At 30.4% G+C, this 60948-nt stretch overlaps 2 protein-coding genes across 5 annotated transcripts; both read left to right on the forward strand.

The window, feature by feature from the left end:
- The first annotated feature begins 17088 nt into the window (after window positions 1-17088).
- LOC140663886 (uncharacterized) lies at window positions 17089-21295 on the forward strand. Of its 2 annotated transcripts, none has more exons than XM_072888426.1 (5): window positions 17089-17214; window positions 19251-19518; window positions 20115-20231; window positions 20538-20645; window positions 20944-21295. In XM_072888426.1, the coding sequence occupies exons 1-5, from the start codon at window positions 17152-17154 to the stop codon at window positions 20967-20969; spliced, it is 582 nt and encodes a 193-aa protein (XP_072744527.1). In that variant the 5' UTR covers window positions 17089-17151; the 3' UTR covers window positions 20970-21295. The 2 variants fall into 2 exon arrangements, with proteins under 2 accessions (XP_072744527.1, XP_072744529.1); XM_072888428.1 differs by having other exon boundaries at window positions 20541-20645; window positions 20944-21294.
- Window positions 21296-38242: 16947 nt separating this feature from the next.
- Window positions 38243-59311, forward strand: Cysu (peroxidase homolog). 3 transcript variants are annotated; one of them, XM_072888622.1, is made up of 17 exons: window positions 38243-38697; window positions 44000-44188; window positions 48135-48214; window positions 48447-48540; window positions 48651-48842; window positions 48919-49115; window positions 50544-50796; window positions 52045-52190; window positions 54196-54437; window positions 54692-54824; window positions 55002-55129; window positions 55188-55297; window positions 55693-55785; window positions 55948-56117; window positions 56240-56348; window positions 56750-56843; window positions 58888-59311. In XM_072888622.1, exons 1-17 carry the CDS (start codon window positions 38687-38689, stop codon window positions 59032-59034), a joined length of 2388 nt encoding a protein of 795 aa, XP_072744723.1. In that variant the 5' UTR covers window positions 38243-38686; the 3' UTR covers window positions 59035-59311. The 3 variants fall into 3 exon arrangements, with proteins under 3 accessions (XP_072744723.1, XP_072744725.1, XP_072744724.1); XM_072888624.1 differs by lacking the exon at window positions 58888-59311 and adding an exon at window positions 56907-58384; XM_072888623.1 differs by lacking the exon at window positions 58888-59311 and adding an exon at window positions 56928-58384.
- Window positions 59312-60948: the final 1637 nt, after the last annotated feature.

Here is a 60948-nt window from a genome sequence, read left to right on the forward strand (position 1 = left end):
CCGTCATGTATAATTAATATCTACGTCATTCCAAAATTTTTATATAAAATTTAAAAGATAAAAAGATGTTAGGAACCGAAAGAATTCTAAATTTCTGAGCTAGAAGAATAAAGAATTATATTGCTAATTAAACAGCCAATGAGAGACTTTCTTGCAGATTAAACATTATACGTATAAGTATCAAACACCCGTATCGGTTGACCATTGCGTTCCGCGGCTCCGTTTTCTCCGCTGGGACTGAGAAAGCGGAAAGGCAAAAGTAGAGAGAAGTAGGAGGGAGAAGAACACCGAAGAGAACGTGAAGGGTAGATTTCAGAGAATTGGTAAGAACGAGACGCGAGGAGTTTCACGTTGATGCTACCAGCGCGGTCGGCGAGACGCTTTCGCAGGATCCTGATTGTATTCTACACTATCGCTATTTCTCTCTCTCTCTCTCTCTCTCTCACACGCACATACACACACACAAACACTCCCTGTCTCTCTTTCTCACCGCCATATCAGAGACGTCGAAGACACGCGTAGAATGCCAAACAGAGACGGAGCGCGAGTAAGTGGATCGAGAGAGTGGAGTTTGTAGGGTTTGATGCGTGGGTGGTAGGGGATTGACGGGGGAAGGAGGGGGAGACAGAGTTCACGTCGACAGAGGCACCGCGACATAGTGCCCCCGATTGCGATATATATCCACCCTCTCTCCAGCCAACCCTATGCTTTTGCCACCCACGCGTTTCGATCCTCCCCTCTCGCTTACTCTCCTACACTCCCGGCGGACCCACCCCTCACATCGACCCTCTACCTTCTGCCTCTTTCACTACAGCCATCCCTCTTCGTGGCCTCTCCGCCGCTTTCCCATCTACGAAGTCTCAACCTCTCTTCTCACCGCCCTTCGCCACCATTGCGCTTTTGCCACCATTCCGCAATGCTCTCTCGGACCCCGCGTTGGTGTGGGGGTTTGCAAACGCGAGAATCAGGCTGGTGAGCGACTCTCGGCACTACTTCTTCCACGAAGAAGTCTGTATATCGTACTACTGCAAGAGGCTTCTTTACGTCGTTTTTTCTCGAGGGCTGGAGAGTCGGCATTCGTCGGGTGCGCGTATTCGGAATCCCCCGACGATTCGCGGTGCTTAGATCGACGGCCGTGCTTACCCTCGCTTACATTTACACGCACGGTTATCGATATATCGAATGTACCAAAACTTCTGTTTCTTCTACATTTCTGCAAATCTCTTTAATCAACGCAACTTTCTAATATATTCTTAAAAATTAAGAATCACGCTTTTTTTACGATTTATATAATTTCTCTATTTAAATAGATGTTTATTTTATTTAAGCTAAATTATTTTTTTATTTAAATAGAACGAAGTACTTATTACATATGTATGTGCAATCATTTTGATATAATAAAATTTTTAATTAATCTAGGTGAAATTTAAAAATATTATATGTGATAATAACAAATGGATTCATTTTACATAAAATATTTTTATAATTTCTATTGCTTTTCTCAAAAGAAAAAAAAATATTACTTATTCAATACTTTTCAATGATTTATTTAATAGAAGGAATAAAGTCGCAGTTACATATATATGTATCGAGGGGTTGGTCACTGAGGTAATTTTTGTACAAGGACTAGGCAATCCCAACAAAATTTTGGGTAATCCAAGGTTATTTTTGATAAATCTAAATAATTTTTAGCGTTAAAATAATTTAAAGTAAAATTTCTTTTTCAAAATTTATTTTTAATTTGAGATACTATTAGGTAATCTTAAGTAATCCGAGGTATAATTTAAAGGTAATCCGTATCAAAGGGTAATTGATACATATATATGTAACTGCGACTTTATTCCTTCTATTAAATAAATCATTGAAAAGTATTGAATAAGTAATATTTTTTTTTCTTTTGAGAAAAGCGATAGAAATTATAATTCCTTTATTTAAATAGATGTTTATTTTATTTAAGCTAAATTATTTTTTATTTAAACAGAAAAACGAAGTACTTATTACATATGTATATATATATATATATATATATATATATATATATATATATAAAATTAATAAATCAATCTACTATTGAATTCTGCTTTTCGTCCGTTATCTTTGAACGACTAATCCGCTCGCTTTCTTTTTCATCGCAGCTGTGGTGATGTAATATGTTGATATATATATATATATATATGTTGAAACAAGACAGCAAAGTGACATAGGGCTGACGACGAATTTCCGTAATCGAAGATTCGGACTTTTGGTTTCCCGAGGACGGGCGCCTGTGGTAAACGGATTATCCTCCGTGAGTTTCCTCCCTTTGGAGCACGTGTATTATACATGTACGTTTGTGTCGATAAAGCGGTGGCAATTGGCGGGTTTGAAGAAGCGTTTCCACCTGCCGTCACACCGTCGTCGCGCAGACGGATGCACACGCCGCTGCCTGTCCACGTGCCAACGAGGACTCTCTTCCCGAGAAGGTGCACCGCGAACAGAAGTCGAGCACACCTTCGAGGTAAAAGCAGCCTGTTGAAGGCACCTGTACACGCGGCACCATGCGCGCAAGATGTCTCATTGCCCGATCATCATCGTCATATGTAACCGGCCAGTTAAGAGGCCGGTCGTGTCACGTGCCTCTCTCGCATTTCTCCTCAAACGATTAATCGACTCTGCTGCGAATCTTATCGGATACGAGACGTCGTCGCCATCTCGCGATAACGGTGGCGGAACAAAGAGCATTATTGTTCTGTCCCGTGAACAGATTCGATTATCACTCGCGTATCTGATAAAATATTGAAAACTGAAACTGGAACAAAGCTTCTATTTTATTTTATAAAGTACTTTTATGCAGATATGAGAATGTAAATTTTTTAAAATTTTTATTTTATATTTAAAATGCTGATTAATAATAAAAAGTTTATAATAGTATAAAAATAATTTTTTTTTTAAATAAATAATGTAGAAATTTTGTATTTTCTTTTAACAAAGTTACAAATTCTCGATTATTCATGTACGCCTATATTTAAATAAAGCGTCTTATTAACGTTATAGCTATTACATTTTTTCATAAACATGTATCGTAATAAATTATGAAATATTGCACCAAAATGACCGAATGAAATCGTATCATAGTTATCAAGGGGAGATTCGCCACGCCTGTTCCCAAAGTCTGTCTTTTCCTTTAGAGGAAGTCGTGAAACGAAGAAAATCGTAAAGCACAGATAGAAGTCGTAAGAGGGAGGGAAAGAATACAAGATGAGGGTGAGGCTCTAGAGAGCAAGCGAGCGAGCGAGAGACATTGCAGAGCGAATGATTGAGAGAGAAGGAAGGAAGCAAAGGGAAGAAGAGAGTGTATGTATATGTATATGTGTTTGCGTGTGAGAGCAAAAGAGCGAGAGAGCGCGCGCGAGAGAGAGAGAGGGAGAGAGAGAGAGAGAGAGAGAGAGAGAGAGAGGGAGGAGAGAGAGAGAGAGAGAGAGAGAGAGAGAGAGAGAGAGAGAGAGAGAGAGAGAGAGAGAGAGAGATGAGGTCCGCCGCAAAATACAAGTTGGTAGGATATCGACCAGCCGGAAGTCTGAGTAGTTGTTGCCATGGAGACGCTCAAGTCAATTTGACCTGGGCCAACAGTCACCGGCATACTGATGCACGATATGCCATCCCATTATTCATATGGTTTTTACATGATAAAACATATTTTGCGACGCGATTCTTCCCAACGGCATATAGCGTTTAGCGGAAGCCTAGAAAACCCCTGCCGCAAAGTGCGGTCTCGAAACAGAAGCGACGAAAAGAAGTTCCCATCGCTTAAATCTGTCAAAAAAAAAAAAATAAAAAAATAAAAAAAAATAAAAAATAAAAGAAAAGAATAAAAGAAATTGCGCGTTTATCATTTCAGTTAAAATAATTGCGTACATTCAAACCCCAATATTTAAAGTACTTATTCTAACAAATTCACAGTTATAGCATGCAAAATGATCGATACGTAATAGGAATAGGATTTTCTCAAATTAAAATTATATAAGATATGCATTATCCATTTCGCACACATTTCTCTCTTATACCTAATATTAAGAGAGATAATGTTACGATTGAATATATTGATTCAATTATTAGCAGCATTTTAGACTTGTCTTCGGTATTCTCTAAAATTATTTAATTTAAACTCCAATTGTGTGCGTCGTTTTGAGCATATCGCATACCACGCGGCACAGACGACGTTGAAGAAGCGAGGGAGGATGACCGATTGAACAGACTCTGCAGATTCGGTAGAGAGTCGAAGCTACTGTCCGGAAATAGTCTTATAGCTCGATGGTAAGTGCGCTCCAAAAATAGCAAGATTCCGCGGTCCTAGTTTTTCGTTTTTTGGTGTCTGGCTCGCGAGTAAGATTGGCACGTCCTCCGAAAGACTTAATGAAAAAGTCTTTCTCTATAAACGTGAATAGACAAGCTTGCGATAATTTTTGTTTACAAACGAGATTTATATCGTTGGCGAATAAGAGGATCGAAAATTTCGATCGAAAATATCGAATAGTTGAACGAACTGATCAGAAAACTTTCCCGGAATTTGCGGTATTATAAGCACCTGTCTAGCACCGATTAAGGATCTGTTTCGTTCAAAATGGCACGTGTGATGCCAAATTTAATCGACGATCTGATGATTTGACGCGACATACGTAGGACGTGTCGGTCGATCACAATTTATTCTCGGCTGCCATTTGCCTGCCTACATCATCCTGCGATTTCCGCTTTAACGTAACACATCGAAGTTGACAACCTTTGAATATTATTAGTACCCTATACACAAAGTGAGATACCGATGTCGGAAGTGTTGAAGCGAAACCGACGTCAGATATCTATTTATGGAATCGTATTTTCCAAAATATCACATACAATATAATATAAGAGTAGTTATAAAATTGCATAATTTATATTTTCTCAAACTATAAAGATGAGGAATGATGATGATTTTATAATTATTTTGTTAGATTTTTGACATACATATATATATATATATATATATATATATATACATATATATTTCAAGAGAACATGCTTCTTACAACTTCTATGCAGCTGAAGGAAAATATATTTTGAGAAGCAAATTCAAGATATCGACATAAATGAGCAACATATAAGTATTAGATAATTTAAGCGTTAAACTACTTATTAGAAAAATAAAAGAAATTATAAAAAAATTAGTTTAACAATTTATTTTTTTCACTAATCACTGTCTTCTATACCAAATACTCCAATAGTGAATATTATACTATTATAATTATTTTAGCAATTCAAACTATAGGAAAATAAAATTTTAAGATTAAGTAAAAAAATGAAGTAAATAAATAAAGCTTCATTCTTTTTAAATTTTTAAATTTAAAATTTAATACTCTCTACGATTACAAATACTTTAGATACTTTAATACATCCTAATTGCTGTTAAACGCTAAAATTATCGTGAAATTAGAACTGATAAGTAAAATTAAGATATATATCAAATAAAGCTCAATTCGACTGCAGTGAGTTCATTCGATGATCTTGCTTGGTTAAATTAACCCCGCATTAATACGGCATAGGAACCCCTCGAGCACTTCGCCTTCTCGCATGAACTGCTTGGTAATACGAATATATAGCTGACACTCATGATGCGAACATGTGCATGCGTATGCGCGTGCGTCTACATGATCAGTGTGAAGAGTGAATATAGTATACACGAGAATGGTGATGTAGATTTGATCTGTATATAAGTACGTATTTATGTATATATACATATACACGTGTATGCATTTATATACAGTGTGCGTTCGAGTCTTTGGTTATATTTATATGCAACTAGAATGCATGACACATAAGTCGAAAATAACTCATAGAACGTTCCATTAAACGAGCTACGTGATGAAGTGCTGTCAGATTCGCATAAAGCTTACCGCTATTTCGATTCGCGTGAACGTAACATTGGAATTACTGAAGTTGAGTATGCTCGATTTTCGAAACATAATCGTTATGCATTTATAATATATAATATATAACAATTAAATAATGAAAATATTATACATTTAAGATTCTCTCTAGATTTTAGTTAAATAAAGAAAATATATATTTATATTTGCCTAGATGTAACTCAAAATAGATTCAAATATATATATTATATACATGTACATATATAATATATATACATATACATATATATATATATATATATAATATCTTCAAAATAATTGATATCGATTAAAATCTGTTCCGCTTATTTTTGCGACAATTAAAATCATAATGTTGATTTGAAATTGCCACTTGAATTACAATTTGTCCTTTATATTTAGTGAAGGGAAAACGACCTTCCCTCTAGCCTTAACTTACTCATCGCTGCTCCGCATGTCGAGAAAGTAATTTTCGTTTGAGCTATTCTATCACCCCTCGAACGAATGATTACATCATCCAAGGGGGATGCATCGCTCTCGCACTCAACCTAGCGGTGGATTAACTTGATGCGCAATCCCGTCACTAAAATTCATAATCCGGACAGGCTATACAAGAAATGTATTTTTGCCGAATGTGGAAAGCCTCGAGTTTAAATTAATTTTTTTCTTTCGATATATAACATCTATGCCTAACTTATAAAAAATAAAATATTACCAATTTTGACAATAAAATTTTATTAGTGATTTAAATTAACATCTTCTTTATCAAATACAAATATTGTTTCTAGTATTTTTTTTGCTTTTAATTTTTAGAATATAATTTCCTAATAATTTTAAAGTCGTTCTTATAAGAGTTAAATAATATAATTAAAATAATAAAAAAACTTAATAAAATTTGTTTTAGACATTTCTTCATAAAAAATAAATATAATTTAAAAGTTGCAGAAAAATTAGAATTCTTTATGTTGATGTTTTTTCTTTTAAATTTAAAAAAGCGTAAAGATTAGAAAGATTTCAATTATATGTTTATGTTGATAAGAAATATTTGTGTAGCTAAAATATATGATATGTATCTGTGTTGTATAATTATTAATATATTCATTCAGTTGAACAAAGACAAATTTCAATGTATCATGAATATATTCTTTGCAGCTTTTATGCTAATAAAAAAGGTGAAATATCTTGAGCAAGATGACATCGCGCAGCACATGCACAAAGAGAAGATATAGAGCATTCTGCTGCTCTTTACTCAAGAAACTATTAGGTTACCGAATAATTCATGCTGGGTCGCAACCCGCCAATCCGGTGGCGCGCAGCGTATACGACGACGACGCCGAATCCAAAGTTCGTGGGGTCGTGCAGGATGCAACGAGAGTATAAAAGGGGAGGGGGGAGGCGAGAGAGAAGAGGAGAAAGAGAGAACTAGGAGAATATAACAGAGAGTGGAAGGGAGAACAAAACTGAGAGAGGGTATACTCTGTTGCCAATCTCACCCTGACACCCTATATCCTGTGGGGAACATAGCCACTCCGTTCGTCCCATAATCGTGTCTCTCTCCTTCTGCACCCTCTCGACACAGAGAGCGTAAGAGAGAAAGAGATAGATAGAGTAAGCAAGATAGAAAAAAGGAACGAAAGAACAAACCAGGAGTGAGAACGAAGGGTAAGCATCGAGGCAGATGGGCAAAAGTGAGATAGGTGATTTAAGAAGAAAAGAGAGAAACAAAACTAGAGGAGATGGACGCGAGTGGCGCCGAGAGAGAACGCGACGAACAGCGAAGAGCGAGCTTGCACGAATGTACAAAAAGAAAAAAAATAAAAACGAGAGAGACAGGTAGACAAAGCGGAATGAAAGAGAGAGCTGGTCAAAAAAGGCAGTGCAATGCAAAAATTGGAGCAGTATGAACAGATGTACAAAAGAAAGAGAGAGAAAAGAGAGATAGAAATAGAATCGAATCTAGAATGAAAGGGACAAGATTAGCGGAAAGATAGAAAGGAATATTGAGGAAGAAAAAAGAGAGGCAGATAAAGAGAGAGAAAGGGAAAGAAAGTAAGCGAGAGGGAAAGAGGGCGAGAGACAGAGAGACAGAGAGACAGAGAGAGAGAGAGAGAGAGAGAGAGAGAGAGAGAGAGAGAGAGAGAGAGAGGAGAGAGAGAGAGAGAGGATTGAGTATAAGGCTAGAGCTGTTGGCGTTCCGACCCGACCTCTCATCCCCATTCCTGTCTCCACCCACCCTTCTGGAGCACCCTCTCGCCGCGCTACCTCGTCTCCACCCTCGCCCACCATGGCACAACCACCCACCTATCCAACCCACCGACCAACCATACCACACAGTAACACCCCAACCGACAGATCAATACCTACCAACTACCAAGCTGCTCCCAGATTATCATTCTATCCGACTACTTTGAACGGCCCCGAAAATTGAGTGACCACGCGCGTCGATCAAGGATTATATTTGATGCGCGTATAAACAACCTTCATGCGAATACTAAACGTTGTCTACGTGCAACAAACTACACGGAAACTCATCGACCGTGAGATAATCAATCATCGTCGTGTTCTACGAATTCACATGCCTGTTGAAGAAATTTGCAATAGTCGTAGGATGTAAAATATCTTATGTAAATCATAGAACTTAGCAATTAAAAACAAATTTTTAACTGTTAACGCCTATTATATTTATATATTAAAATAATGTAGATATAAAAAATTTATTTTTTTCTTAAAAAATGTTAATTTTCATTAAATTCTTTTTTAGCTAAATTTTAAATCAACATTTAATTATGCTTGATATTTACAGATAAGAAAAAATACAGACAAATAAAATATAATTTAGTTATAGTTATTTCTCCGCTCCGAAAAACTTGATTTCAGATTCGTCAAATTATCTATAATTTGCACATAATAAGACTAAAATTTTTTATAAGATTTCTTTGTAACTGTTAAAAGACAATATATCTAGATGATAAAAAACAAGAATATTTAAGATTTTACACAATCAGATTAGTATATTATGATATAAAATTTTTGACGATATAAAATTTTATTTATATACGAGTGTCTATCACTACTGGTTCGCGAAAAGAGTCCACAACGTACGAGAAATCTCGGAAATGACCTCAACTTCAAGCTGCGAAAAGTAGGTCGGAATGTCCGAATAAGATTCTCCATTTATGAACCAGAGGGGGAGCGAACGTGCGATTCATCAACGGGAGCTCTTTATCCACTTTTTACCGGCGCGATGAAATTAATCGGATTCCCCGGTGTGAATCGCTTTGATGGAGTGCACTTTTGCGTTCTATGAACTACGTGATTTGGTTAAACAGCGGACGGACGGAGCGGGGAATTATCGTACTGGAAATGCTACGTGTCCTTTATTGCTTTTATTTCTTGCTGCTCGTTGTATCCATCCGTAATGAGCTGGCAATTTTTCAGAGTCGAACGACCTTATGATCGCATACGCGTTACGTCAAATTAAAGAGCAACAGGTGTCTCTGCTGATCATCCGATGTACTCCGCGTTAAAATAGTAGCGGTATGACGGCGCCCAGATATATTCATTCAGACATGGGGAAAAAAAGTGTCGGGATATTATCATGCGAAATTGAATCTGTAAGCTCATGTAGCACATAAGATCCTCAAATATCGAACTGTTATTGAATATTCTGTGATTATTCTATGTCTGTAATAATAATCGATATCTATTGAAAAGTCAATTTGGATATTCCATTAGTATTAACGTTGTGATCGAAAAGAGAAAAATACATTTTATATATATATATATATATTGAATATAATTTTATAAAAAGTTATTATGTATATGCAATCTTTTTAAATTAATTTTGATGGGAAAAAGAGAGAGAGAGAGAGAAAAACTTAGAGAAAAGAATATATAAATCTTAAATTAATTTGTTGATTAAATTAGTTGGCGAGTTTAATCTTTAAAGAAAATCGAAGAAAAATAATCTATATTTACAAAATCGATAAATAAATATTTCTACGACTGCAATACTTTTATTTTATATACTGAAAAAAATATTATAATTTTATTTCAACTGGAATCGATACTTTGTTCTCCGAATACTTTATTGAACTCAGAGACTAAACTAATTTCGCTATCAGGGGATTCGTTCGTTTCAAAAAGGAGCAAGACGAATTTATTCTTGATCCAAGCTATATAAAAATCGTATACAAACGGTGCGTGAGAACGTTAAATTACTCCGACCTTAACCATTCTTAGCAAGGACGCTCACCGCGAGAAGCGCAATACGTCACCGACAGGCCAACGTCACGGGGGCGCCTTGGATGACGTCAGTGGCATGCTAAATGAGATTAGGTTTGTAAGGGTTTATTTGCAGCCCACGTATTTTCCTTCCCTCATATTATAAGAAAACGCCATATAGTATGAAGGATATATCTGCTTACAGAGTACTGCGGAGGCGTTATCTTCTAAATTTAACAGTTTTCCGATCAAAATCAAATTTATTTATGCAAATTTATTATAAATTCTAGGACTCTCATTTAAGTAAAGGTCAGACTTAAGATGAAATGCCAAAATTGTTTTACTATTTTTTTTCTTAGAAGTGTATTTATTTAGGAAATATTTTTTGGTAAAGTATAGTATAATTTGTGTATGTAATGAAAAAAAGATAAAAAAGTTCTAACAAAAGCTAAATTAATAAGATATAAAATAAATAAATTGACTATTTTATTTCACGTATATGCACATTTTTCTAAATTTTAATTTTGAAAAGTAAATTATCGTGTGTCCGCGTATGTGTTATGTGTTATGATTTTTAAGATTAACTTGACAAAAAAACAAATGTATAATAATTTTCAAGTCATATCAGACTGTACGAGATTGAGGAGAGAAATTCATCATGAGTTAGATATTTTATATGTAGTTCTCATTACGTCTTTATTGTGTTTTCATTATATTCATTTGACATAAAAGAAACAAAGATCGAGAAATAGAATGTTAGACAAACAAAATAAGAAAAAAAAAGAATAGAAAAAGAAATAACGACAAGTTATTTTGGGGAGGCGAAAACTAGGTAATATTACGAGACAGATAGATAGAGGGAAAGAGAGAGAGAGAGAGAGAGAGAGAGAGAGAGAGAGGGAGGGAGGGAGAGACAAAAAAAATACATTGTAAGAAAGAGAACTCAAGAACGACAAGGATCGAAGGGAAGAAGGGTCGGAGGAAGAGAAGGAGCGAAAGAAAGAGCGATGGCAGGATAGTAGTATAAGTCGGAGGGAAAGGGACGAAGATTTCCTGGCGGCAAAACGTTCTTCGCGCCGTTGCAGGCAGCGGCGGCATAAATCGGCCGAAGGGAAAACTTTTTGAGCGCGCGGAGTTACATACCAGTCGGTATATCCGCGCGCGAACGCGCGTATGTGTATGTATACACATATGTGTACGCGGTTTTATCTGACGGTACTCGGGGATGTTGCGGGTTGATTTATCGCCTGTCGTTGCCATGGAAACCTCGGCGTGACCGGCTTGCGCGACACCCTCATATCCGAGTCGACTCTGGTTTGCTCTATTCCCCGTCGCACCACTCGCTCGCTCGCTCGTGCTTTCATCCTCTCCTTCTTGCACCCCCGCTCTATACGTATTACCCTATCTCTTACTCACTCTCTTACGTCCTCCTCCGTCCTTCTCATCTTCTCACCCTCTTCACCATCTGGCCTTCTCTCCATCTTCCTCTCTCTGTCTTTCTCTTCCTCTCTCTACCGCATTTTATCTCCCTTTCTTTCTCTCTCTGTCTCTCTTTCTCTTTCTCTTCATAATACATTTTCCATCTATGTTCCACCTTACCATATTCTCGAATCTATCCTTGTCTCTATACCTTCTGTATGTTCTTTTGCTCCTCCAAACGAGTCTTTCTCTTCAATTCTTCGTCTTTCATTCTTCTGTAAGGTTGTTCCATCTCGTTTTCGCGTTTTCTTTTCGTTTCTTCTCTATCTCACTATCTCGTCTCTCGTTTATACTGTTCCTCTTATATCACGTGTCTCTCTCTCTCTCTCTCTCTCTCTCTTTCTCTCTCTCTTTCTCTCTCTCTCATATCCTGTAGATATCTTTCTCTCTTCTGTCTTTGTTGCCTCTAGTTTCCTCTCTCGGTCAATCTCCTTAGAACTCCTTCGTCTCTTCTCGTTCGTCTCTCTCCATCCCTCTGGACTTCTCCTCATTCATTCCGCCCGTTCCCCCTATTCCTCTCGTCCCTCGGCAAGAACCAATACCATTGCACACTTACACCACCACCCCATCACCTTCCCCGATCGCCCTTTTCTACGCTTCTATAACTAAGAGTGCACCCTCAACTCTCTTTCTCATTCTCTCTCTCTCTCTCTCTCTCTCTCTCTCTCTCTCTCCCCCCCCCTCCTTTTTACTCTTTCGTTGCTCCATCGCGTCTCTTCATCTATTCGCTTACCCTCCCTCGCTTCTTTTGCCCATTCCCATTTTCCTTCGATATGCACCCTACACCACTATTACCCTCCGTCGCGAGGCCGAAACTCTCTGGAGGAACGTCAAGGAGCCGAGTATCGGCGGAATCCTCCGCAAGGAACCGCACACATTCACAATCTTCCATCGGCATGTCTTCAATCACACATTTACGACCTACAATCTTTTTATTAAGTCTCGCGACTGGCACATGTCTGTCAATGCGAATAATCGACAAATCTTTTACTTGAATATACGTTAATTGTAAAGCAAGTTACAAGTGAATGACGTAATAGTGCTTTTGGTATTAACATTACGTGTAATTATGAAAATATATGTTAGCATTTATATATTATTTATTTATCATGATTTTTTTATTTCGAAAAAGTGAACAAATCAAATTTCTTAGACAGGAACTTTTTTATTGATTAAAATATTCTAATTTTAAATATAATTAATATTATAATTTTATCCTCACGCGCGTTGAAAAACAATGACCAAATATCGATTTTAGTAATTAAGTACCTCTCTTTGTTTTTATATTTTTTCTTGATCTTTTTCGCTTTCTCTTTCTCTTAGCCTAATTTATTTAGTTTTTTATACTTTATAATATCACATTTATTGTGATATTAATAATGTAATATTATACGTAATAATATATGTATATGTAATATATGTAATAATATATTAATCTAATTATTTATTCATAACAATTTTATTTCTTTCTTTTTATTCATTTTAATCATCAACGTTTATTTATTTTATATACTCTTACTTATTTCATTTTTATAAGTCATATTGATTTATTAAACCGATCATCGATAGAAAAAGAGAAAAAGAGAAAGAAAGAGAGATGCAGAAAAATAATTATTTTAGAAATATAATAGAATGATATATAGAGGTTTTCTGTATAATATTTGAATATCATATTATAAAATTAAATCTGAAATATAAAATATTATACTATATTTATATGTTCTATGTGAAAGTAAAATTTTCTATTTTTATTAGAAAAAAACGGGCAAAAAAGAGCTTTAGATCTATTTTTTATATCTTCTATTTTGGGAAATCTCTTCGTCATATAAAAACTATATTGATTTTTTTTGTTGTGTATAACGTGTATATGTATTTTACATTTTATAAAAGAGAACCCCAAAAATATATTAAAATTATATTTTATGTGTTTGTAACTATCGTTAATGATTTTCCAATTTAATCTGTCACACGGTAAAAATCTAAAATTGAAAAAGATTCAAGACATTTAGGATATGTAAGACATTCACATTCGCGGCTTCGGAGGTCAATTTTCAGATTTATCGATCGCACAAACAACGAAAGATTCAGCTTTTAAATATCGAGTGACAGTTATCTGCGCATTATCCTCCCACGATTTCAGTACGAGCTGCGTGAGTGAAACCGAGGACCGATTGGCATATGCAGACCCAATTAGGGATTCAGCCGAGAATTACGAAAGGTCCTTACACCATCGTAAAATTACTTTCTTGAGAGAGACGAGTTTCATAACTAGATCCCAATTACTTTCGCGAATAATTCCGCGCTATTAGAAACGCGATTGATGATCGCGTAAAACGTTTAATCGAGCGATTGCGCGACATAACACAAATTTCAGCTGCAACGACGGCTTCTTGATTTTTTTTCTAAATGCGATTTAAGCATAATCAATTGAATAATTAAAAGAGAGAAAAAAGAGTCAAATTATGCAATATATAGCAATATAATATATTAACATATTTATCGATACTTTTGTCATTGAATTTATCGTCAAATACAATCAAGTTTAACTAATTTCACTTTTAATTATAGTAATTATAGTAGTTTTGAATTAAATTTGTTTGTTTTTAAACTTGCAAATGTGGAAAGATTTAAGGCTAAATAATGATGATAAGTATCTTAGATATCATTCTTGTTTAAATATTTTATGTAAATTTGAATTATTTCAGTCTGCATTTCACGCTGCATAAACATTGAAAGTGTTTAATATAATTAAATAAATTACTTGCAAGTTTTGTATCTCTTGTAAGTAAGGTGGAAATTACTATCAAACGATTAGCCGATGGTAAGTTTGCGAGTGTTATGGCATTATCGACATTAGAATGAAGATTTTAAATGTTCTATCGAGATGTCGATTTATCGAGATAAATTTGAGATTTATTGAAACACTTTGAGATGCTTTTCAGCAGATAGATTCCTTCTAGCTTTTTCCAGATGATTTGAGAGGTAGCGAATTGCGAAGATCCTTTTTACTGTTGACATTAACTAATTGAAATAAGAGGGTGAGAAGAAACGGATTGAAAAGATTCACACGAGGAAATATAAAAGCGAAAAAGAATAAGCAACAAAAAGGTGAACTGTTCTGGAAGAAGGAGCAAGGTACCCTGAGTATTCTAGGACGCTCGTTGTTGGTCTCATTGTTATCGACCCGCTGGGATCTCTGGCGTCATTGCTAACGTGATCACGTCGTAGCCATCACCTTCCTACCACACAAGCAGCACCTTCCTACGCTATGAAATAGTTTCGTGTCCTGCTGTGAACTGTCATAACAGTCTCGAAATGTATTCCGGTTTAGAATTTTTGTTTTTAGAAAAATCATCAGATAAAAATTTCTCTGACTGAAACTAGATTTTATTTTCTAACACTGTGTAAAAAGTATCTATTAAATCTTGAAATTGTTTTAAGAAACAACTAAAAAACTAAATTAAGATTTAGTTATATCAATATATATATTAATACCTTTATAGTTATAGATAAATAAATTTAATCAAGAAAGAAGAGCGTAAAACTTTTTTTAATTAAAACTTTGATTATCCTAACTTAATACCTGCAATCATTGCAACTCATTCTTCTATTATTAGAACATTCTTGATCGTACAAAGTAGTTATACTTTAAAAAAATATCATATAAAAAATGTACTTTTTCTGAGTTTTTAATTTCTATTTAACTCATTCTTGCTTTCTATTCACTTGCTGTTTCTTTAAAATGTATCACTGTATTTAATAATATTTTAACTTATAATTGAAATAAGTTTTTGAATTTTTTTTCATTTGTCTAATAGTTTTCTCTACATATTAACAACAATTATTATAAATAATGATTTCATAATTATGTATAACTACATATTTTATTATATCTCGATTATATAATTATAAAATAATAATAGTTTTTTAAATGTTTTAAACGTTGGAGTCTTACACTAATATTCAACGTAAAATTGTGAATTCATTTCACATACAAGGTTCTTACCGTTTCATTTACAATGAACAAGAAAAATGTATACTTGACTACGAAGAATGGGTTGCATATAACTAGGCTATAAAGATAAATAGGATAGAGCAATAGCTTTTTTGTGCTAATTTGACTAATAGGCGAAACGCGTGTTAAAACACTGAAGATAGTAGATAAAAATAGTTTTGACCTTTTTAATTTTCATAGCAATGTTCTTTTCTGCATTCTAGTCACGTGTTGTAATTTTTTATGACAAGATAAAGTCACGATAACATCGTCACTAACGTTTCATAATTCCGAGGGATGACTATTGCTTATATTATGAGTATTACTTACAATGTTGCATATATGCAGCATAGTACTTGTTATTAAAATTGCTTATATAAATAATGTATATATAATTTGAATATTTTCTTCATTTATTTATAACTGTTATTAATAATTTCAGAGAATTCTAAGAATTATCTTTTTTCTGATAAAATAAAATGTATTTAGAATGTAGATATATTTAAAATTTCAATAAGCGCATTTTATGTAATAACATTAAAATTATTAATAAAATAAGATTAAAAAATTCATTATAGTTTATGCAATTCATTCATAAAAGAAATATCTTAACAAAATATCTCAGCTCATAAAGAAATTAAATGTTAATATTAATATGTTAAATAAAATATGTTAAAAAATGTACATATGTACGTTTTCAATATGTTTAATCATATTATATATATAAAACTGTATATATAAATGTAAATATGTGTAAATGTATATAATATCTATGTACAGATTACTCGTATTGTATCAATAAATTTGAAAATACTGGATAAACATCAAGTATCAAGATGAGATATAACGTGCTTTCTCTAAAAGAATTACAAGTTTTCTAAATGATTTACTGATATCACTAAATATGAATAATATAATTTTATAATATTCTCGTTTCAAATATATTGATTACTAAAAAATGTATTGAAGTATTTTAAGAGTCAAGTAAGATATTTTTAAAATAAATTATTTAATAAGAAATACTATTAGCACAGAGTATTACTTGTTTAATATATTTTTTTTAGATAGCAAAAATCTTCTTATAGAAACCAATTCAAAGTTCTATCATTATCATATGACAGAAACTTTGAATCTATTTTGCTTTGTTAATTTGATTTAATGGATTGAATTAACTCTCTTTTCATTTATAATATAATTAAAATATACGTATAGAGTAAGAAGGTTAAAATATGTGTAAAGGATAAGAAGATTCAAGAGATTCAAAAGTGGAACATCTGTGATGATAAAGCGTATCTACATATTATGAATTGCATTGCAACGTCTTTAGAATATCTAATATACGCGAGATAAGGAGCGTAGACAATTTGTGAAAAAATCCCGAGAAGTGAGTAATGTGTTTATACGCAGTTTGTCACGTTTGCATTTTTAAAAATACAGATTTCTCGTTTATATAAACGGGCAGAGAAATTGCAAGAGACTGTAATGGTTGCAGAGTGCGTAGCGAAGTGCATCCAATAATATTAAAAAAATAAGTTCAATAAATATAGTGTGAACAAAATGTTATGTTTCAGTACTTGGGTTATTAATCTGTTGATTTTGTTTCAAACAACTTTAGCACAGGTAACGTAAACTTGCAATATAATATTAACTGATTTTAAGTATTATAAAATACTTAAAAAAATTCTGACACATTTAGTGTCGTGCGTGTGGGCACTCATAAAATATATTTGATGAATTAATTTAATAAGTATCTCTCTCTTCAATATTGGTTATGTATTACAAATACTATTACAAGCTCATTGTGACTTGTAATAATAAAGTTTAGATACTTTTTGGAAAAATAATTATTCATGATATGCATTATTCAGGGTGTCTACTCAAATCTTGTAAAAAAGATTTCCTGAAAGATCTCTAATTTTCCAAATGTTTTTGTTCAAAATTCCAAATCAAAAGAATATTTTCAAGATTTTTTAACGCTACTTTTTCTATAAATAAATTTTTTTATTATGTTTTCTAACGTTTTTCATTTATATGAAGGAAAAACATAGAGCCTCTTAAGTTTCAATTTCTAGATTTTTAAATATACTTAAAAAAACTTTCAGAAGATAACTTTCATAAAATGACAATTTTCATTTACATAAAATTTTCATTTTTGAAATTACAAAAAAATATGTACCTCATATTCAATATTATATATGTTAAAACATTAAATATACATATAAATACGTAATCTCATTTACGTTTTAGGCGATAATTTGTATAATTTATTCTAACAATTTTACGCGTAGAACTTTTTGTAGAACAGGATTCTCAATAAATATTTTAATGTACAAGTACGATTATGTAGTCTTGTAGAATAAATTATACAAATTATCGCCTAAATCGTAAATGAGATTTCGTGTTTATATGTATATTTAATGTCTTAACATATATAATATTGAAGTCCTTTTAAGTATATTTAAAAATTGTTAACAATAGAACAAATACATATTTTATTATCTTTATAATATGTACATACAGAAAGGATCATTAATACGTTTACACATGATTTTATGTACATATTGGAACACCTATATACAAAATGTATAAATACATATATTGATATATGTATAAATTCATTTGTAAAGGTATCTTCTGTACATATGCACGATTAATTTATTATAGACAAGCGGAGATACGAGCATGTCACCTCGATATTTATATGTTTAGCATCTCAGACGATTTAATTTGTTTAATTAATATTCTAATTATTTTTATGCATAGGATTTTTTGTAGAACTATTGTAGAATTTTCAAGTGCTTAAAATCTGGTAAGAAATGCTAAAAAAATTGTCTCAGTTTGCCCCGAGTCATTTTTTTTTTGTTTAATAGTCAGAATTATTGTTTTTTTATTTAATAGACAGAATTATTTGTTTAATCTATTAAGAGCTCTAAAACTATTAAAAATAAAACCAGAACTTTAAATAATTAATAAGTTTCCACAAAATGAGATATTTCACACATATGGCTGACTGTTTACAATATGAAAGAAAAATTATTAAAAAGAATTTTCGAAAAAATTCTCAACAAATTAATATAATAATAAGTTCTGAATCCCAACAAAATTCCATGAGACTTTCCTGATTTTTTCAGATACGAAAGAAATTCCTAAGAATTCCAGATTTTCCATATTTGCTTAGACACCCTGTTATTTTTTGTCATAAAAACGTTTCCCTATAATTAGATATATTTTTATACCACATTTTATTCTTATTACTAAAAGCTAAATGAGAACTTATATATAATATAAATTTTGTCTATCAGATTGTAATCCTCCATTTAAATTCTGGTATCACAAATATCTACAATCAACTAATTTGTAAAACTTTTGTATAATTTAATTTCATTTAAATGAGATAAATGTATTTTAGTAGCTTTATAATATTGTTTCTATAACAATTATTATGATTGATAAAATTAAGGCATATATATAAAAACGTATTTTATATATGTACATATACATATATATATTTCGTAGAAACTAAATTATATAAAGTTTTAAAAATAAGTTGATTGAAGATATTTGTGATACTAGAATTTAAATGGATGACGTCAATTTGATGAACAAAATTTACACTATATGTAAGTTCTCATTATATATATACATATATTATTTAGGATTCAGTGTGGCTTGACAAGTTACATCATAATGTTTCATACGATCGTGTTAACACTTCACGGACTGGAAGATTTGGCTTTGACTTTTTAGAAAATTTACGTCAAAGTTTTTGTAACTCGTCTTGCACTTCTGCCGATAGCATGCCATATATAGTAAATTTCCTGTGTGCTGTCAAATGTCCCGAATTGTATTTACCACATCGTTCGACTACACCAAAAACACCGATATCAACAATAACTTCAGGTTCTTCAACAATCACTACAACAGGTATAAAAGAAATAATAATAGAAATAAATATCTTGTTATATTGAAAAGAATTCTTAAATATAGTAATTGTTCATAATTATTTATCTCTTAAAAATATAAGAGAGAGTCAAATAACTATTTGTTTTTTCATTTTATTTTGATTTATTTTAATTGTTATATCTCCATTAAACCTATGTTAAATATTACGCAATTTTTTAAATAATTTTAATAACTAAATTCTTCTATTATGTATATGTATTACATGAGATTATAGTTTAAAAACAAATAAATAATTACTAATACAGGATAAGTTAATCAAATTTTTTTCGAACAATTTCTTCAAAGTCAAAATTATCTCTAGTGATTCTGTCTAACAAGTCTACCTAATAAGTCAAATAAGTTTATCTAATAATTTTAGTGTTACATGCAATATGTTCATATTTATGTTATTGCAATCGAAAATCTATATTTAATTGTAGATTTTACATGTAAACATAAGTTTATGATAATTAAATTAAAATTCTTTTTTTTATAATTGATAATAATAAGAGAATAATAATTAAGTTAAAAAAACGAAAGCTTAATTAATTATTGTTAATCAATCGTAATAACATCAGCTGTAACAGCGGCAATGACAACAAAAACTGAAACACCATCAACTAAATTAACTACAACTATTACACCTGGATCGCCAATGACCAGTTCATCTGAATCTACAAGCATGTCATCTACAAGTAAAGTGAAGCATTTATTAGTTCTGATTCAATTTAATGTTCTTATTGATTATAATAATAAACTATTTATATTTATATAATAAACTTATCGATTACAAAATCAAATTTTTTAGCAGTACTTATAAAATACTTAATATAATAAAATTTATAGTATAATAATAGCAAAATCAAAACAATAACTTAAAAAATTAATTTAATAAAATTATTAATAAAATTAAGTAATGTTAATACAATAATTAAGTTACAAAAACGAAAGCTTAATTAATTATTATTGTTAATCAATCGTAATAATATTAACTGTAACAGCAGCAATGACAACAAAAACTGAAACACCATCAACTAAATTGACAACACCTATTACACCTGGACCGCAAATGACCAGTTCATCTGAATCTACAAGCATGTCACCTACACGTAAGATGAAGGATTTATTAGTTCTGCCTCAATTTAATGTTCTTATTGATTATAATAATAAACTATTTATATTTATATTTATATAATAAACTTATCGATTACAAAATCAAATTTTTTAGCAGTACTTATAAAATACTTAATATAATAAAATTTATAGTATAATAGTAGCAAAATCAGAACAATAACTTAAAAAATTATTAATGAAATTAAGTAATGTTAACACAATAATTAAGTTACAAAAACGAAAGCTTAATTAATTATTATTGTTAATCAATCATAATAATATCAACTGTAACAGCGATGACATCAACTATGACAACTTAAGCGCAAACGACCAGTTCATCTGACTCTACAAGCGTGTTATCTACGAGTAAGTCAAATGCTCTATGACTACTAAATCACCTGTAAATGGATCATCTGTAAGCACACCAGGCCAAGTGAATCAACTATAACTGCTTTACCCATGGGATTATCTGGAAACAGGTCATTCACAACTCTTTCACCTATGGAATTATCTAAAAGCAACTCATCTACAACTACTTCACCCATAGAAATATCTGGAAGCAGCTCATTTACAACTCCTTTATCTATGGAATAAATAATAAAACAATAATGATATAGATAAATTTGATGGGATATACATATAAATTCAGTAATATACTAACAACAAATATCTATACAACATAATTAATAACAAATGTATTAATATTTGTACATTAACATAAAATTATCTCCTAAAAAAAATATATAGTGTTCAAATTATTTTATACGATTTTTATATATTCAACGTGTTGTATTTATCCAGAGTTTAATATTTGAACAAACATTTCTTCATTTCCAGTCTCTCAAGATGATTAATAAGCACTGCAATTTTGTATTATTTAATTGTGTGATGAAGTATTTATTACCTTTGAATTTTAACAAATATTTTTCATAATGATTAAATAATAAATAATATGAAAATACGATTAATTGTGTATGAATATGTTCATACTTTATACAAGAGATGTCGTAGTATACAATATCTTCGGAGATTGCATTAATTTATTCTATCAGTATAAGATCACTGTTATAGAACGTTGATAAGAACGATACTGACATTGTCAGCGTGTTATTTTTAACATTTCTTGCAGTTGATAATATTCAATAAGATCTTAGATAACAATAATTATTATTTTTATCTTTTAAAATATATTTATATTTATTCTAAATATTTAGATATAATATATGTATTTAACATATAATATTTCTAATTAAAAAATATCTAATAAATAAAATTATATGAAAAAAGATTTTAAAATAATTTTAACAAATAATATTATTTTACATGTATGAATATATACATACGTTTTTTCTGATTTTTCTATTTTTAAATTTACACGCATACATAATAAAAATAAATATAATAAAAATTAGTATAATAATAGCAGAATTAGAGCAATAACTTAAATTATTAATGAAATTAAGTAATGTTAATACAATTATTAAGTTAAAAAAACGAAAGCTTAATTAAGTATTGTTACATCGTCATGAAACTTTTGAAGATTATCAACTTTTTTGTATATTTCGCGATATTTTATCAAAAAAATGTTAATTCAAAGGATAATTTTATTTAAAAACTATTCTTTTCTTACATTTAATAGAAAATTATTTGAAATTTAAATTTTTTAATACAAGACTTTATCATTTATAAATTGTAAACATTTCTTTCTTTATGAATTCGATTTACACACATTTAAATTTACATAAATTATTCACAAATTAAAAATTATTCAATATGTTAAATTTATCATAAAATGAATCATTAAAATTAAATATGACAATATCGGAAAAGGAAGAGCGAAAGTCATCAATGTAGAAAATAAGACCTTGCTCTCGTTGTGAAAGTAATGTCGGGCACCCTATTACGAGAAGCTTACGTCCTCTCACTTTCTGCGTGTACACACAATGAACTGTTGGCGAATTGCAACAAATGTGCAATTTAACGCCGTAAAAGACAAGCCCTATTAACACATAACGTTCGTACAATGAAAACATGTAACATTTTCACCTTCTTAAGACCTTTTAAAGACAACTAAAAAAATTCTTGTTTTTATGCTGTTGAATTATATACAATGCACATTCATTAAGCAATATATTTAATTTTTCTCATTTATCTACTTATTATTAGATACTAAATGATGATAAGCTCGCATAGATATATACGACTATTTATATTATTTAGACATTTCTTTTCAAAAAGGAACATTTTTATTACATAATTAATGATTATGAACTATTAGATTATCTTTTATTGACAATAAAATCATTTAATCAACATACCTAATTTAGCAATTCAATTTTATTTTTAAAATCTAACGTGCTTCTATTAATTTATTATTATTAATTACTAAATTAATAAAAAGTATATCAATACAATATAAGTAATCAAGTAATTTAAAAAGTAATTTTTCTCAATAATAATTCTATTCAATAAATAATGATTCTTTATAATTGTCCTATTTAATTTTAATTAATATCTAACACTAATTATGAAAAATGCTGTCTTGAAAAAATTATATAAATAATAGTTTATACATAAATTGTTTTATTTAACACAAAACTATTATGTACTTTAATAATAAATTTAGTTAAATGAGAAAAATGGAATGTTTAATAGAATTATTGCAGGCGCTAAAATGTCCTAAAACTTTACAATTAATCAATCTTCGATTACGCTATGAGTCACTGAGAAATGAGCTCTTACGTGCAGAGCAACCAGGATACAATAATGCGGGATACAGACCAGTCTCGACTTAAGTGAATCACGACGATCGGCATGCGAAAGAATGGGAATACTGGGGTATAATACAATACACTGGTAAAGTTTAACTGATATTGTCTGAAGCAGAATATTATCTAAAGAATAAAAATATGATTATAATTTAATTAAAGATTATAAAATTAATACTAATAATGACGAATATACTTGATGCATATTATATTTTTGAAAAAACAATACTTTGCTATAATTTAGCAGGCTGATGATATAAACTGCACGTTGGAGCAAGATATTTATAATTTATACAATTTAATTAATCAGAGTTCGCAATTATATATTTAAGTTAAATGAAAATTAGGTCGAATACGTAAAAAGCACATGGATCACAAATATCTCGTTTGTTTTTATCTCGTTCACTAATTCTGTATCTAATGTCTCGACATGACTAATCATTCTTTTACTATTGTCTGTGTCACGTTTGGGATTTACTTGAGACAAATGGTCTAGGTATTTAGATTTTTATCGATCAATACGCGGATAAATGTGTTCCGTTTCCTTTCCTTCAGCCGGAAACGTGCGAGAGAAAGCTTCAATGAAGAATTGCGTGTGAAAGTGTTCACGGTACGATCTGAAAATATTGGCTGACTATGCAAGATTTCGTGAATGTACGAATTAAATAGTCGGATTAAATATGGGCCTAAAGTGTCCGTATCACCCGACAGAGAAAAGAAATTTTTAGTTCGTCAATTGATCCGATTCGAGTATAATAAAATTTAATTTTAATTATAACAAAAAATCAATATAATATTAATATAAACTTTCTTAAATTAAATATTATTTTAAAAAATTAGTTTCAATATTTTAAAATATATTTAAAAAATTGTACGTGCTTTATAATTGCAATAAAATATTGCGATAATCAATGTATATTAAATGTATAATTAGTACATTATTTAAAAATTAATAGTATTATTATTAATTTGAAGATATTTGCTGTGTTCGTAATTTAGACAAGATACATACGAGACAAATGTGAGATCGCTAGAAGACAGAGGGAAAAATCGATTTCCTACTTTTTTTTTTCTCTGTTCTATCTCTTTATCTATTTATATATTTATCTTTTCTTTCTTCGGTCTGAATTAGATTAATGCACGTATCTATGATCTCCGCAACAAACACGCGCGTAATTCTATTCATCTGACTAGGGAAAACAAGATTCCCTCGTAGAAGCGGGATCGCACATAAGTAACATCAAGATGCAAGATTGCGCAGAGCACATGCGACGACGGACGAAGCGAAAGTCGATTCTTGCATACGAGTCAGAATGTGGTTCTCGACGCAGCTTGATCAGGGTCGGTCAGCCGGCATACCCGTCGATCAGAGAGGCTCGGATTAGATTGCGCGAAATTAACAGGAATGGACGTCACGAACAAAGCATTTTTTATAATGTAGCAAAGAAAATTACTGTAAAATTATATAAATTTCTGTGACAACACATCGTTCGATTGCAAAATTTATTTGTCGGAGAACATTCATATTTTGCTATTATAAGATAGGTAGCGATTGATAAGTGTCCAAGTTTCTGACATTTTCTGCATTATAAGGATGTATGATTAATTATGTAATTGCGTAATTAATCAGGTATACCTGGTTGTAATTCATCTTTAGTATTATTTTAAAAAGAAGATGAATATTTCACATGTTATTCTCTGTATTAGGCAATACAATTATTTATATTGCACGATGCTATACTTTGACTGCAATCATATGATGAACGTAATTAATATTTTCGCGCTTCCACGAAACGATCTTTAAAATTCTATGTTGATAATATATTCAATATTTTATGTAATTATAATAAGATAGTGCATCTCTAAAGTATACAAAATAAGATTTCACTAATATTTTAATTGATTGATTTTCAAAAAGAGTGGATTTTGCAAAAGGACTGATTTATATGTTGCCAGTTAATTAATAATTTATATTGATTCAAGCTGATGTCAAGAGAGGATGAAAGGTATCTCATTTTCAGATAGTTCACATAACTATTGTGAGAAATAATAGAAAAGTTATTACATCGAACAATAGGAAATTGTTTATATAAAACCGATTTTAAAGTAGTGTGAGATTAGATCATGTAGAATTAACAGGAACAACATAATATACGGTTCGCTAGCGATGAGAAAAAAATAATAAGAAGATGCGTGCGATAACTATCTGCTTTTATTTAATGTATCGTGTTCAAATGCATCGATATTTCTGGTTTCCAATTAATTTCGGTGTAATTTTGGTTTCTTTCCATCGCGCGGAGTGCTAAGAAACATTTCACAGTGGCATTCGTAAAGCAATTCGTACATAATATTATGTAATACAGTATATGTACCCAGTGATTGTCTAATAATATGTATATTCTCTGGTCACATTCATACATTTCGTAAACATATGTGTTGTTATATAATATCGATTTCACGGACGACTCGTGGGAATAAAAGCTACTGTCATAGTTGCCTCAACTGTTTAAGCACGCATTATGTACTATTGCGTCATGTTATGACAGTATCTGAACACTGTAAATTCACCGCAAAAAAGTGTGATAAGAAAAGAAAGTATCCGCAAAATTTTAGATCGTTTGATCATACAAATTTTTTATGAATTAAATTATTTCTCTTTTAAAAATTGATGCAAGTTCTTTTCTTGAGAATAAATTAAGTTAAAGTACAAAATATATTTGTATTATTTTTCTCTGATATAGATGTAAGACAGATCATAGCAATACGATATACCCTAGTAGTGTCACTTTTATTAAAATTATGTGAGTTTAGAGGATTAGAGACGCTCTAACACCTTTTCCCAGCACTATCCTTGCGTTTCACCGTGAAACATTTCACTTTTCCGCGTCTGCATACTTTCGAGACGTTATCTGCAACTTTTTTGTCCCTATTAGCATACGTTAGAATAAGTTACTACTCTTGCATACGCAAGAGAGTAAACGCTGTAGGCGGTATTCCACATTTCTAAGCATCGTTACATTATACCCTCCGCTTTGCGCGAGATTTACATAACTGTAATAAACCGCTGTCTCTGGGAAGAGTATGTAATTATCTAACATCGTCGATTTAAGCGTGCGTAAGTACAGGGATGATATCAATTCTTTTCGTTTCGATATAATAATAATAAATTTTCAACCCGAAATATGTGTACATATGTATGACGATTTTGTTAAATTGCATTATTATAATAGAGCTATTAATAGTAATTCTAGCAAAAAAGTTAAATATTGCAATATAATACTAAAATATATAATATATAATCTTGTATAAATAAGCAAAATTTCACTTAACAATACTAATTTTGTCAATATTATGATAATTTCATCCAGTAGATAATTAACTTTTTAAAAATAATTCGTTGGAGCTCTAAAAAATTTATTAGTCACTGATATTAGAAGGTAATGTAAATTTTTACATATATTATACACATGTATATATATTTAAAAAGATAATGCTTATAATATATTTAATATATTTAAAAAGATAATAGTTATAATATATTTCAATTAAATATTAAAAGTAGAAAAACAGTCTCATTGTCAGAATAGCACTGCAATAAAATAATGTGTTAAAAATGTCTTATTTTTTAAGATGAAAATATTGAATTCAATCATTAATTATGTTTAAATATAATACATATTTCGTCATCAAGATAACTAAAAAAAAAAGAAAATCTTAATAATATAATTCTCTTTATATATAAGACATATTTAATACTAAAATTTTTATGACGTGAAGAAATATAAGAAATGACATCAATAAAACGTTAAATTATCTTTGCAACTGAATCTTCATGCTTCGCGTTACATTTTTTTACTTTCGTAACCGTAGAAAATTATGAAGAAATATTTCTTTTTATTTCTTTGATTAGCACTTTTTTATAATTCTCTCGCTGAGACGAGATTAAGTAGAAATTATAGTCACAATGTGTATGAAAAGTATAAAAATATTATTACAAATAAGAAAATTAATTTTAATAAACATAACATTTTATCGCATTCTTATTCATGTATCAATCAATATTTTCTTAATAATACATACATATTATAAGTACAAATTACGCAAGAATAAAATGCATTATATATTTTAGTAATACATAATAAGTTATCTCTGATCAATGAAAAGAGAACAAGTGACTTAATAAACTTAATATGTTAAATTTTTTAAAATAAATGATATGTAAAAGAATAATAAATAATATTACTATATAAATATCATTTTTCAACTTTATCTGACAAACCGTTTCACAAGAACATATATCTTCTAAAAATTACGTCATATCATTCTTTACTGCTGTGTTGCGTGTAATGTATTAAACGCGTGTAATCACACACAGTAGTGACTATAAAGTATTCGATAATAAATTAAAAATCACAAGAAGATGAGATTTCGTGAGACCATAACGACTTGCAATCGCGATTGCGTCTGAATTTGCAATGATCTGAAACTGGATAGCTTTGAGTAAGTAACACGCAGATCCGGAGTCACGAAAGCAAGGAAAAAAGTCGTGGAAGGAGAGAATTATTATTCGGATTGTAATCGCGAGGAATGCCAAGGTTTTACCCTTTTCGCACTTACAGCAGAATGCCCCGGGGTTAGCACTCTTTTTCTCCCTCACAAAACAGCTTGGGTCCTCATGAGCAATTCGACATATAGGTCAAATATCAATATTGTAACTGCGATTGTGCAATAGGTAGGCGTATTTCGAATAAGAATCACTCACGCTATCATACAGATTATCTTTTCAACGTGGCTGTGTCTCAATAAATGTGCATATTAATATTTTTACATCAATCATAATTTTTGATTACATAGTAACTCAGAATAAAAAAAAGATATTAAACATATTTTCCGGGCCGATTAAATTTACCTTTGTTTTTAAAAATATATATTTATAAAATCAAATTAAAAGTAGTATAGATTTAAAATATATAAAATATCAAAAAAATATTACAGAATTATATATTTTGTTATTAAATTGTATAAAGCAATTTTATATAAAATATTTTCTTCTCTATTGTTGGAAATACATTGTAAATTATAAGATCATATTTATATTTCTCTCAAATAAAGAAATAAATAATCTTTTGCTTAATGACTGATGCACGTTGGCTTAAAACTGATATACAACACTCACGCTGGACATGATAGCTGTCATTTGGATGGCATAATCGTCTGAATTAATTTAAGTGGATGAGAGCTCCAAGAGAGCGAGAAAATTTCACCGTAAGTTAAATCTGTCACTCTTTTTGTCAAGCAGCATCGTTTTACATGTGATAACATCTTAATTGCCCGCCCTCATCTTCTGTAACCGTCACGTAGTTTAATGACCAATAAACACGAATACTCAACATGTGCAAGTAACGATTTAAGTTGAAATATTTGCGAAGATTTTTATAATACAATTTATGGTCACGCGACACAAATAATGCAAAGTTTTCTTTGGTGCATTATGTCATCGAGGACGTATATAGCATCAATATGCATTAATTATATCCAATTAAAGTTTATGAATATCTTATTGCTTAATTTATTGAATGTATATATAGTTATTAAACTCATGTTTGTTTTACAAGCCGTATTGTATATTTAAAAAAATGAAATACATTTGTTTATAAATAAAAAATACATACGTCAACGATTATCAGATCAGATATCGATCGAGATAAAAATATTAAACACGCGACATATAAGACTTTCTCTTATATTACGTATTAAAAGTAGAAGATTCATATAATTTCATATTACCTATTATATCTAACATTACCTAAGTTACAGCATCGAATATACATATGCATATACGTTTTAGACGGTCGCATTTATATCGCTGCTCTAAATGCACTGAACGTATATGCAAATCTAGTGTTCACTCGTGCGTAAGATTCGTTCAGCTCCATGTATCTATGAACGGTTATTTATTTATGTAAGTATGCGCGCTTAATAGCTATGGTCAATTATGGTTAGAATATCTATAGTGATATAGTGTATGTTGTGAGTTTTTTAATCATTTAATCGTTTGTTGTTAAGAACTTGAAACTAGTATATTAATTTATTTTACTTTTTATATATATTCTATATTTAATTGCCAATAATAATATCGACAATTTGCATACTCGGCTTGTGATACAAGCATAAAAAAAACTATAAGCAAATAACAATGAAGTTTTTAGAATGCGAAAAATATTTAGATAGTTTATCTTTAAAAAAGCATATATATCTATAAGACGCATTTTACAAATAATATATTTACAAGTTTAAAATCTTTCATCCATAAAATTTTATAAAACTTTAAAAAAAAGTATTATCTATGAAACAGTTTTTGGAGAGTTTTAATATAAAAATTAGACAATAAGAAATATATTAGTTCTCATATTAACATATAATTAATATATTTTAATAATATATTAGTTAATAAATTTCTTTTCTAATATTTATATTTATATTAAATTCTCTATTTATAATGACATAGAATATATATATATATATATATATATATATATATATATATATATATATATATATAAAATCACTTGGAAATAAACACATAAACACTAGTGTATTTTATTTTAATTTGCCACATCAGCGAGTAAAAATATTTTAAAATTAAATTTCCATTAGCTTCAAGTGTCAAGATATTTTGATATCGTCTTTATTATCTACCAATACCTACTTCAATCATTGTGCTTGCGTTATATCATTGTCCCGGATTCAAGTATTCTTACCAACGAACATGTTATCGTTTATGTACGTAATGATAATGTCTATACTGGTCAAACCTGTTTAAAAAAAAATCTGTGGGGGGAATTTCCGGCGCCGCCTTGACTGATACCAAGGATACATTTCACCAGTTGGCCCACTGTCGAAAGATGAATTATACGTGATTAACTTCGACAGGTTTGAGAAAAAGATGACGATATACCGACGGCACACCCACACACACACGTTATATTATAATGTTCAAAATAAGAACAAATATTCTCAAGTATAAAATATTAGAAAAATATTTTCAAATGACTCTTACTTAAATAATCAGCTATTATATTATTAATTCTCCTCATTTTTCTTTATAGTAAGATTCATAAAATCAAGCAATAATTATAATATAACACCCACACCCACACGTTATATTATAATGTTCAAAATAAGAACAAATATTCTCAAGTATAAAATATTAGAAAAATATTTTCAAATGACTCTTACTTAAATAATCAGCTATTATATTATTAATTCTCCTCATTTTTCTTTATAGTAAGATTCATAAAATCAAGCAATAATTATAATATAAATTATTATATTATTAAAGAGATTAATTTCGAATTATGTCTCGTAAATATTTGTAGAGTGTGTATTAATATATATATTTTTTACTTTTTTAAATTTTAATTAACTATTTACATTACATTATACCAACAGCAATTCCTGATTTCAAAATCGGTGATATTATTTAGTTTATAATAACAGAGAAGAATTAATATTAGAATTTGTGCATATTTAGATTTACATTAACTATATTAAAACAATCATTTACAAAATTAATACGTGAATAAATAAAAAAATAAATAATTTTATATATCGATTATGGAATTGACTTGTTTTGCACAGCTTTCGCGTTTCTTTAATATACTAAATTTTATATAATCTCATCAAAATATTTACATTAAATATTTATTTGAAAGAGAAAGATAGAAACAGAGAGAAATCTGATGCCTGGGCAATATGATGTCTTTTTAGTTTTAGTAATATAGTACAATTCACACAAACATGCATATTGTATATAGATAACCTGCAATATAAATTTTAGTAGATACAAATTAATAAGGTGTATTAATTTTTGCAAAATTTTCAGAAGTTTTGAGATTTTTTAAAAAGAAACTTCTTTTAAAAGTTTAGAAATCTTTGCTTTGTCTGTCAATGTTTGATTAAATAAACATTTTACGTAATGCTTTATTAATTTATTTTCTGCGTTTATATATACATGTCATAATCATAACAGGATAAATTTCATATGTATCCAGACTATGCATATGTATATATATAGTGAAACTTTCGACTCACTTCGAAATGATTGATCAAAATCAAATCAACGAAATATGGCCTCGGGCGACAATAACGTTACTCAATGATGAATAATTTATCGTTCTATGATCCTCCTTGATGCGAGCCTCAATAAAGTTAGTACCGTTTTATAAAAGCCTTCTTTGTCGTACAAATTTTATGCTTCGTTTTGTTATACGTTTGTGTAAATAACTATTTCAGCTTCACTTTTCATCATTTAATATATATTTTCGCAGATACGTTTAGATGATCTTTATAATAATTATAGTTAATAATTTAGAGAGTTTATGATATCAATGAGTTACACACACTATTTTCTATACAATCATGTCTAGATATTTGAAAGAGAATTTTTTTATTTATCTATATTTATTCACTTACTTATATTTATTTTCCTTTATTCAATACACACATCAATCAATTCTTCAAATGCGCATGAATCTAATAAAAATTTAATAATATATATATTTTTGTGTAACTATGCATATTTTTTTATGTAAATATTTTTATTTGTTTTTTTAATTTATGTTAATTTGATTAATTCATTTAGAAAAGTGCTAATTGCAAAAGTCTATATATATTAATATTCTTACATATATTTTTTTAATCTGTTATGTTATAATATTTGATAACAGCAATTTTTATATTAATAAAGAATTACTTAAATATAGTCTTGTCATTCAATTTATTTCTCTATGAAAATTTTAAATTATTTTAAAAAATAAGTATTTAATTTAAAATATTGTGATAAAAATCTTTCAAAAAAATTTCTAATTAGGATTTAGAAATATTTGTTATATCAATGCGTAAAACATTATAAACTTTTTTTTTCAAAAAATGTGGTAATGTATTCAAATAATAAAAATAACAAGGTGTGATAATTCAAAATGTGTTACGAAATGACGAATGACGTTGAGTGCACTGAAGGCAGACCGCGTTGTCTCATTCACGTGCCATCAGTATCTGTAACGTTTTCTTATTACCCGCAGATGAAATCGTAAAAATGAAGGCCAGAAAATTGCTCATACAGACCAAGAGAACACCTGACATGCCAAGTACTTCAAGCTGTTTGGTAACAAGATCGAGAATTGTGTGGAGTGTTCAAAGCAATTTTGTTTCGTGAGATTACGTGTGAGATGTTTCGCGATCAATGTAGAAATAAGTATGATTAAAAATGTACAGTGCTACAACAATAACATCTTGTCTGTAGAAAAAATGTATTACTTTTAACACGACTTTTAAAGATATTATAATACTGATATAATACAACAATGTATTTATTGACTCTTTACAAAGTAATAAATAAAAAATATATTTACGCAAACAATGATTTCAAAAAAAATTTAATTACTTTAAATTTATAATATATGCATTTAAATATCTACAAAATATCTTGTTAATATAAATAATATTTCCAAATATTACAATATTAATATTAATATTGTTAGAAGATTTCTTTAATAAAGTTTCAAAACTCTTCGACGTCTTTGTTTACTAGCAAAGAAAAAATAATTTTGTCGCTCTTTTAGCAATAGTAACTGTATATGTGCGTGTGCTAGTTTATATATATATATATATAATAAGAAAATTAGGCCAAGAAAAATTTTTACAGACAATTTCACTAAAATATCTTTTGCTTAAAATGTAACTATCTATTACTGCCGTCTGATGACGATAAAAAAAAGTGTACTTTCTCTGTCACACTGGAAAGCAAACAAATGATTCCCGATGTCACGAGGTCATAGATTGGACCATCATGTACTGTAAAATTAATATTCTATGCGTCATTTTGCATAAGTCTAAATATATTCAAGATTTTTATGGGAGAATTTTTAGTCATTAGATAAATTTAATTTATATAAAATAATAATAATTAATACTTGGAAACTACAAAAAACGCAATATAATTTTTCGTTTTTTGACACATTTTCAATGAGAAATTTTTTAAATATATTTATATTAACAAGATATTTTACATATATTTAAATTCACATATATTATAAATTTAAAGTAATTTTATTTTATTTCAAAATCATTGTTTGCGTAAATATATTTTTTATTTAATTATTTTTACTGTTTATTATTTGTATATACATTTATACTTTCTATCTATTCGTTATTTAATATTTTCTCAACATACAATAACACTTTTTAAGATATAAAAATCCCTCCGAAACAATCCTATTTAATATTAAATCCTAATGTCACGCAAACATAAATACAATTATTTAAAAACATAAATAATCTTTAACATAATTCAGAGTGACATTATTAACAGCTAACGTATTGTATATATGTATATATGTATATATATGCTAAAGTTCGAAATTGAAAATCGAAATATAAGACGCTGATTGTGTGAAGAGAGAAAAGACCACCTGAGAGTATCTCGTCACCCTGTGATCATGCAAATTCTCGCATACACGCCCGCGCGTGTTGGATGTTTAATAAAGTATGGCTTTCTGTCACTTAAATTACGGACTACATGTACACATTTTAATCAGAAATATATACACTGAATACTTAAATTTCTGATGATGCGGTTAACCTCGTTTTTATAAAACAAGATATAATAAAATAAAAAGGATTAAACTTTACTTCTAGTACAGAAATACGAAAAGAAATCACTCATAAAAGTTGCGACATTAATTATATAGTCACTAATACAACATGTGCAAAATATAATATGTACTCTGATATATTTCATTTGTATTATCTCTTCATTGTGATATTTGAAATAATAACATCAAATTATTAAAAATATATATGAAATAAAATATAAAATAAAATAAAGAAGAAATTTTAATGTTAATCAAATATTTTAATTTTTATTAAATTTATGTGATACTTAATTGTCTCGATACAAGTAGCTCACAAATATACATGTATTATGATTGAGAAAGATTTTATGCGATATATTTATGCAAACAGAACGTACACGCGCGGAACTAGTATTACACGGAAGACAGTGCAATAAACCTGTTCGTCTCCTTGAACTATAAGTGCAATTTTGTCACAAGTGCGAGCTTTCTTATTTTACTTTTTGTGACTATATGAAAGCATTTTTAAGCTCGCCAACGAATCTGACATTTTCGTCAGGCTTCGATGCATATCGAAATATACCAACGATATTATGTAAAAACAAGTTTGTCGAATTAAAGGATATCGCATTAAACTTTACAACCCGTTCCACATCCATACATTATTCACGCGTGCGAGAAGAGTCAACGCACCGTGTAAATTCCCTCAAGAAGGTGTGTGGTTCTCACTTATTATTCGCGGGAATGCTACAGTTGCGTCAATCATTTAATTGTTCTCTCTATCTCGTTATAAGAACATGAATCTGTTTGTCTAGCATACTAATGATTTCATCCAAATGCTTTTGTTTAGATACGTTTATTCCTTTTTCCATCAGCGGACTATCAATCTTGCAATTAGAACATAACAATTACAAATTAAGATTTTCACGAATTCAATCAAGCGATTAAGTAAAAATTCATGATGGAAGTTTGTTACGTTATCTTGAAATAAACACATGAATATATTTGCATATATTAAACAATTAATATGTATACAAAATAATTTGTAAAATTATAATAAATGAAAAGAATATTTTTTATTAAATTTGTGAGTAATTTTTCTTTTAATTTATGTGTTTATTTGAGATTTAATTATATAATAGATAATAATATTGGAAATTAAAGATTTAATCAAGTAAAATTTCAGAAAAAGATTCAATTAAATTTAAATTTAAATTAAACTAACAATAAAACTGAAACATATTACATTTTTCATCAGAATTTTAATACTTAAAAAGAAAAAAAAATAGTTATAATAATGACTATTATTCTAGTGTCATTTCACGAAATATAATAAATAGTTTCTAAGACATTGCTCTATGAAAAATGTTCTACGTTCGATTTCTTGTTTACTATCGTTTATTCGTATGTGCGTGTATATATATGACCGAAAGGACATTAGTTAACGTTCTGATTGAATTATTTATTCGCGGGCGAGGTCACGGGAAACGAGATATTAAATCAGGAAAAGGAAACTGCAGTTCTCTGTATACAATTTTCTCATACTATTAGGGCAATTCAATTCTATATTATTTCAAGACTCAATTATATATAATTGATCCCTTTGCACAATATACAATTTATCGTATAAGTTTAATTAATAAGCGCTATAGTGTATGGTGTCCATTTCAAAACATATCTCGTCGCTTCATTTACTTTTACCATATTATTAGTAAACTGCGTAACATGTGTGGGTAAAGCATGTCCTAAGATCTGATTCAAAGAAAAATAATCTATAAAAGCAAATTATTTCAATCAACTTATAAATAGCTCATAAAAAATTTGAAAACGTCATTATGACTATAGAACTTGATATTTGCTTACAACATCGAATTAATTAAATTGTAGTATCTATATGAACTTATTAATTTTTGCACATGTTCGTTACTTTGTCTAACAAAGCATTATAAAAATTCACATTTTGTTAAATTTTGTATTTATTTTTATTTCGTATTCAATTTTTATCCTTATTATTACTTCGTATTAATGTTTATTAAATATTTTTACTTTGAAGTGTAATAATATTGTTCAAAAATGTTTTGTAATTCTCTATACTAACAAATATAAAGAAGATTTTGTGTATATACTCGAATATTAATAATAGAAAAGTCAATTTGATGGTAATTTATCGCAATCGGGAAGAATAATCATTTTTCGAGACTTGTTTGGTATTTTAAATGCTGAGAAATAAATTTTATAATCTATATATGCAGTATCATGAATTACTCGTGTATCAAATTGATGTTTTTTTGTGATAAACGATATATCTATAGCCATCTATACGTGTGCATGACGTCTCTTTATTATAGAATGAAGCTAGATATGTCGCCTCGGGCAATACGTTCTAAACATCTCTCTTTCGTAAGTCGTTAACTATCGTCCCGGAATGTGCTCTATATATAATGTCAAAATTTTTGGGTGGAAAAGAAAAGTGAAAGGTGAATTAAAAAAATAGATAAACAATTATATTTTATATTTTATATTTTATAAAGAATTTAAACTTTTATAAAGAAAAAAATATAACATAAAAAGTAATGGAATAACTTTTGTAAATCACATATTTATGTGTTAATTATTTATATTACTAATTTAATCATTAAATTTAAAAAATTACTTTTTTTAATTAAAAAATTTATAATTCTCGTTTGCTATATTAAATTATTAAATTATTTATTTAATTAATTAGAGTTCAATATAAGTAAAAATATTTTTATTTAATTAGACCTAATTTAAATATCTGACAAAAAACAATGAGCAAAAAATAGCGACTATATATAATAATGTAACTATTAAGCAAAATTTAATATTTTATATAAAAATTTTATATAAAAATTTAATAACCAAAAATATATTTTAATTATTTTTGTAATTAACATTTTGAAGTGCATTTTACAATAGCAATTAATTTAATTATTTTCTCTATTGTCGATGTTTATTAATAATAAAATACAAAACATGCAATAAATAATTGCAAATAGTATAAATTCTTGTCGTCAGAGTTACTGTCACAGTCTCTTATGGTATTTTAACTTCCACAATTAACCATCACAGAATAAGATTGATTTCAAGCCAGACAAAATGTGTAATTTACTTTTTCACTGTTGCGTTACCACGGTCTGCTGGTTGACAACCGAACATTATCGACCATCGCAATCAGAAATTTATAAAAAAAAATAAACAACCGCAACGAACTAATTACCACGTGATGTCGTGTGAACAAAATCTTGTGAATTATCGATTCCACGTTCGTGTTCTGCCAATACCAATCAAGTATGTGTACACAAATCAATTATGCAATCAATTATAGTATCTAACAGATTATATCTAGTACGACTTTCATAACTTATATAATAGGTCTAAATGTTATGAATAACTTGCGTAATAAATGTAAAATCTGATTGAACCTTTTAAAATTTTGTAGTACACAGCGTCTTGTTTACAATTTTGTAAAGGAAATGTAGCATAAAGAATGTTGCAACGCGCATCCATGCGAGTTGCAGTGCTTGAATTATTTTACTCGAAAAGTTGTGCAAGTTGATTTGTATATAATTAATAGACGAATTATAATCAATTTAAGCCTCTAAGGAATTTTTTTTTGTTTTATCATAACGGAATAATGATATTGTTTTTTTTCTTAGATATTGAACGAATTTACAATACTTGTTTTTCGTACCCTGCGAATGTCGAGTCTCTGCGAAGAGATCTCCGAGCGATATCGCGTGCTGGAATGATCTGGCCACGGCGTCGTTCTCTTTGAAAGTATAAGCGAAAGGTGAGGAAGAAAAAAAGCATTCATTGTCAGATTTGTCGAGCGGCGAATTTTCGGCGCGTATTTCGGAGACCGGCGGGACAATCGATGTCTCGAATCGAGGGCAACAGCGTACGGCTCGTTTAGAGAAAGGAAAGTAAGACATGGACGCGGGAGCTACGCCTCCTCTTTCGTCTCCTCCTTCTTTGCGTCTGCTAACTCTTCGTGGTTCTCGTTCACCTGGCGAGCATATAATGTAAAAGATAAGATAACTTTCCTCCACTTCTCTCTCTTTCTCTCTTGTGTCCTTTCAACTCTCCCTCTCCTGGCTGCCTCCTTCTTAAATCCTTTCCATAAGTCAGCACCACGCTTTTGGGGAGCTTTCCACCACCAAGACGGTGCACATTCTGCGTTTCGATAAGGAACTGTGCGGCACGAAGGCAGGATACGATCACGAGTATGACGGTAGATTGAGGTAGTCGATCAGTGTTAGTTGCTTTAAAACAACCACCCGGGAACAGGACTAGTGGTGACCGATCGCTGCAAGCTAGACTATCCGGCAAGTAGAAGTAGCTAATCATTGTACGAACAAGATCGAGGAATCGTCACACGCGGTGATTATTTTTTTTTTTTTTTTTAGCAATCTCTCGAACGCGTATAAAGACGTGCATTAGCTGACAAAAATACCGCTCGTAAATATTATACAATTTCCGATTATTCGTGTTTATCGCGTGTGTTGAAAAAGTGTATCTCAAGGATCGTGTAAATTGACAATTTCAACTCAAACGATAATTTTGTCGTCGCAAATCGTCGTGAAACTTCAGCAACGTGGAGCGCGTGGTGGTAGAATGCACATCGGGTAAGTATAATGTAACGGAATCGCAAATTAAAAAATTCTATGCGTATTGTGTGTTATAAAGTATCGTGGGACTGTTGCCAAAATAGAGCATCGTCTGAGAGAACTCTTATTTACATTTTTTTTTCTCGACTTTATAATTTATAATAAGAAAAAAAGTTGCACACGGTAATCCATCAACTCTGTAACAATTATGTTAATTATATTTTGCATGACTAAAAAAGTAGTAATTTTAATTTGAATTTTTGATGCGATATAAATCAACTTTTCAATAGTTTTTTCTAACATATTCTTTTACAAAGATACAATTATGATGCATATTTGCACAGTTCTAATTCTTATATAATGATACACAATATGTAACATTATATAAGAATTGTTTGAGGTATTAATTTCTTCATTGCTATTCACTATATATTATTAGCTTATATAGATATTATTTCAAACCGATATTGTGCGTTCCTATCTCAATCTATATAGTATCCCAGTATTATTAGCGTTAAAATTAACTGAAATCTAGCCAGATTTATCTATATCCATTTATCATACTTCACTAGTAAAAGTTGATTTGTGTCAGGTAGATATTGGATCTCATATTGCTTGAGCTAAAATAGAGGAGAAAATGCGATTTTGCGAATAATAAAGTTTTTATCGCGTGCAAAGTCAATCATATATTTTAATAATATATATAAAAATGATTATATGTTATTATATTTTGTATTATATATAATATATATAAAACATATAGCGTGCATATATAATTAACTTACTGTTATATAAAAATTATGAAACATGTCTTAATTCCATAAAAATACATATCCACACATATGTTCTGCTTTTTTATCTCTTAAGATAAATGGGCCAAGGCTATGTCGTGACAGTTTCAATGTCGAAAATTATACTATCGAAATTAAGCATAACTAGTTTATTTTCTGTATCATATGAAACCAACAATACGATTATATAACGTTTAATAAAATTAAATTTTAATCTTTTTAATTCTAATAAAAATTTGTTTCAACATGTATTACACAATTAAAAGAATGAACCAATTATATATATTGTCATATATTGATAAATAAATATTTCTTACACATCGTTTTTAAAAATTAATAAAAACGCGTTCGCGACGTTAAATCTCTGTCATAATTTTCTATTAGATTTTCTATTCTTTTGAGCCTCTTCTGGAATGTGAGAAAAACAAGTTTCTTGAGAAAAACCTGAAACAGAAAAAAAAATAATCACGAGAACTGGGCCGGAGTGCAAAATAGGGCGATGTCTGACAGGAGATGCATGTGCGACTCTTTTCACGTCTATCATCATCGCGCAGATTGACGCGCACTAGGATCGAATGCTGCGACTAGTGAAAGGAGAATCCTCGTAACGCGGATCGAGAAAGCAATCCGCGCTTTATTTCGGTCAACTTAACAGATGTGATATCTCGGTCGTCTACCATGCGACTTCCCTATTCTAGGCAAACGTATCATCATGCACGTGATCACACGCACGAGATCAAATAAAATTTTGAACCTCACCATGAAGATCAGATGAACGTTTCGTAATTCAAAATCGTTCTTCTCGCATATACTTTTACCCACTTTCGAATCCTTTCACCAAGCTAGTAAATCATTTAGTTTTTAATTGTCAAATAAAATACCGGTGTGTGCGCGGCAATTCGCAGACATTCGGGACGGTCGATCATTGTCCGGCTATTTAATGGCAATTATCGTATCTAATCGAGATGCTGCAGCATGATGTAGAGTCGACGCACTGATGGCAGTCGATTAGCGAAGCGTATCGCGAAAGCTCTCATTACCTTTCGACAATTATTTCAATTGTCAAGCCAATTGTATAATGTAACCCATTGTATTATTTGCATAATCAATATAATATCGTTTATTTTCATTCAAAATTTTATATTCATTATTGCATCATTTATGAAAAATTTTAATAAAGCATTTTTATAACAATATCAATTGGTTTTAGATAAGTTCTATTTAAATGAAAAATACTATAAACATATATAAATATATACTAAAATAATCACAATTTTATTATCTCTATCTATCTCTATGTACTCTATGTTCTTATATTCTATTCTATAATAATGAACCTATTTAATTCATAATGTGTTGCCATATATAAAGCAGATAAAAATAATACTGATTTATAATATTGAATAATTTGAAAGTATATTCTATTTTGGCAATCTAATGACTAATTTTTTTATTTCTACATCATAAAACACACATACATATGCAAGCCATTAAATTTAATTATCGTTCCTCCCTGCGTACAGAATAAAAATCATTAATCATTGTAATATGCAATTAATTAGGATATATTGTTAAGAATATAAAGAAAAATGTTTATGCACTTTTGTATTATTAATATATTGTATTATAACCTATCAGAAACGAAAAAATATTGCACAATAGGAAAAAACTTTCTCGTGACACTTTACGGTACTTCGACTTTTTGGTGAATTTTCACTTTTCGTGCGCTTCCTGACTATTGTTTCGCACGTTCTCCGATTTCACGCGATTACGTACACGGAATACCAAATTGATGTAATTCATCCAGGTAAAATTGAGGTTTTCTAAAAAGTCAATCAACAATAAATAGATATTTAATCAATGAACCATGATCCATTCAATGATAACAAAAAAGTAATTTCTCCAACTTTTTGATTTCATAAGATTTACTTACAACGTAAAATAGATTAATTTATATTGAATAATATATATAAAAAAAAAGAAATATATATTTTCTTTCGTAAAATCAGAATATAGCAAGAGAGTATATAAAACATATGCCTATGAAATTTTTTCTATTTTTTTTAGAAAGACAAAATTCAAAAGAGGATATTTTACGCTTAATTAAGCCTTTAAATAAAATATTAAATCTATATCCATTAAGATAAAAATTAGGTTATATTGATATATATTTATTTTAAAGTATTACTGATGTAGCAAATAGGCAAATATATTGTAGAGACAAAAACGTGTACTTCTAATCATATAAGCAATAACCATATAATAATAATTACTGTAGCAAGCATACAAAGTGATTCTTTAAATGTATAAGATATATTAAAGAAAGAATTATGTCGATAAGTTGTATATTAAAGATATTGCCTTTAAAACCGCAATTAATTCCCATTAAAACCGAAATTAGTTGTTACGATTAAGATTACCGAATACATGAGGACCGGTTTATCAGGTTGCGTTGCTCACGTGAGTCACATTCGAGATGATCAGAAGAAGTAAAAGAATCTAGATCGTTTTAAATGCCGATCGACTTTTATCTACTCATTTTGTGGAACGAAAGGTACTTTCATCACCAGAAAGTTACAAAGTAAACGCGAATACATGTCAATCATTTCTAACGTGTTCAATGTAAACCGCACATTAATGTAATTTCACGATAAGTCGCGGTGAATGGAGCACGGATGTACGACAGATATAAATCTCTTATAAAGTACTTTGTTAAAAAGTTCAAGGTGGTGGAAACCCATATTAGTCCATCATACCATAGTTATATCATATTCCGTTATATCTCCTTACATATTTGTTAGGAAATTCCGATATGATTCTCACAGAATATTATGTCTAGACTAGTATGCAAATAGATATATAGCATAGATATTCAATGTCAATTAATATTCAAAATCTAATTTGAATATATAATGCAGAAAATTTATTAAACAATAAAATCAGTAAAAAAATTTATTAAACAATAAAATCAGCAAAAAAATTTTTTTTTGTAAAAGTCAAAAGTTAAGAATAATGTAGCGTCGACAATATCACGATAATGATTAGTAGCACATTTGTAAATATTACATTCACGAAACGTGTTCATTATCACGCGATTGTATTAATTGCACGTTATAATATAAATGTATTACAAAATATGGGAGTAACTTTTTGGAAAGGCGTCTACAATGCTTTCTCGTGTCAAAAAAATAGCAATTATGGAAGAATTTCGACTTTTGTATCCCAGTTTCTCTGCTGCTCAGAATGTACCAAATGCACGTACTTAAATAAGAATGCACGTACCGTGCAAGAGATATCATCAAGCTATTATGCCAGAGAATGTCCAAGGAGAGTTCGTCGTCATAAACTACTAAAACATTTTATGTGACTTCGTGTACAGACCGATTCTACACCGAGAAAAGAAATTCTTTTTATCATTGTGATGAATAATTTACTGTTTTTCAAATTGTTAAACTTTTCCAATATATCATTACCAATAAATAATAATCGTAACAAAAAAGTTGATTAATTCTTTTATTATTTTATTTATTATTCTTTTTTTCTCGTGTAATTAAACGCTATCATTTAATTTTCATGCAAATACTAATATGTAAAAGATTAAATATTCTTACTCTCTTTCCAACAATAAATTTCTAAAAATATATATTTATACACGGGAACTGTACGCTTGATTTCATGCAATGAAATAAAGTAAAAGAATATTTTTATAATATATAATATTTTATATAGTTGCTCTGAGTCAAAAATAATCTGATTATATCGGACATTTCACAATTATATTTTCTTTATTGAGATTACAATTTTATTGGGCTTATAAAATTAGCCAGTCAATTGATAAGAATCTAAATGGATATATTAGATTAATCTGGTATCAAATTATTATTTCAATGAATATTGGGATTGTATGGTTACTTACATTAGTATTAGTTATCGATATTCAAACTATCATGATTATAAAACCGAACAATATGTATAATTATGTTAATAAAGAAGATAATAAAAAATATTTTTTTAATCATTTTTATCCATATTTTTAATTTTTCTAAAGAGTGCAATTTTCATAGTTTTCCCTGTGTTATCTTCTTTCTCTAGTAATTGCTATTAAAATAAAAAAAAGGTATGGAATTGCACATTTATCACATATTATATTATATGTATCGTACATTAACTTTGAAGAAAATATTGCGGAAATTGTCAAGATTTATATTTATTAATTGGTTCAATTAATATTTTGTATTAAATATAACTTTGTCGGTCAATTTTAGTTTCGCCTATTATTATGTCAATTTTTATAATCTTTTTATACATTATGTGCGAAATAGAAGAGAAATCAAAAATTATACGTCAATTAAAAAGCATTTCAATATAATAGTACTGTCAACTTTCAAGCAGATGTCAGATTAAAAAAGACATGAAACAATCTCTGTTTAAATGATTGTCGTGATTTAAGACAAGATCGAGGCGAATCGCCTTTTGCACGATACTCTTTGACGTGAGAGAGATAATTGTTTGTGCGGGGAATGTTGCAGATTCGCGATAACGCGGACGCGATCCGCGATAATCGGATCGCTGCTGTTGTTGGTAACGGCATATTGCAATGGACTGCAATATCAACCTTTTGACTCTTATGCAAACGGAGAGGATTGCGCCTTGATCCTGGACACTCGCGGTAGAACCAGCGTTTACGACTACACCTATAATTTACTTCGCGGATCGTTGTAAGTATTCCCATTACGATCAAATATGTATTCCACGCGACGATAGCGATCTTAATTTAGCGAAAGCCAATGCGAAGGTAGACAATGTGTTTCTCCGAAATAACTACAGTGAACTTTCGTAAAGTAAAATCGTGCTACCTGTGAATTGTCGCGTCTCACTAATATAAATAAATATAAGTATTTTTACATTATTAATGGCTGGACTAGTAGGCTTTTATTCTACGATTCTGCGATTCTATTCAAAAAGTATAGGTTTAAGACAGCTATTTATCTGTCGTTCAATCAATATGTACTTAATTATTATGTACTGTCAAAATTATATATGTGGTGATTATAATATTAATTGATTATCATTTAAGTGTAATATTACTTTTTATTATACTGCCCTGCGATTACGAAAATATCATAGAAACAAATAAATTACATTTTATCAGTTGAATATTTATCCTAGAATACATTGTAAGAACTAGAACATTATCATAATTATTGTTATATTATAAATCGTGTTTGCCAATTGCATTGAAATTTATGCTTATATAATAGTCCTCATTCGATATTCTAAACTTTAGAATTTAAAGGATTAGAGAAAGCGAGAACTTTAACCGCACAGCCAGGACTTTCACCATCATCCTGTTCCCGTAGGACTGTGGTGGTTTTCAATGCATTCTTACTGGTTTCCTACACATTCGCATATATACAATGCTACGCAGATGTATTCGAAATAAAGATTGTTCCGCGTGTCTAATATAAGATATATATAACTAGACAAATACGATCACATGCACATGCACATTCGAGTTGAAGTTTCCTCCTGTTTTCAACTTACATTTTTCATGTTTATAAAGAATTTCAGGTTTTATTTGTATAAGAATTGTATTGCACTGAACTTTTACTTTGTACTTCAAATAGACAATGAATAAATAGTTACCTCATTTAAAAAAGGAGGCAGTACTTTTGGCAAAGCAATAAATTAAATAACTTAAAAATAGGGCGATCTTTGTGTGTGATTGGTTAAAGTAGATTAGATTGAACATTAAAGTAGGAGAAAACATTCGATTCAGGTTACGACTATCGTAAAATACACTTTCCTTATCGAACTTTTAAAAGCGGCCATTGCCAGACAGAATCGCGTTTATGGTATTGAGTCGTAAACGTATCATGTAACAAAAGTGACAGTTACGTGTCGCGGTAAAATCCGCTCTGTCCCATTCATTGCATGTAGAAAATTGTACTTATCCGTATCGTATCACAGTTATAATCTTCGTGTCCAGGCGCCTCGTGCGAAGCAACATGAAACCTGTGATTATCTACCGCTTTTCGCGCCCAGTAACCAACAAGACGGTCGTATTTATCGTTTGCGTGTGCTCTCGTGAAATCTTCATAAGAACTGAATTCGACTGAGATACTGATTACGAAGGTTATGGTTGCGGTTTATTTACTGAAAAGTGAAAATTAAGAAAAAGATAACTTTTTTGGTGAGCATTAAAATCGAATCGGTCATTAATTCGCATGCCATTTCTTATCCTTGTTACAATAAAAACATGCATCGCTGGTCGACGAATGTAATTGGTGTCTTTCGCAATAACTGTATAGAGATTCGACATATCTACATGCGTTGGTTTATATACGCGGATTCGCGAGACTACGAACGGCGGCGATTATCTAATCTTTTACGATCAAGCTCGTACGCATGGGAATCTTACCACTGTTAATTGAGCTCTCTCAAAGCGCGCCATTAATGAAATACAAGAGGGTCACATTACGATAAAATCGCTTTAAACTGAATTGCCAAAGATTGTGATAACCGAACTAGCGCGATAATGACCTCACTAGCAAGCAGAGAATCAATTAGAATTACATGTTAATGTAGATTATCATTGTTCTTAATTCCACACGTATTTGAGCAGCTTGAATGAATTCAATTTATTTTAAACTTATGTTTTTATTTGAATATATTAATTTCGAAATACTATTATTATGAAAATACTAAATATAATTAATTTGTTGAACTCAATTTGTCGAAATCTTTAAAAATATACACAAGATATTCTCCTGTAGAAAGAGAAAGTAATTTTAATTTATCCTTTAAAAGATTTGATAAAAACTAAACCTTTTTTTATTACCTGACAATAATTTTAGATGAAATTTAGAATTAATTTTTAAATATATGCTATATATTTTTTTTATAATTAATTCTTAATTTTCATATATATATATATATTTCCTAAAAAAAAAAAAAAAATTATATTCACAGACATAGTTCAATAGACAGATGCAGAAAAGAAAAATTCACGTAATATATTGCAGTTATATAAACCACGGATAAATTAATAGCTAGCCAAATAGTTACTCAATAAAATCAGAAGTAAATAGTCAGGCATTCACATACGCAAGTCGCGTGATCCGTGCCGACCGTTTAGGTAGCCGTTTAAGTACGACATTGTAACGCCGTCTGATTAGCGATGTCACGCACCAACTTGGCTGGAGGCACCCGGAATGTCAAACAGGTGCCCGGGGACACGATATAACGAGAGAGACGCAATTGCAACGCGAAACGATACCACCGATCTAGAGATGGAAATTGCGCGTGCTGTCGGCTGTAAAAACGAGTCTTGATAATGTTTCGAAAGGATTGCACTAAAGAGTGCAAAAAGGAGAAACAGATTAAACGCGCGAAATGATGCTTCGTAACCGTCAATCTCGAAATGAACTTGAGAACGTGATCCACGAAACGATCGCGTAGCGGCAAGAAAGGCGGATTATTTTCGATCGCCGTGGATATCTCGCGTTGCTCGCGACAACGTGATTATTAAACACGGCATATTAAAGTACGAATGCCGTGAGCTGTAAAATATAATTTATGTGCCTCGAGAGAAAGAAAAAGGTACCTCTCCCCGGCTTGGCGTAACTCGCATTTATCACCAGGCAGTGAGAATGGGCAATAGCGGTTGCTCGGACCAGTTATGGTAAGTGCGTCGATGCACAGCATCATTACAGAATGCTTTCGTTATTATTATCGTTGGTTGCAGCATAACGGTCGAAGCACTCGACCGCAATTAGATGCAGGAACTGCTTCTTTCTCTCTCTTTCTCTCTCATTTCATCTTCACGCTTTTGCATCTTAAATACTTTAGAATTGGTAATCCGCGTCATTTCCATCAGATTTTTATACCATTTCTGTCGATTATTAGAATAAACGTCAGTTTCTTAAATATATAATTAAACAAGTTGAGATCTCGTTATGCTAAATATTGTGTTCGGTGAATGTTTATGAAGTTTAACTAGTATGTGTCAATATTTCAACACGCCATATCGGTATACAATGTCGCGTGTGGAGATAGAAGATAAAAATAATATATTTTTACATACACCCTAATCACTTATTTTGCAATCGTTTAATTGCGAACATTTTTTTAATATCTAAAATTTTCTAATATCTATAAAAATTAATTTGCATTCATAATAAAATATATGCAGAATTTTAAATCAAAATTAGAGAAAGAGAGAGAGAGAGAGAGAGAGAGAGTAATATTAAAATGCGACTGCAATAAGCATAGAGACGGAAGAATCAAAGGCGGAAGCTGCGTATGATGTAGAGAAACGCGCAAAATCGCTTCACTCAACCTTCGTCGACAACGTGCCACGAATGGCATGTCAATACCAGTACATTTCGCGGTGGAAACAGGATTTAAAAGTCAATTCATAACGTTTAGGATAGTTTCGAGTTACCTTGATACGAAATATATCTGCAGTCATAAGACGTTCGTCCGTCTCGAGCGAATTTCGCGCAAGGCTTTCGAGAGTGTTGGCTTCTCACGAAAGTAGGCTACAAACGTTAGGTAATTAACTCGATGCAGAGGAAGGTGAAAAGAGCGAAGGGGCTGCAAATAATACCCACACTGAAAAAGACCGAGCGTGCGTCAACTTTCATCCTTGTTCTTTCGCAGCCCCACCACGGGAGGAGCTCAAACCTGTATCACGTACGACGCCGTAAATCATGCTTACATCGAGGCAAGGAAGCGCATTAGTGAGTGTATTAAGTTTCATTTAAAAAATTAATTACGCGCTGTCTATACATATATAATTTATACATCGTCGATAATAATCAATACGATGTACGCGAGTGTCGTTTGCATGATCGGTCGGATACATGTATGTATAAATTCATTACGCTCGATCGCTATATGTATGCCGATCTCTTATGTCATTATTTATTTTCTTATCTCATCATGTCACTTATACGTAATCGTCGTTCGTAGACGTCGCGAGACCAAAGTCAGAGATGTGGCGACCAGAGGATCTGGCGACGATCGGCGAGCTACTTCTCGACATTAGCACGAATCTCGCGCAAACGTAAGTGCTATTCTTATAATTTTATGTAATGTTATGTAAATAATTACAACAGAATTTTTTTTCTTTCTCTCTCCTTTTTGATGCTACTTTCTAATTTCGTTGACATCCAGATACGGGCTGACCTACGAGGAAATAGACAAAAGTCTACCACTGATTGACACCTCGAAGACTCTGATCCACGAAGTTTGTCCTGCCTTTCTCAGCAATGTGGAATGTAGGCCGGGCAAATATCGGCGATACGATGGTCTTTGCACGAATTTGCAGAATCCCACATGGGGGGCTACCCTGTCGCCTTTCGCGAGGTAATTATGAACTTTTCGTTTTTTCTCAGTATAATAAAGTAAAACATAACGCCTCTTTTATTTCTTATTTTTATAGATTGATGAGTCCGCGATTCGCGGATGGTCTGTCAGCGCCAAGGATATCCGTAACAGGACGTAATTTACCATTGTCCCGAGTCGTGTCGCGTACCATGCATCCTGACGAGGGTTATCACGACCATGCCGGTACGGTTATGGTTATCGCGTGGGGACAGTTCATGGATCACGATTATACTTTAACCGGCACGCCTCTAGGTATTTTTTTATTTATTATTTATGATATAATATTTGCAAGGTTCTTTTGCTAATATTTGCTGATTTCAATGCCTGTACACTGCGATTATTACAATTTTGTTAGAAGTAAGTATTTCCTCAAAATTGATCTGATTATAAATGAGATACGGAGCTTCATTTATATAATTAAATAAAATTCGTAATTTTCCGGTACACAATTTGTAAAGTATGATAAAAATTAATTTAAAAATCAAGCTTTTTAAATTATTGCATAAATAAATAAATATATATATATATATATATATATATATATACATATATATATAAATTAATTAAATACTACACTAATTAATTACAGAAAAGAATTATATAAATAGATTATTAATAGTGTACTATTAACAATTTATCTATATAATTCTTCTCTGAACAAATAGATAAATGATAAATCATAAAAATATTTAGTTACTAATACGACAAAAGTTTTTCTCAGCGAAAGAATATTCTATAAAACTATCGATAAAATGATTAAATTGAGTTACAATTTGCGTATTTAAATGAGGACTATTCTTTACTACTTAATTTGAATAAGAAAATGATTCTTCAATATCTAATTGTAAAATATTGTTACAATATATATGTATGTAATCTCGTTCAACCCTGATATCTAACAAACCTTACTTAGAGAAAGCAACAACGAAAAGTTAAAATGACATTTTCGTCAGCCTGTATGCCACAACGATTGAAGCCTGCCGATTCAATCATGCAACTAGAATAGAAATTAGAAAGCGAGCCTCGACAGATTGCTCATATTGCGTCGAGCAACTGTATCGAGATATTTGATATATACTCTCGCGCGCGCATCGTAAGTCGCTCTCGTAGGCCCTTCTACATTTACCGTATATATCGAAAGGAGGGTAACTATGAGAGAAAGCGAACAATCATTGCTCGGATAAACCAATCACCAACCATCATGTTCGTCGAAGACGAGCAACACTCGATTTGAAATCACATCGCCGTGAATGTGTCAACCAGAATTGATAAACTGCTTGTAATCGTTGCTGAGAAATAAACGCCAATTTACGTTAATTATTAAATTGTTCTTGGGAAAAGAGAATAACTTGAAATGCAATCCTCTCTCTCTCTCTCTCTCTCTCTCTCTCTGTGTTATATCACCCCTTGGGGCGATCCCACGCATATGTGCGTTTTCTATAGAGAAAGATAATTAATCAACAATGTTGATTTTTCCTTCGTCTAAAACAGGATTGAGATTACGACAGAGCCGAGAGAGAAATACGTTCCTCTACGTTCATAATGTTCCATTCAATCGCAAAAACTGATACTCCGTCTATTCGTTTCACGCGGAATATGTATGAAGTGTGCGTAATAATGAAGTGTGCGAACGCACTATCACTCTCTGCTATCATTATGTATCGATCATCGCGTTTGCAGATCCCTTGAACCGAAACGACCCGGAAGAATGCTGCGGCCGGCCGCCACACCTGAAGAATCCTTACTGCAATGAAATTCTCATACCGGAGGACGACTATTTCTACAGACTATTCAACGTAGAATGCATGGATTTCGTTCGCGCTTTTCCTGCCGTTCGGCCTGGCTGCCGTCTCGGTTCTCGAGTGCCTTTCAATCTTCTTACAGGTGTACTGGATGGTAATACCGTTTATGGCATCACGGAAGCTTTTGCTAGGTAAATCGCAATGATTTGATTTTAATTCGAATACTAACAGAAAGTAATTATTTCCAAGTATTTATGCAACGAAAAACTAGCATTGTTGATCCAATTTACATCTGAGATGAATATGAAAATTATAATTATGCGAATTTTTAAGCAACACACGTATATGTGACGATGAAATAATTATACTATATTTCTATATAAAGAAATTGTGGCCATACATTAATTTTTAAAACAAAAATGTTCAATAAATAATAAATTTAACGAGTCGTTTATTTATCTTTAAATCGTGAATTTCTTTATACTACAATATATAGTAATTTAACGTATATAATGGTAACAGATTTTTAATTTAAGACTCGATAAATTAAGATTCGATTTTCGCCTTGCTGAAAATTTGATGCTTCAAATAAACATTTTAATTTGTTAATTATAATATTATAATATTCATTAATTTTTAATTTTCATAAATTATAAATGTATATTAGAAAAAATAAACGTGGAATAGCCGGTATATGAATGCGGTATTTAAATAATTATAGCAAAAAGAAAAGATTTAATGAATATATTATAGTATTTTATAATAATATAAAAAAATAAGGGAAAATGTATCAATTGCTAATTATTTTCTAAAGTCAGTTATAAATTTTTGGTATACATTTGATGAACTTTATTCTACCTTTAAATGATATTGACATGTAAATCTGTTACGTCATCGACGACAATAAATCAATATTGCGTTGTTCTATTTTTTCCAATATAGACACGTGCCTTCGATTCTTGGCACTTTCTAGCATGTAACGCGGGATGCGATCTACAAATCTTATAGTTGCTCAATCTTTGCTACTCTCCTTTCGTGACATCACACACATATACACACAGACACGATCTCCTATGTATATTTGTTGTTGTATTAAGTAATATATCTTTCTTTCTATACAGATATGTACATACATATAAGCGTTGTTATCCAAATGCAAAATAAATTTAAGAATATGCGCCCATTAAATTTTTATAAAAAGTTTTTGTTCTAATATTTCAAATTATTTCGTAAATATTTCAGAAATATTAAACTGTAATAATAACTTCCGTGAGAAATCTTTTAAGCTTAAGAATTCCATAACATAGAATTATTATATTAAACAATAGTATCAAGATGGGCTTTAATGTTATTAATTCTAAAAATTAATTCATAATATCCTAAGAAAAAAAAAGAAATAATTGTACGACATGTGTGCTTTTTTTTATTTTATTTTTCAGAAAACTCCGAACAGGTTATGGTGGATTACTGCGAATGAATCCAGTTTTTTCAGAGTATGGTCTTAAGGATTTATTGCCGCTAAAGTTGGATATACCAGATGAAGGATGCACTCGGCCAAATAAATCCATGTATTGCTTCGAAGCTGGTAACTTATATTTTCTACACATCAAAAAGTCAAAATATCCTAAATCTAGGAAATATTTTTCCAACCATATATATACCAAAATGAGATTTAAAAAAATCGAAACTTTAATATCAAATTTATATAAATTTATTTAATATTGGGCATTAATACATATGAGAATATTAAAAAGAATTTTGTCAAATCGGATGTTGAAAATTGAATTGATTAATTTAAGATAAATGTACAACTTGGAACTTATTATTAATCACACTGGAATGTTTTTATTATTAAAATTATCTTGAAAGAAAAATTAGTTTAAAAATTATTTTTCGAAATTTTTTATGAAAAAATATTCAGTCTGTACAGGATATCTTGTCTATAATAGCCTGTAATATCTGTAATATTACCTAGTATTTTTTCCTACTTCATGTAATAGTTGTTGCATGTACTTTGTACGTTATAAATGGAGGTCGTGACAAATCAATCGCTTCGTTATTACTTCAAACCAATACTTTGGCAAAGTAGTAGACGTACCTTTAAAATACAGCACACAAATGCGCGGGCGCGGACTATTAGGTCAATTGTATTCATTTGAATTTACAATGAACGATATATGAGTCAGCGTGAGGCGAATGTAACCGTGCTAATGTAACTATTTTAATTTTTGCCGATATTTGCGCGTCTGATGATATAAGACAATGGAGCAGTAAGTCACGCTCGTTACTGCCTCTTGCGCGGCGCCGCTTACTGTCTATGCTTTCTCGAGATGGCCGTGATCGACGTCAGATCGGCTAATAATTTTGCCCGGCACCCACGTCTTTCTCTTTCTCTCTCACTTATTTGCCTAGAAATGATTTTCCCACGTCAATCTGTCGATTATCCGGCAAACCTAATAGCGACATGTACAGTGAATTCGGTTAGAGGTTTGAGACAAAACAATTTGATCGCGGCGATAATTATATGCACTTATCACGCGATCATAAATTTTATAAATCATAGGTACCTGGATCTGGAGTATAGACAGAAGCAAGCTGAGCCATAAATCTTCCACGAGTCAATCGCATGCAGTCGTGTGAGCATTCGGCGCGGCATCTCACTCTACATACCCTGTACTTATATTAATCGCGTGTTACGGAAAAATCAATTGCTACACAAAATGGGCTGTTATTATTTCGATTTTTGTTTTTTCGGACAGTATGCAATTGACTTAATGCTCGTTTTAACTATCACCGGTAGGCATCGTATTTATATCGCATGATTATCAGTCGAGACATATGGTGTGGGTGAGAAAGGGAGTGGTTGCGATGCAAGGACATCGACTTCCATAAAGTTGTAGGAATATTAGAAAAAAATCGCCATAGTCTGCGATATTTTACTTGTTTAACTGCGTGCAAAGGTTTACGCAACACGGTAAAATTTTGAACAATAATTAAAATTCTTGTTTGTTTAAATAATTTAAATTTCATGCTTGCTCATATGAATTAAATTATATTTTTACTGGTTTTTTATTGCATACTAAATTATTAGTTTATTAACAAAAAGATTTAAATTAATTTGTTCTGCGCAATCTAAATTCGTTCATCGCACAGAAAAGATGCATAAGATAAGCAAAAGATGGAAATTTCTTATTTCCACTTCTATTGTAAATGTAAAAATGCGACGATATGTGGCTTTTGTTGATGGCAAAGTTATTATGCTTGAAAACTTTATCATTCAGATATCTTTTCGGTTAGATCTGAACTAATTAAAGTTACTCGATATAATAGTTAATAGATTAATAAATTGATATATTATCGGAGCATGTCCGTTAGAAATTATAATTTTTTATGCTTCTTACGTATAGAATAGATTGTGGTCACAGCACAAAATGCATTATGCAATGGAACTAAAGAATTAACTATTTCTGTGAAAGTATCGCGAGTTTGTTATCTTGGATCATGTATGAGAATTAATCATCTTTTTAAAATTCCAGACGAGCTTAATATGTTGTAATAATTGTATCAGTCATCACCGTCTTTACTTTCAGGTGAGATTCGTGTGAACGAGCAGTTGGTACTTACCTGCATGCACACTTTAATGGCACGAGAGCATAACCGGCTCGCCAAAGCGTTGGCCATCGTGAATCCGCACTGGGACGATGAAATTCTCTTCCAGGAAGCCAGACGCATCGTCATCGCGGAAATTCAACATGTCACTTATAACGAGTTCCTCCCGATATTACTCGGCAAAGATGTCATGGAGAAATTCGGACTTCTCCTCGAGAAGGAGGTGAGTGGGATTGATGATTCTGAAATAAACAGAAATATATAAATTATAATCAGTTATAGTGTGTAGAAAATAATTTCATTTAGAGATTAAATAAATATTTATAATTTAATTAAATTTTTTTTATCATTGTTATATAAAAATGTCTAATAACCGATTAAGATTTAACGACATGTATTTATTTTTTGCCGTTCATCAGAAGTGCTATGAATAATTAATAATAGCCACGTTGATATTAAAGTATTGATTTTTTGCAGAATTACTGGGACGGATATGACCCGAATATAAATCCAGGTGTAATAGATGCTTTCGCTGCAGCTGCTTTTAGATTTGGTCACTCGCTATTGCCCACGGCTGTAGAACGATGGAGTAAAGCACACAAATTTATTGGTAAGTGACATTGCGCAACAAAATTACATTGCATACAAAATGTATTAAAAATTCATTTTTTTCTTGTTCGTATATATTATCAATAAAATTAATAAAAAAGATTAAATGATTTATAAAATATTTTCTAATTATTTAAAATTTTCCTTCAAATTTAATTATAAATATTTGTTTTTATAGCTTCGAAGAGATTGTCAGACTTGATAAGACGACCTTACGATCTGTATCGTGCCGGTGTGTTCGACGAATATTTTATGGGCCTGATGAATCAAGTTGCTCAAGCTATGGATGATTCCATAACGCAAGAAGTAAGACAATGATAAGCTTCAATAAAATATGTTATATTATACGATTTATTTTTTACAGGTGACGAATCATCTATTCAAAAAAGTAGGAGCAAAATTCGGAATGGATCTAGTGTCTTTTAACATGCAACGTGGTCGTGAGTTTGGTATTCCAAGTTATATGGAGTTCAGGTGAGCAGAACTATCACAGATTAATCCTTACTTATACCGACCACTTTGTTCAACTAACTATAATTGCATATCTTTCGCATAATTTTAATATAATCCTTTATATTTATAGTAAGTACACAAGTATATAAGCACAAGGAGAATAAAAGTTGAAATGCTAATAAAATATTAACAAAGTATGTAGCCATAGAGAACTATAAAATTAATTGTTTCTTAATAATCGGTAAAAATTAGTAATAGATCCAAATACATTAAATAAAATTTTTAAATTACATTTAAAAAAAGAAAAGTGTGACATATAAAATAAGCTAGAGTTAATAAATGCGTTAGAATAAATTTTAAGAGATTATTTATTAGCACTTGAATAAAAAGCATATGTATTATATTTATAATTGCAGAAAATACTGCGGTCTCCCCGAAGCGAATACCTTCGAGGAATTGTTCGGTTCCATGCCGAACGAAACCGTCAGACGATATAGCACTATCTTCGAGTGAGTATAACACGTCTGTAAAATGCCAGCGGCAAAAACCTTCGGGAAGGTCGATCGATCAAGTTTGCATATCATTATTCAGTTAGTGGACCGATCATGCGGCGATTCTAAATATAGCGTATTCAGAAATAACGGCTTTATTTCGGTCACGTTCCTTTTCAGACATCCCGCAGACGTCGATTTATGGTCGGGCGGCGTATCCGAAAGACCACTTCCGGGTAGTATGCTCGGGCCAACCTTCGCCTGCCTGATTGCCACGCAGTTTGCTCATTCGCGTCGTGGTGACAGATTTTGGTACGAGTTGCCGAACCAGCCATCGTCCTTCACTCTCGGTGAGAAAGAACCCTTTCAAATCCGTGGGAATCGCGATCCAAGGACTTGATCGATAATCAATCGGAATATAATGAAACGATATTGCACCGTGCTAAAATCGCGCTCACTTTTACTTTTCTAGAGCAACTGAACGAGATTCGAAAGACAAAGCTCGCCAGATTAATCTGCGACAATACCGATCTTATCGATACGATACAAATCTATCCGATGGTCCTTCCTGATCATGAAATGTAAGCAAATATGATTTATATGTAGTATAATGAGCAAACAGTCTGTCAAGCATAAAATATCGTAAAATTATAAAAATAGCAAATAATGATAAATATCCTAATTTATAACTGTGATAAATATGAAAGTGAAAACAATTATACGTTCAAATATTGTAACTTCATTTTATTCGCTATGAAAAATTGAAATTCATAAAAGTATATCTGTGTGTGATTGTTTATTATATTACTATTATTGTTATTTTTCATTTATATTATATTGTCTATTATCTTATTATTATATAAACAAATTAAAATCAATATATTTTGTTTAGTAAGACTAATAATTTTCTTGATCATAATAATTGATTTCTAAAAATAATTAAAAACACATAATAAACACTTTTACTATTTTGTCACAACAGAAATCCACGAGTCCCGTGTCGAAGCGGTATTCTACCCAGCATCGATTTATCGAAATGGGCCGATTTCCCTGCGACGAGTCACGCCACACAATACGTGAGTAATCTAGCAGACCTTTACGGGCAGTTGGGGAAATAAAAAGGGTCTGTTCCGCTCTAGAAATAAACAGAGTGCCTTTAGGCGAACACCACCATGTAATCGACCGAGTCACGAGCCAAGAAGCCCAACCCTTAGGCACTCTAACCCGAGACCACCCCGTAGGCATGCACGTGTTGAAGTAGAGTAAATAATTAAATAAGAAATCACGTTTAAGTCCAGAGAATCAATTAAATCATGTAGGGTAATGCAGAAGTATAGAGTTGGCCAGTGTCGATCATATTTAATCCGCCGTTTCGAACGGTTCGTAATTTCGATTCATAAATCACGATTTATGACGCTGTTGATAATAGCTCCTAAATGTCAATGCAATTGTGTCATTACGATAGCAAGCTTCGATTTAGATTGTACGATACTGACAGATTGATTAGTTAAAGATAACACATTGCATCGACCCTGGACAAATTAAAAAGAACCATTTTAAATTCCATAGTAATCTTTGTCGAAGCAAAATGTACATATTGTTTCTCCTAATCGAAGTGCGTTATATTTCATTTACACTGCTGCACAAAAAACAACACAAATTTCACACATATATTCAGAAATTTACTTCAACTCTTTGAAGCCGAATGTTATTTATGCATCAAGTTTTAATTTTTTTTTTATTTACAAAAGTCTTTCGTGACTGTGTAATATTATAGTTACATTGCACAGATTTTCTCCTATAATCTTTATTTAAAATTTTCCATTATATTATTTTATTTTAGTGTTATATTTATATTACATGACATATATATTATACTAAATATATAAAGCGATTATTAACTATGCTGAGGTATCTGCAAATATTGCATTTCACTTGTACTGCACTGGGATAATACTGCAGATAACTCGAATATTTAAATATTTGTCACGAAATTTGGCCATAGTTTGTATTACGTTAAGTCATGTACATTGATCATGTAGATTGCGTTCAGTATTTATTATTGAAATTTTCATTAATGTCAACAGATTTTAAAATAATATATTTAAATTTTTTTTCACTATTTTCCATAATTTTTTTATTTTTATTGATAGTATCTCACTTTCGATTAAACATAATACTGAAACATAATTGCATACACAATACATATTTTGTATATAGTAAATTACAATCAAATTATTTTTTGCACGTAACCGTCTATTACATTATTCTTTTAACGTCACGGATCACTGTAATATTTAGCAGTGCTTAATATCTAGTCCTTTCAATACTACTGTGAGATAAGTACATCTTGATCTTTTTTTTCGACCGAAACATATTAAAAAAATAATCTACTTCATATTCCGTATCCTTTAAAAAATAAATTAAAAATATGTTGTTTAATATTAAGATTTTCTAAAAAAACAAACTTCTGTCCTTTTAGTTAAATACAAAACGCGATCATTTGACTATGTACTCGATTACAATTGCGAATAATATATTTTTATAAGTTAAAATTAAAACTCCTCTTATCCGGAATATATTGCATAATTTATTATATGCGAAATTTGTAAGTGCCATTCTCCTAAATATAATATTTTAAACAATAAAACTTTTTATTTTATTTTATATATTTTGCGTACGTGTTTTTTATGCGGTTTTCACGTTGTTAATTAGAAAGAAACATTCTTTGTTGGAAACATAATTCGATGAAAAATGCAAAAGCACTCGATTTTTTAGAAATATTTTTTTCACTCTTCTTCATGCTATTAAAATTATTATTTTTTTTTTTTTTATAGCATAGCGTTGAGATATTAAATTTTTTATTATTCACGATTATCTCATTATTTTTATATCGCCTTGTACATCCCTGTACACTCGCCCAATATTCAACATCGAGATCAGGTAAAGTATATCGTGTGTACGCGGATATAATTTTAGAATCAGATAATCGCGTTTGTGTGTCTTTTCAAAAATATGTGATCATAATAGTATCACTCTAATTCCACTCCCCATTTCCCCGCCAACTGCCACGTATGCACCACATTAGTAATCTACCTACAATTACCTATTGTACTGTAGCGATTGGTGGAGGAGCAATTGCTTGACACGTCGGGAGATCTGATGAAACCGGCGATGGCACGGGAGTATGATAGGCAGCAAGCTTATCGAATCTTCTTTGAGAATATTAACGGCATTGCTTCGTATCTGGGCTTCACGAGAAAGTAACTACAGAGCATCGCAAGGAGATAAACGACTGATCGTAAAATATTCACCGCCTTCATATTTCATTATGACGCTCTAAGATGCTATTTAAAGTGCATCGCGCGAACGTAGAAATACGATTAATCGACATCTATACACATGTGTATATGTATACCAAGATGTATACCGTGTAGCAATACACGTATTTACGGAATATATTTCTTAATGCATTAGAAGGACTCGATAATAAGAGATACTTCTAATAGAAATCTTTTTTATCTCCGTACAATAAGGTAAAATAAAATATTTATATATTCATATAATATTAGCTATATGTATAATAATTGAAATAAAATTTTGCGAAATATCTATCGTACTTTAATAATAATGACTGAGCGCTTGAGTTAATTATCAAATGATAAATTGTTATTTTTCTATATTATTGCTTTATAATTATATATAGTAGTAATAATTTATATTTAATAATAATAATTTTTTAATTTATATGTACTGTATATAAAAAGCTTTCTTTCCATACATGTTAAATTTATGAATTGTGACTGCATTTACATACGTATTTGCTTTATCAATATATCAAATTGACATGAAATCTAATTTTTATTTGTCAATGATAATAAGTCCGCGAACAAATAAAAATATATTAATAAAAATTGTACAATATTTTAAACAATGATTAATTATTATTTCAAGTGTTATTGTAATAAGTAAAATGTAAATACACACAGTGACTCGGAAATTTGCACATTGTTGATATTTCTTGCTCTATGTGTTTAAACAAATTTATAATCAAATCGTGTATTTTCTGCGCCACTGTAATGACATTATTATTATTATTTGTATCTTGCATTAGTTATCATTTGTATTCTGTACATAATTACATTTAAGAAATAAAGTCACTTAATAATAGTGCCATTTATAAATTTGTATCTATTTCATTTTTTTTCATTACCTGTAGAAATTGCATGTAAGGTAGAATTAGAGTTGGTAAAAAGTTTGTTACATGTTATACATAAAAATATTACATGCTTAACGATCTGTTGAAATCAATAGCATTGTATAATAATTGCACAATAATCTTTTAATGTAACTTTTTTAACTTTAATAAAAATTTTTAATATTTGATTTTTATTCTGATAATAATGATTTAAATAAATAATAATTATCTACATCTTATTATTTATTATTTAAATATATATTGCAATATAAGATATGTAATGTATAATTAAAACGCATAAATAATAATCATATTATTATTTTTGATTCTAAGAATTTATCATTATATTTTGCTTTACTCGTAATATACATATAATGTAACTATAACAGTATTTATTTATTGTTACTAATAATTATAACTCGATTATTTTCAGGACACCATAATAAAGAAATATGCACAAACTGCATCAGAAATTAAACCTATATTGCAACGAATATATAATAACAAAAATATTAATAAATTTGATAATAAATCGAAAGATTCCTCCATGAGAACAAATGCAGCAAACAATTTAAAAAAGAAACTGAGCAAGCTTTGGTGGGCATATCCACGTAAATGGAAAAAAATTTCGCAAAGTTTAGAAATACCTAAAAAAATGTTGCAGCTACAAGATAAATCTTCAAATAAACAAATTATGTTACCAAAATTCTCTCCTACATATCATCAAAATAGAAATATAAATCTCTCGCCTGATATGGAGATTATCAAAATTACAACGATTGTTGAGACCATTCGGCAAAAGCGTCAAAGTGTGCAAATATCAGAAGCAATAAAAAATATAGAGAGACTAATTGGAAAGAAACGTTTGAAACGTTCGTCCGATGAATCGGAATATAAATCGATGATAACTGCGGATTCATGGCATGATCGAGAGAAAAAAACTTTCACTTCGAACAAGCGGACTTATTATCCAAAATCTCATT

Source organism: Anoplolepis gracilipes, chromosome 3 (assembly GCF_047496725.1).
Source record: "Anoplolepis gracilipes chromosome 3, ASM4749672v1, whole genome shotgun sequence".
Lineage (NCBI taxonomy): Eukaryota > Metazoa > Arthropoda > Insecta > Hymenoptera > Formicidae > Anoplolepis > Anoplolepis gracilipes.

Bases quoted from the DNA above. Each gene is read 5' to 3' on its own strand.
- Cysu (XM_072888622.1), top strand. The intron at 55,130-55,187 runs GTAAGACAATGA...TATTTTTTACAG, and splicing joins ATGATTCCATAACGCAAGAA to GTGACGAATCATCTATTCAA. The intron at 56,349-56,749 runs GTAAGCAAATAT...TTGTCACAACAG, and splicing joins GTCCTTCCTGATCATGAAAT to AAATCCACGAGTCCCGTGTC.
- LOC140663886 (XM_072888426.1), top strand. From the start codon at position 17,152: ATGTTATGTTTCAGTACTTGGGTTATTAATCTGTTGATTTTGTTTCAA. The intron at 19,519-20,114 runs GTATAAAAGAAA...TAATAACATCAG, and splicing joins TTCAACAATCACTACAACAG to CTGTAACAGCGGCAATGACA. The intron at 20,646-20,943 runs GTAAGATGAAGG...CAACTGTAACAG, and splicing joins TACAAGCATGTCACCTACAC to CGATGACATCAACTATGACA.